The following is a 72,089-nucleotide window of genomic DNA, read 5'->3' as shown; positions in this document are numbered from 1 at the left end:
GGACTGCAGCGGTTTCCTGCTGCAGTGTGAACTGGTCCTGGAGATGCAGCCGCACCTATACCCGAACGACACAGCCAAAATTGCGTTCCTCATCTCTCAACTCAGCGGCAAAGCATTAAAATGGGCTGATTCTATCTGGTCACAACATGGCGCGGTAACTCAGTCATATTCAGCCTTCATTTCCCACTTCCGGGAGGTTTTCGGAAAACCCATCTCAGATTCGACTGCTGGTGAGAAACTTTACAATTTAAAACAAGGTTCCATGTCAATTTATGATTATGCTTTGCAATTCAGAACGCTGGCTGCCGTAAGTGGATGGAATGAACAAGCTTTGATCACGACTTACCGCCAAGGATTGGAGCCTCGGGTGTGACTGCATCTCGCTGCATACGAGGATTCCATCGGCCTAGAAAAGTTCATCCAGTTCTCCATCCGCTGCGCCACTCGTATGCAAGCGTGTCTTCAAGAACACCAGGACCAGTCATTCTCCGACTCTCTCCTCTGCCGGTCCGAACCCGTCAGCTCTCCAGAACCAGCCAATGAACCCATGGATATCGAGAACTCTCGTCTCACCCCCTCAGAACGAAGACGTCGGCTGACCCTGAACCTCTGTTTGTACTGCGGTATGCCGGGGCATGTCATCTCAGCATGCCCCACACGACCTCCTCGCCCAATGGTGAGTGCCATTCTTCCCTCTACTCATAAAATGAAACCACTCACCACTGTTGGCAACTTCATCTCCGGCGCCCTCTGCTGGCACCTCAACCTCAAGACCTCTCCGTCTCCGGTTGTCTACCAGATCAGTTCCATAACGGGAAAACCTCTCAGCCGAAAACATGTGCGCCGTGTGGTGGGACCCCTTCAACTGCAAGTCGGACTTCTTCACGTGGAGACCATTCATCTGCTGGTTCTGGAGGAATCCACCGCTGACGTGGTTCTATGGTTGGAGCAGCACAACCCGACCATCTCCTGGAAGACCGGCGAAATCCTGAAGTGGGGCGAGGCCTGTTTCTCTCACTGCATCTCTACGCTTCCTGTTCCACGAGCTCTTTCCAACGAACTTCCAATCTGTACAACCTCCATCGAAAGTCCAGTCGAGAAACATTCCATCGACATCCCTGAGTGCTACGCCCCCTTCAGCGACGTCTTCTGCCCCAGAGAGCCTCTAAGCTGCCTCCACACCGGCCATGGGACTGTGCCATCAATCTGCTTCCGGGTGAACCAGTGCCAAAGGGTAAGATATACCCACTTTCCATCCCGGAGGAGTACATCAAGGAGGCCCTCGACCAAGGTTACATTCGTCCATCAACGTCCCCTGCTGCATCCAGCTTCTTTTTCGTGGCCAAAAAGGACGGAGGCTTGAGGCCCTGCATAGACTACAGAGCCCTCAATAAGATCACCATCAAGTTCCGTTACCCCCTTCCTCTCGTCCCAGCGGCCCTGGAACATCTCCGTGGTGCCACTGTGTTCACGAAGCTGGACCTCCGCAATGCGTACAACCTCATCCGGATACGTGAGGGGGACGAGTGGAAGACCGCCTTCATCACGCCCACCGGCCACTACGAGTACCATACTACAGTACGAGTCATGCCGTATGGTCTGGTCAACGCCCCCTCCGTATTCCAGGACTTCATTCATGAGGTGCTCCGGGAGTTCCTCAACCGATTCGTTCTGGTGTACATCGACGACATCCGAAAAACCTGAACCGATCATTCCAAGTTCCCTCATCGTAAGCCCCATCACATGGTCGGAGGAGACCATACCCTCCACGAACCCTCCGCCGGGTTGCCCACCAGGCTTGCTCTTCATCACCGGGTCACGACGCACTCAAATCATCCACTCAGCCCACACGTCACTTGGCACTGGTCAATGGAACCCTCTCGTTGCTTAAACAACGCTTCTGGTGGCCCAACATGGCGGCAGACGTCAGAAGGTACGTGCAGGGCTGCAGGGAGTGCGCCACCTCCACCAGGTTCACGTCACCTACCAGCCGGCAAGCTCCTTCCTCTGCCCGTTCCAACCCGGCCCTGGTCACACCTAGGAGTGGACTTCATCACCGACCTTCCAGCCTCCGATGGATTCACCTGCATTCTGGTTATCATCGACTGCTTCTCCAAGTTATGTCGTCTTATCCCTCTGAAAGGACTAACTACTGCTATGGAAACAGCTGAACTGTTATTCAACCATGTGTTCCGGTACTTCGGAATTCCAGAAGACATTGTGTCCGATAGAGGACCACAGTTTATTTACCGTGTCTGGAAGGCCTTCCACTCACTCCTAGGTGTGGCCGTCAGCTTAACATCTGGATACCACCCACAGTCGAACGGGCAGACAGAAAGGAAAATCCAGGAGATCGGCCGCTTCCTCCGTACCTTCTGTCAAGACCACCAGAACTCCTGGAACCAGTACTTGGGTTGGGCCGAGTACGCGCAGAACTCCCTACGTCAACCCACTACAGGACTTACACCATTCCAATGCGTACTCGGGTACCAACCCCCACTGTTCCCCTGGGATGGGGAACCCTCCAACGTGCTAGCAGTGGATTACTGGTTCCGGGAGAGCGAGAGGGTATGGGATTCAGCACACCATCAACTGCAAAGAGCCCTGCGCAGACGCAGAATGACAGCCGACCTTCGCCGTTCCGACACTCCAGTCTACCAGCCGGACAGAAGGTCTGGCTGTCTACAAGGGACATCAGGCTGCGTCTGCCCTGCAGAAAGCTGAGTCCCAGATTCATTGGCCCCTTCAAGATCATCAAGCAGATCAATCCAGTCACTTACCAGCTCCAGCTCCCACCAGGTTACCGCATTCACCCCACATTCCACGTGTCCTTATTCAAACCTCACCATCCTTCTGTTTCCTCCTCCACAGGGCCTGACGTGGCAGCCGCCGAGCCTCCCCCTCCACTCATCCTAGAGGACGGAACAGCCTACGAAGTACACGAGATCTTGGACTTCCAACGCCGTGGTGGTCCAATACCACCACTTCCAATACCTCGTAGACTGGGAAGGTTATGGCCCTGAGGAACGCTCCTGGGTTCTAAGAAATGACATCCTCGATCCCAACCTACTCCAAGACTTCCACAGTAACCACCCTGACAGACCTGCCCCGCGTGGAAGAGGACGGCCACCACGACGTCGGGGCCTCAGGAGCGGGCCGTGGAGGGGGGGGTACTGTCACAGACACGTCAGGCTCCACCGTGCACCAACCACAACGCTCCCAATCACCGGAATATTAATCACCGTCACCTGCACATCATTATCACCTTCATCACCATCAGTATTTAAGAGCACTCACACCCTGCACTCACTGTCTGGTCTCGTTGAGCTATACTTACCTGTATGCTTACCTCAAGGACTCCCACGATCGCTACTTACCTGTCTCCTGTGCTACCTGATCTCCTAGTGTGTTCCTCGTCTGCGTGTGAGTGCTCCTCCGTCTCCTGTGTTCTCCTGCTCTATCCAGTTCCGAGTCTCCACCATCTGCAATCACAAAAGGACAGTAACTATCACCAGACTTTACCATTGCTCACCTGCTTCACTCTGCTTTCCATATCTGCTCACTGGTTATCAATAAAGACTACTTACCTTTTGTACATCTGTGTCCGACCCCTCTGTATCATAACACCTTGTTAGCTGACCAGTAGGGGTGTGACAATACAGGGTTAGTTCACCCCAAAATGAAAATTATGTCATTAATTACACACCCTCATGCCATTCCAGACTTGTTAGATTTTCATTTGTCTTCAGAACACAAATTAAATGAAATCTGAGAGAATGTCTGTTTGTTTATACATTTACAAATGTTATTAATCAGATGTTATTATTTTCATTTCCTTGTACAGATGGCAGACTTAACTGTGCAGAGAAGGGCTACTGCTCTTCGGGGTCTTCCTTTTTATTTCAAGGAACATGGAACCATATGCAAGACTATTCTGGTAATTTTTTTTATATTCTCTACTGTTCTTTGAAAATTAATGGGATCATGTTGTTTTGTCACTGCGTGTCGCTGGCAGTGTGAATGGGACTAACCTCCCTCAAAAGGCATTTTCTCCACCTAGTCACCCATAAATCTTGTACCCTCTAGTCACCTATCTAGTCACCCTAGCAAATCTCCTCCATTAAATCAGGTGCTTATGACTTAAGTATAAATAAATTAATAAATACATAAATGCATAATTTAATAAATAAATAAATGTAGAAATGCATAAATAAATGAATAATTAAATAATAAAATTCTAAAATAGATAAATGCAGCTATGCATAAATGAATGAATACATGAATAATTTTGTCCAAAGAATATTTTTTTAAATTGCGCTATGTTTGTACCATTTGTGTTATACTACATTTATGTATTTCTACATTTATTTATTTTACCAGTCAGAACAACCGTTTCTGTTAGGACCACTGGCTCAGCTGTTGCTGGATGTAGCTGACCAGCTTGAAAACAGTATGTTTCTCCAGTTTATATCTGATAGGTTGGTAAAATAATAAGTAGCTAAATGAATAGCTGATATACAGTACTGTGCAAAAGTCTTAGGCATGTTGGTATTTTCATACAAAAAGTTTTTAAGCCAGTTATTTATATCTTTTACTGTAGTGTGTCATTTCCAAACATTCATTTTGCAATTAATTGTAATAATCCAGTGAGATTTTTGTATGCATAAAGAGTCTGACAATAGTCTCTATGCTCCACATGGAGATCTGATCTCATCTTCATTGAGTCTGTCTGTGATTACATACAAAACTGAGATGGACTAAATCCAGAAGAACTGTGACACTTGAGGAAACCTTCCTGCAAAACTACATGAATAGGTGTAAGAATAGTTGCAGGTGACAAAAGCAGTGTTTCCCACAGGATTTTGTGAGACTGTGGTGGGTGGACACCAGTCCCTCTATGGGGGTCTGGGGGCATGCCCCCCCTGGAGGAAAATTTTGTACATTTTAAATTTAAATGCATAAATCTGGTGCATTCTGAGACCAAAATTTAAGTGATTAGATCAATGAAGAAATTTGTTATCTTGTAAACAATTTTGTGCTCTAATAGTAATTTATTTATTGGTGATGGCAGGGCACATTAGTCACGTACACAACATATAGTAGGCTAAATGATAGGTAATATGTGGTCAAACATGTAGAGTATACATTTAATCCATTAAAAAATATGTAGCAAAAGAGGTTACCTTTGTTGAATTAATTTATTTATAGAATAATTAGTGGAGGGATGTATCTACAGATCTGTATTTGTAAAACTAATGGCCACTCTTTGATTTGTTAAACACAATCCAGAATGCACTAAACACACTACTTCATTATAGAAAAAAATAACAAATGAATAAAAATATATAATCATAAGCTGACCAATAAATAAATAAATAATCTAGGTGACTATATAATTCAGCAGCAAAAAGTATGCTAGCCTAATTCTTGAAAAAAAACTTTGCACAGTAATTTTATAAAATCTGAATGTTAATAAAGTTTAAAATTACTATATGCATTCTTATGAAAGGAAAAAAAAAAAACATTTACATTTGATTTATATATTAATGTAAAGACATATGTATTTATAATAATCTAAGATTAAAATACATTTAAAAATTTATTTTAAATGTATTGAGCAGCTGTTTAATGAGAACAAAATAGGCTATTGATAAGAACGAAAGAACAAAATAGGCTATTAATAATCTTTCAGTGTGCAAAACCATGATAATATGAAACGCTTCAAAACAGCAGCAAAAAAAAACGCTAATGCACATCCCGGGTGCATAATGATGTGCTTGAAGCAATATCGAGTCAGAGCACGCAGTTGCGCAGCGCATTGAAAAGTTCACGGCACAAAGATAACCCCTGTGTATATCTGCAACTAAGACTTTATTGATCGTATGTTTCTTTTCAGTTTTAAATACCAGTTATTGTGCTTGTGACACCAATTCATAGTCCTTGTGTTGTGCGATCTAACTGTAGCCAGTATGACATCGTTCAGAAACAGCAATAAACTCCAGCAAGATTGTCATTTTATGCAAATCCACAGCCCTTTATCTACATATCAAGTATTATAATGGGAATATATCATATTGGAGAGTTTTACCGTGCAGACTGTCGTTACCGAACGCGATGCGCTGTTTGAGTGCTGAACAGAGAATGATTGACAGCTGCAGCGGAGAGAAGACGAGTTTCTTTGAACTTAAATTTAACAATGTACATATTCTTCCGTCCTCACATGAAGCTATGGAATGGCTTCAGATGAGTTTGAATATAGTGCACAAAAACTTAATTGGTGCAAGTCTATTTCTGTTGCCCTATGACTCAATTATCAGTCGATTATTTAAATATCGCGACAGGCGTACTTTGAGACTGTGGCGGGACAAATTAGAATGTGGCGGGCCGCCACAGTCTAGTCAATGTATCGGAAACACTGCAAAAGCCATTTCAAACGCAAAGGGTGCTCACTACAAATATCGTTTTGATTTAGTTAATAAAAGTTAATTCATAAATAAAAGCTATTTATGTTATTATTTTTGACAGCATTCTCACTTTAAAGCATTCTGATAAGTGCCCAAACTTCACAGTACTATAGTTTTGCAGGTAGGTTTCCTCAAGTGTCTGGGAGACGCTGCCTTAGTTTTTCTGGATTTAATCTGTCTCAGTTTTTTTCTGTTTCTTCATGTAATCACAGACAGACTCGATGATGGTGAGATCAGATCATACCGGCTGCTATCAGACTTCTTGTGCATAAAAAAATACACAATTAATTGAAAAATGAATGTTTGGAAATGTAAACTGATATTTCCTACTGACACACTACAGTAAAAGATATAAATAACTGGCTTAAAAACATTTTCCGTGTGAAAATATCAATGTGTCTAAGACTTTTGCACAGTACTGTACATCAGATATACTAATCAGACCGTTTTTGTGTAGAATTATTGGCAAATTTGCCTCCTACGTCACTTGCTTCCAGACATCCAGTGGACAGTAGATTTCTACAGCAAGATTTTAAAATGCTAAATTACTGAGCTACGCTATAACTAGGGATTGATGGTTTTTAGTCGAAAGAAAAATGGAAAATTTTAGTGGCAGAAAAATAAATGCACAAAATATCTTAAGCCCCCCTTCCATCAGTGCTTGCACAGTTTCACTGTAACTGTTATCAAAGGACAATTGTATCAGCCCATCATAACAACGAATAAACCAATAAATATAATAAGAAAAGCTCAAAAGAAGCAGACAGAAAATGACAAGCGGTTAAATAATAATAGTTGTATAACATCAGTGCTTGCACACACTTTCACCTCAGCCATTATCCAACCCTTATGGTTGACTATAAAACAACATAAAGCGCAGTCCCATGTATCAATCAGGTTTTGTCATTTACTGCTTATGGCACCTAATTCTACACAAAAACGGTCTGAATAATATATCTGCTAGTTATTATTTTATGAACCTATCAGATATAAACTTTGTAATTCTTTGTTAAAATTTGTAATACATGCATGGCCAAATTAAACCAGGGGGAACCACCATGAAATCTTTCAGAACAACAATCCTAATTAGACACTAGTGTTGTCAAAAAAAATATTACTTCGATACATATTGATACTAAAAATATCTGAAATGGTTCCAATACACTTTCTCTGCAGTATTGATACACCTGTTTCAGCTGCACGTTCTCACTCTTTCTTCTCTCCGATGGTGAAGTGACATTCACTCTTCTCATTTGCTCTGAATAGTTGAAATAGTGCTTGTATTGTGAATCCTTTTAGTCATTCCTACAAGTTTCATGCTCACACCAAAAGCATGTGCACCACTGATCTATATAAGTGGCATGCACAAAGCCTTCTGTCAGGTAGCTTTTGAGTTGCAAGTACCAAAATGAGTGGTTTGCTCCGCTTAAACAGTCAAATACACACAAAATTGTAAACGCCTGTATTGGTGAGTGGTCAGTTAAGCCATCAGTTTTGGAATGTAAATGGTTGTGAAAGATAATGCATGTTGTGTAACTGTATATTGGATCCGTGCATAAGCTCTTAAAGAGACAGCAGTCTAATAAGCCTGCTGCTGTCTGTCATGTTAATCAAAGAGAAAAAGACAAATCAAATCACTCTACTCTTGACTGAATAAATTTTGTAAGTGTAAGCATTCATCTGTATTTAATTTTTACAATGAAGACTAACCAGGGTTATTTTACATCTGATTACTTTGATTTATGTAGTATTTCTTAGTTCTCATCTTATTATTGACTTTTTTTATGAAAATGAAATTTTGCAATTTTTTTTTGTACATTCTGTCAATTATATTTCTTAGAAGTCTGTATCAGCCGGTCACACTATATATTTTAAAGTGGGAACTTTTTAATATTTTATTAAATAGCGAGAATATGGGGAATGAAGATGTTTTGTATTGTTCTGGATTTATTCACTATCAGTATTAATATTGCTATTTTATACTTTTTACAGAGTTCAGAGGCATTGGAGCATCACAAAGTTGGAATGAAAATGGGAATTCTTGAAGTGGTGAGCAGCAACAGTTCCACTTCAAGATCCCTCTCCGATGTGGTAAATGTTGCAATTGTCCTTGAAGAGGAAGTTGTCCTGGAAAACATGGGAGACTTTGTGAGTGCGTTCATTGTCCTCTTTGGCATGCTCTACGCACTTAACATGGAGTACAACAAGGACTTAAGATATACTTTTGAATTCATTCAGAAGGTCTTTTTGAACATGGGAACTGAGTGCAGCAAAAAAGTGCAAACTCTGATGAGCAAATTATTGGAAAACTAAGTGAAATTTCACTTAACCCTCACGGGAGAAGTACCCTTAAGCTCAAAGTACCTTTTGTGAGAATGTTTTTTGCTGCTTTCTATATATCTGTAAATGTGTTTACATGCTTAATATTTGATGAGTAAGATGCAGTTTCATGAGCTCATATTAAGATGAAATTAACTATAATAAACTAAACACAACCCTGAAGTAATTTTTTACTTCAGACTTTTGCAGCGTTTCAAATATTTGTAAATGTTTTACAAAAATTCAAGTAAATTTACACTGAATATTTAAAGTAACCCTCTCCTGTTACTTGCATTTTATGTTGTGTTGACGTTTTTGCACTTTAGCAAATATTAACATAATATTTTAAATTATTTAAATGTTTAATATTGTTAGTGCAGTTTCATAAATGTAGTACCTAAATACCAAAATGTCAGTGAAATTTCTCTAAACACTGATAATACATGTTTTTTAAATAATTGTTTTGTTAATGTAAGATCTAAGGTCTAATGAGTTTTGTGTATCTTGGAATCCTGAATTGAAATGCATGATTTTTATCTACTAAGGTCTACTGTGCAGAAATGTTCAATGTATTTACCATTTAAGGTATTTTCACAATACTGTTGTAGATTTAATAAAATGTATTAAATAAAATGTGGCAGTATGGCTTGAGTGTTTAATATATATATATATATATTTTTTTTTTTTTCTTTTGGGGCAACGGGGAATAAACAATACAGTGAAGTTGCTTTACTAATATAAATTTACCAAAATACATTTTTAGTTTAGGTAAAACTAAAAAGGAATGCTACTACAATTTAAAATGTATAATTGGGCCAATAACATGGGTTGGTAAACTAATTTCTTTTCAATTGTTTTAACGAATTATTTCTCATTGAGCCAATGTTAACAGACTATTGCTACAATTGATAAAATTACATTTACAGAATTTCACTTGGGCCAATTGAAAATTTTAGATGTGACCAGTCACTAGAAAATTTTGAGTTGGGAAGATTATAAATTTTTTACAGTGTGGTTTATTCATAATGATATGGGCAGCCTATTTCACAAACCTCATTATGTCCTATAATTGCTGTGTATAATCCCATAACAGCCATTTTACAGTGCCAGGTGCAACATAAGTTGTAAACATTCTTCCTTAATGATGTTTCCCTATTCCAGGATGTTAATCCCCTCATAAAGATGGCTGGATGAACTAAAAAGTGTTTCGTGAACATGAGGATGAAGTCAGACATCTCCCCAGTTGAACATATAAATATCCTATAAATAGCCTGAAACTTTATAGCAAATTCTGGAAACTTTATAGCAAATTCTTCCCAGAATGCAAATAACTAGAGGGTTTTCTTCTTCATGAATGGCCAGTCTCAATTGTAAGCAGCTTTGGGTAAAAGCATTTGCTAAATGGATAATTGTAAATGTGGTCTATTATCTGACTACAAACATTTCAGAACTTTTATGACTTTCCAAGAACTTAAGTAATTCTGAAGACATCACATGAGCCCTATTCTTTGTATTAACAACATAAAGCAACATAATTAAATAACATTTAACAACAACACATGTTGACATAAACCATAAACAAAACTTACTTAACATTTTAGAACATAACATAAAAAGTATAAAAATAACATCCTTGAGCACAAAACCAGTTATAAGGGTCATAAGATTTATACATCTTCTGAAAGCTGAAAAAATAAGCTTTATAGGAAAGGACAATATTTGGCTGAGATACAACTATTTGAAAATCTGGAATCTGAGGGTGCAAAAACATTAAAATATTGAGAAAATCCAAATGAAGTCCTTAGCAATATTTGATATCTGTATGGTTGGAAATTTACATCATATCTTCATGGAACATGATCTTTATTTAAAGGGATAGTTCACCCAAAAATGAAAATTTGATGTTTATCTGCTTACCCACAGAGCATCCAAGATGTAGGTGACTTTGTTTCTTCAGTAGAACACAAATTATGATTTTTAAAATTTAAGGGTGAACCACTGCAGTTACATCGACTGTTTTAACGATGTATCTTTCTGGACCTTGAAAGTGTTGATTATATTGCTGTCTATGGATCAGTCATATGCCTCTCAGATTTCATCAAAAATATCTTAATTTGTGTTCTGAAGATGAACGAAGGTCTTACAGTTGTGGAACGACATGAGGGTGAGTAAGTACATTTTTTGGGTGAACTAACCCTTTAATGGTAGCCAGCCTGAAATATGTCATTGATGTACTGATCTCAAACATATTTAACAAATGACTTACTATAATATATATATACTGTTCTTAGTTCTTAGTTGTTTTTTGTTGGATTTCAATGTCATAATCAGGAATTCAAACTCACATTTCCCACATAATCTTCATGGTTCAGCATGTTAGAGTCTGCATAGTATCTGTTAGGCCATGGATCTGGTCACTGTGCCATTTTAACTGGAAATTTCTTACCAAACCATTTATAAAATGAATAAAGATTTCTAATGCAATTAGGAATTACACCACAATATAATATAAAGAGATACACATAATGATACGCATAATTACATAATGCATTGAAAATCACAAGAGGCTAAGCTATGCCCCCATCCATTTAATACAGCCTGTGGTCCTTTTATAGTCAAATTCACTTAGGGACAGACACAAAGACTTTGATAAGATTATGATGATATTGAGATGCTTTAATGTCTTTATAAATGTAAGCGGTACTTCAATCATGTTCTGCTTCAGCCTTCCCTAGACTCACAGCCATAAATCACTTGACTGATAAATCTCGAAAGCCCTGCATCATCCTACATGTAATGCAAATATCATACTAATTTATGACTAGTTTTTCAGCATTGGATAAAATCATCTGCATCCTGTTTTCCTTCTATGACTAAGGCGAATCTGTTCAGATGCGATAATTAGTTAGCTGAGTTTATTAGTTTCATACAATTTCCACAGGCAAAACAGTAAACAAATTGAATAAAGGCCTTTTATCAAAGGGCTAAAAACTTATTAAGAGTATATACATAATGGCCTGCATTGAACAGTTTAAAATATCTGACCCTGAATGATTAAAATAATAAATAAATACCACACAAAGCATCTCTTTGCGTGTCCTTGCACCAACCACAGAAATGCTACAGGGTATCATCACCAAATAAGAAAGATATTTTTCTTGCCTTCCATATTCTTTAGAGATCTCTGTATGAGAAAACCGTTACACGATATCAGAGATTTCTTGGAAATTTGGAGGAAAAAAAAGAAAAGAAAAAACAAAGAATTCCCATGAAGCCCTGAGCTTCTTCACCTCAGCGGGAACTGAAAAAAAGCATGAAAGGTACAAAATAAAAGATTTTAGTTTCAGAACACAGTTTCAGAAAAAGACACACAAAAAAAAGCCATCTCTCCACTTACTTCAAGGTCATATTCAATGCAATGTTGTCATGTCCTGGAGGGAGAGGATGTATTGACCTCTCTCTGGCATGTTCATCATTCATCAGTAAATCTTTATTTAACCACCTCCTTAAGGCTTGGAATTGATTTCTTTTGTGTTAGATACTAATGTGCTTTGAAAGAAACAGCGCTGGATGCTTCCGGTCCCATAGAGTGATGAATATCATCAAATTTTGATAAAAATTAAAGGTGATAGAGAGGATTTTTTCGTCGACTGAGAATCCAAAGACTGTTACTGAGTTTTTGAAATGAGCGCATGCGTAAGAACAACCCCCCTCCTTCACAGCTCATTTCAAAGGAACGCCTCCCAAAACTCGTGCATGAGTATTGGAACACGAGTGTTTACCACCGGCATTCGCTGTGTCATGTTAGTGGATTCATTATGTCGGACTCACCGCAGGTAACTCATAATCTGCAGTTGTTTCTCCTGTCTCCTGACAAAAACATTGCATGCGGCGCCTGTGGAGTGTGGAAAGTTAATGGAGAGCGCAGCCGCGCTCGTCTCTCACAAGGAACGTCACGGCAGTGATTGACAAGCCAGAGGGCCAATCGTTTACGCGTTGTTTTTAAGGCCCTATACCTCGTGCACAGATGATGTATATTAATATTATTACTTTCAGTGCACCTAATAAATAGTCTTTTATCAGTTAGTAAAGACAGTTTCAAGTAATATTACAAAAATGTATAAAACAAAACATCCTCTTTAGCACCTTTAAAGCAGAACTAAGTAACTTTTTTACCTTCATAAATAGTTTTCTAAGTCCTTACGATGGTTAATTGACTTGTAGTGGTGTGTTTGAGGCAAGCACTAACCCCCTCTGGCACGTCTACGCCAAAAAACAGCACTTGCAAGTTGAGCTGCGCCGACCCGACACAATCTCGCCTCATGTTCACGTTCACGCGAGAGTGACAAAATGCTTTGCGGTAATTCAAAAACAATGTATATATTACGACTTTATAAGACAATTTCGAAAATGTCCCACCTCCATCAAGATTTCTTGTACTGTTTGGAAAACTACTGCGCTGGTGAGCGTTGTAGTCATTGTAGTCCAGAGCTGCGCTTGGAGTATTTCAACAGTGTGATTCACTGAAGGAACCTGTAGGGGGAGCTTCGCAAATCTTACTGAGTTCCGCTTTTATATGCCACACAGCCAAAAGAGAGTTCAAGTAATACTCTGCTGTATCATTTATAGATTAGAACCCTTACTTTAAAATATTAGCAATGTACAAACGTCAATAAAAAAGGAAAAGGAGAAAATTGATGGAATATGAAATTGTGGGAGTTGATTTAATCTAAGGCTGCAAATCCACTGTAAAAACAGCAGTCGGTATTCTTATATTAAATAGTTTAAAGCTTTTTGGCCTACAAAAATTGAGAAAAAATTGCAAATAAAATAAAAATAGAATACAAAATGCATTTCTTTATGGCAGCGGCTATTTGCACTAGGTGCAAATAGCAATATATTCTAATTACACTGTGACAATAGCAGCATTTTCTTTCTTTTTTTCTATTTTCTTTCTTAACTTTCAGTTCTTTGCAATAAGAGTAGGTTAAATAGTAATTAGATGCTATCCATATTTTATATTGGCAGATACTATTTGCACTATTTGCAGTATTTTTGTACATTAACAGGATGCCATAATATCATAGGGTGTAAATGGTTATATTTATTAAAATTATTAAATGGATGCTGCCTTATTGGGAGAATTAAAACCCTCACTACATCTTCCCCTAACCCTCTCCAATAAACACTTTTAATATTATTAAACACTCATTCGCAGTTCATTTTCACTTTTAGAGTATTATTTTAGTTTTATTGAAAATAAATGCGAGCTTGGCAAAAGGCGGATTCGAACCCGTGTTGATTCCGTTAAAAAGCCAGGTCTGCAAGTTTTATTTGCTACTGCTACACCACTGAAGTCACTGAATTTCATGCTTCTTTTTTAAAACTTGAGTGGCCCAACCAGACATTGGTGGGCGGAGCTAGTGTAAATAGCATTTGCCAACAAGGGACTCTATTTGCATTTAGTGTAAATAGACACTCCGTATCTTTATCCCATTAAATCTTATAGATAATCAGATTATCCGACATATCAGAATAGCTTCAGCACTAGTTTAATCAGGTGCTAAGAGTTGGCCTAATAATATTTATCATGATAAGCATTCTGAATCAGAGATCAGACAACACATTAATATACCTCATTATCCACAGGAACTGAGGAGTTCTAGCATTTCCAAAGAGACAGACATTTCGTGATGCCTTTTAAATTCAGCATGCTTTGAAATGAGCAAAACACCCTCATTAGAAAATGTCACTTGAGCGACTTTTATCCTGCACCACCAAATTGACACTTTGATGCCATATTCAGTAGGTTTTAGAGGATTGTCACTTTACCCAAGGCTAAGTTTTTAGGGTTAAAAAAAAAAAAACTGAAAAAGACTCGGCACACAAAGGCTCCAAAAATACAAATATTTAACAAATGACTCTTACAACGGTAATGTTTCGAGTATCCAAATCTACTTGCGTGTAGACTGCACAACAACCATGTCAACTCAACCAGAGGTGAAAATGACAATTTTCACCAGAGATTTGGAGCCAAATTACAGAGAGGGTAAAAATGATTTTAGAATGATGTTATCATTAAATGTCATCAAAACAAGCTACATTTCTAGTTTCAACATTATTTATTCTTCAGAAAATTCCCTTTTAAATACAATAAGTGTCAGCTCTATGCAAAGGGACCCACATTTGTTTTTTGACCATTGAATATGGATAATATTCAACTATTTAGACATGGAGCCACATTAAGATCCAAATATCTATGGGATTGAACCATATAGGGACCTAAAAATTGGCATAGGAAAAGAAAGGTTTGCAAAGAACCAGAATTTAAAATCATATTGAGATTCTTTAATACTTTTTAGTTACAGGTATGCAAACCTGGAAAAGATATTATTTATGACACTCAGACAAAATGTTCTATATGCAATTGTTTTCATAGAGGGAAACCAGATCCATTTCTAGTTTCAATATCATTTGTTCTATAGACATTCCTCTTTTGAAAAAAAAAAAAAAAAGTATCAGCAGTATGAGAAGTGACATCATCTGACCAGTGAAAATGTATTGTATTGAGATCCCATATCTCTGGGATTGAAGGACATAGAGCCTAAAATGAAGATACCAAAAGAAAAGTTTATTAAGAACCAGAATCTAAAATGATATTGAGATATCTTTAATACTTCTTGAATTACAGGTATGCAAACCTTGGGAAAAAACTGCTTTCTTCCCCATTATTGAACTGTCATCATTGGCATATAAATCTCTGTGTAAAAATAAAATAATAATGCTGCCATCTTTCTAAAGTCATGTTCACCCTCTACAAGTTTTCCTTCTTTTTTAACCCCTCTCTACACAAAATAGTGGATTACTCAATAAATATTCATCCATGACATTTAATATTTTGGTTTTCATTATTATTTATGTTTGCTTTCTTCAGAAAAAAAAATATATATAAAGTCTTCTGAAACCATATGAATGTGAGGAACAGACCATTTTGCATCTTTTGGCTTAGAGCCATATGGATCGCATTTAATGAGCTTTTCAGTTATTTTACATTAAATTATAATGACTGCACATTTATCTTCCTTTTGCAGAACATGTACATTTATATTGTTGTACACTGCAAATCTGATGGAAATAGAGGTTCAAAAATATCTCTATAATAGTATAATATGAATGCAATAAAACATCCAGTTTGAAGCCACTTTCATATTTTGTGTCCTTCACCACCAATAGATTGGTGGTAACAGTTGCTACAGCAACACTCCCTTTATGAAATGCCTGCAATGAGACTGAAACACCAGGAAAACAAGAATGGAAGTATCATGTAAAATGTGTACATGCAAGTCTTTCGGTGGTGCTTTGTGTTAAAAATGGAGGGAAAGAAAGAGAGAGAATGACTAATCTTAGAGATTATCAGGCCTCACATGAAGGTCCCCTGCCACACACACACACACACCTCAACAGGAAGCCACCATAATGTGATATAACACTTCAAAGAAACTTTTACAGCTTTAAAATTAAATTAGTCCAAGGGAACACTTTCAAGCTAAGAGCACTAAGGCTCAAGTGAAAGATTTTAGTTTTTTTCCCTTTCTCACAAGATGGATTCATGCTGAGAACCAGAATCCCACTGAGTTGAACTGTGTCAAACATGAATGAACACGACCTTTCGACCAATGCCTGAGAAAAGTTTATTCCTTCAGTATTAAGTTAAGTTGCTATAAAATGTTTTCTTAAGGGGGAAAAAAAATTCTGTCATTATTTACTCACTCTTATGTTGTTCCAAACCCATATCCATAATTTATTCTGTGAAACACAAAATTCTGTAGAATATTCTGGCCAAACTTCTCAATATAATGAAAGTGAATGAGGACTAGTTCACCAGTAGACATGTTTAGTTGGCGAATTTGGTGGTCCAGTTCACAAACCATGATTCATTTTCACAATCATTCAAAGTGATTATCAGTGAAAATCAACTAAAATTTTGGTCTGTTTGTCACATAATTATTGTAATGAAATTTAATTATTGTAAGATTTGGACTTTAAGTTGTATGACACTATTATGGTGATTTTGCATCCTATTTAAACTTTGAAAGCCTCAGTTCCCATTCTTTCAAGTCATACAGTTTTGAATAATAACATTTTGAATAAAATGTTTTGGTTAACTACCTCTTTAAACAGTCAGATCACTATTAAAATAAAGTAAATTCTGTTTTATGAGATTGTATCTCTCCACAGCAAACCAAAGTCTCATGACTGAAATGAAGGCAATATCAATATATATTGATTTTCATCATCAGAGAACTGTACCTAAAGCTAAAATATGATTGATTGTGTGTAAATATGTTGATAATATAACACTAGAGGACAAAACATAATCCCTGTCAATTCAGAGTGAAGAATCAAGCAATGAGTAAAATATCCATAAATGTTTTTTTCAACTTCCTTTTGCCAAGATAACAGCTCTGAGTCTTCACCTAATGCCTGATGTGTTTGGAGAACACCTGACAAGAGATCAGAGACCATTCCTTCATGCAGAATCTCTCCAGATCCTTCAGATTCCAGCTCCATGTTGGTGCTTCTTCTCTTCAGTTCACTCCACTCATTTTCTTTAGGATTCAGGTCAGGAGATTTGGATTGCCATAGAAGCTTCATTTTGTGCTCAGTGACCCATTTTTGTGTTGGTTTTGATGTTTGTTTTGGAACATTGTCCTGATGGACGATTCAACCACAGCACATAACAAGATTTCTAGCAGAGGCGGTCAGATTTTGATTTTTTTTTTATCTGTTGGCATTTAACAGAATCCATGATGCCATGTATCTGAACAAGATGTCCAGGACCTCCAGCAGAAAAATAGGGCCACAACATTAAAGATCCAGCAGTATATTTAACTGTAGGCATTGGGTACTTTTTATCCATGTGGTCATCTGGGTTTGCTCAAAAAAACAATTTTTTTGTTTCATCTGACCATAGAAACCGGTCCCATTTGAAGTTCCAGTGTCAGACAACTGAATATGCTGGAGATTGTTTATAGATGACAGTAGAGGATTTTTCTTGAAACCCTCCCGAACAACTTGTGGTGATGTAGGTGCTGTTTGATCCTTTTTTTTCTTTTCTTTTTTTTTAAGGCTTTCTGACCATGAGATTCAACTAATTTCTGCAATTCTCCAGCTTTGATCCTTGGAGAGTCTTTAGCCACTCAAACTCTCCTCCTCACCGCGCATTAGGACGATAAACACGTCCTCTTCCAGGCAGATTTGTAACATCTTTAGTTGTTTGGAACTTCTTAATAATTGGCTTCATGGTGGAAATTGGGATTTTCAATGCTTTAGCTATTTTCTCACAGCCACTTTCTATTTTGTGAAGCTCAACAATTTTTTGCTGCACATCAGAACTATATTCTTTGGTTTTACTCATTGTGATGAATGATTAAGAGAATTTGGCTTTTGTGTTTCCTCATGTTGGAACAAGAAGACAAGACAATTTCATGTTTCAAGTCAACCTGGTGTGCTAAAAATGTAAAAATGAATGGGAATGTACTTCAGCGATATCTTACACAAAATTCTAGGGGTACCAATAATTGTGGAGAAAAACATTTATTTCATAATGTGATTCCCCCACCCTCAATGAAAGGTGAGGTTTTTGCAAATGATAGATTAAGGATAAACAATGCAGTTTTTTTTTTTTTACAGCCATCTTTGATCATATTTACCAAGGGTGTCTGTAATTCTGACCACTGAACGTGATATACTCACGGCAAAGTTCTTTTCCATTCTTCTTTGCTTAGAAGTAAAATGAAGTTGGAAATACATTTGAGTTTAACAAACATCCCAACGCCCAGTCACGTCGCCCACGCTGCTGAGAGCGATGTTTGGATAAAATTACAGAAGCTTCATGATTAAACAGAACTGACAGTCTGTGCAGTGTGAAAAGTATAATTAAGGCAGTTATCAATGTTATTCACAACGTATCACTGAGAAGTCTTGAACAAATTTAGCTGTCAAATGCTAGCAATTATTTTAGGTGAGCTACTGAACGGCAGAGAGAAGATTCATTAAAAGCATCTGGAGCAGAAAGCATAAAGACTTAAAGCTCTTAGAAAGAAACCGTGGACATAAGACCTTCTTTCACTCCATAATTGACGCTGATCTCACCTTGCGTGACACAACAACCTTCTGAGAAATATTGACTATCTGCTTGTGAGGCTGCCGAGCTCGTATATGTCAACCTTTCATAAAACTTTCTCTGAGTCCAGTTTATCAACCCTGCTGAAAAGAGCAGCATTGTCTGTTGCGCTGCTCCTCGGCATAGCCTAGCTTGTCCACAACAAGCTATAAACCACAAGGCCATGTCATGTGACCAGCTAAACTAGCACTTAAAGTCCCTGTAAAGTCATTTTAAAGTATGTGTTCTGAGTTTGTCACACCGCAGAAAAATGTGTTATTAACCACCCAGCCAAATTTAAATGATTAAAAAAATCTGCAAGTAAATTAAATAAATTATCAAAATCTCGAAAAAATAGGCAGCGCTCTCTGCTCTCAAACGCTGGGGGCGTGTCCGCTGTCGGCGCTGAAACCACACCCACTCGCGAGAGCTGCCGTCTCAACTTACTTGTCTAATGAGTCAAACATACTGATGCATATAAAAAGAATCATTTTTAGAGGGTTGCAAATTTTAGTAGAGTTACTGTGGACTACCTACTAATTATAACATAAGCAAACTCAGCAACTTACACTCATTGGTGGGCACGAACTGCCGACTGTTGTCGAGTCGACAAATGACGGCGCCGCGAGACGGGAGGCTGAAGGCCGGGGCGGGAGAGACTCTGTCCGGCCCCATATATCATCGGTTATCGGTGGGACGGTAGGAAGGCCGAGGCGGGGTCTGTTCAGTCACATTCACCAAAAACAGCGGATTATCTGTGAATCGGTGTAGAACGATCACTTTAGAATCCTTCATATCATCGTTTTAGGAAATTTAAATAAGGAGACCGAGCATATTGTATATTAAAACAACCATGTAATATGCATTTGCGTGACGAAGGCATTACTAGCTAAATGTGCAAAGGGCTGTATAACTGTAATGACACTCGAGATTGAGCGAGTGAACCGCTGTAGAGTTAGAGGAGGTGCCACGCTCGGTGCGTCATCGACAGTTATATAGTGTTAGGGGAGGGGCTATGCTCGGGGGTCCAAGTGCGTCATCAGACCCCCGTTTTAGCTCCGCCCAAAAAATCCTGAGCAGAGACTTGGTGAAAAACTGTTTAACGCTCTAACTTCACAATTAAGCATTACACAATTCACAGACTTTGTAATGTGTTTCAGCAATACATTTGTAACATTTATAAAGTGTTTAGAAAGAATTCTCAGAATTGACTTTACAGGGACTTTAAACAAATGTTCAATACATGTTAATCTGCATCAAAAGTTTGTAAAAACAAGAAAATCATCATTAAACATGTTAACTTGAAACTATAGTATAATTAATCTGGTGCAAATTCACACGCTCAACAAGGTGCATGGAGTAAAAAACAAAGCTATTTATGAACAATACCAGCAACATGTGGCGTCAAGGGGTCAAAATGAACAAAACATTGAGCCAAAAGCAACATGCTTCCTTGATAATTGATCAAGCAGACTTTGGAACATTATGGACCCTACCATATACCCGGCGCAATGCGACACCAGGTGCGACGCAAGTGTTTTTTGCTATTTCAGCCCGACACAGTCATCATTTTCCAGCGCCCATGTTGTTTAAATAGCAAATGCACTCACACACATCTGTTCGCCCATGGGCATGCTGGTCTGAAAACGAGGTGTGTTCAGGCGCATTGCTATTTTGAGGCAACTGAAATAGACTGCGGCATTTACCAGCAAAAACCTGGTCTAAAGTCAATGGCCCAGTATTTCTCTTTTTTTTAATTATTATTATTTTTAAGGTCACATTATTTGTGCCTATAGGTGGTGCACAACGTAAATAAAAGCATTCCTCTCTGGAGAAACATTCAGTCTTTTGATTGCAAATTCCATGTAGACTAAATAGCGAATCTGCCATGGCTTTTAAAGAAAATGGGAGATGAGACTCCGATATGATGTGCACTGTATATACATATACATATATATATATATTTTGTCTTATATATATTGTATGTAGTATAAGACAAAACATAGATGATAAGGAACAAAACAAAAATTTTCCGTGAATCAGCAACAGCGTAACCTTAATGCATCCAAGTCAATAGGTGTCAGTATAAACAGGGTTGGGCAAAAATACATCAAAATATATTTTAAAATAAAATACCAAATACCTTAATTTTAAGTGTATCAAAATAAACTACAAAATACAGCAACCACACCATGTATCAAAATATACTGTATTTTTGTATTTTAAAAATACTAAAAAAAATACTTTTACAAGGGAGCATGAAATTTCTTCACAAACCTTCCATCAACTGGCCTATTTGATCTATTTCTTCACCATTACACTGACTCAGTTGATTAAGTAAACAATCAACTTTTTGATAGCAACAGCTTTTCTCTGCCCGAGTCATGCAATACATCTGACATATGCAACCAGTTAAAGGCAGAATATGTACAGTAGGATTTTTGGATTAAAATATCCAAAAACCACTAGAACAATGTTATATATTTCATTGACTTGTGTACTTACATTATCCCAAATGTTTCCAAGAATGTTTAAATCCAGAGAAATAAGCAATTTTAACCATGCAGGACACGTCACCTATCAATGACATCATAACCGCATTACCCTCGATTTCCAATTTTTTTATTTTTTTTTTTTTTTTTTTATTTGGTAGAAACCATGGAAACACCAAAAATATATCTAATATGATAAACAGAGCTGCGTTACCCCATACACACAAGACCGGAAAAAGCGGAAGCAGCGACTATGGCAAATAATAAAGTTAATAAATTTCCGCTGCTCGAGACATGTGTTGCGCTCGTCTCTCATTAGTAATCTCTCCAGCGGCTTCGTTCAGCTCCAACATCACTCTGCCATGCTCTGCTTCATACTACATTAACGTTAATAATCTCATCCATGAGCATGATTTCTGCCCGAGTCCCGTTGGATTCTTTTCCCCTGGCTGTAGACGTGAAGACAACACCTCCCATGATTCCACAAAATCAAGGATAAGCGACTGAATAAGTGACCTCTAGTGGCGAAAATTTACATATTGTGGCTTTAACAGATCAAATATTCACATATCCCTGTGATCTCCCAGATGAAGGTTATAGTTTTAAAGTAGCCAACAGTTTAATGTTTAACAGTTTGCGAATGACTCGTAATTGTATCCTAATTTAGTTGTTTGGTGTTTGGTAATGAAAAGGCCTACTTTGCATCGGCAACAGTGACTCAATGACAAACAAGTCATTCATAAGAAGACAACTGATGGCACCTGTATTAATAGCAACTAGTTTCTAACTAATTAATCAATTGATTGTTAATCATAAATATAGGGGGCTGCTGCTCGGTATAGTAGTTTTCAAGAACATGATGTAAATTGGTAAACTATTTAGCCTAGGCTGCTAAAACGAACACTAAAACTTAACATCTGTTCTGAACTCAACAAGTCTGGGCAAACTACTAAGCACCAATCAGAGGCCATATTTTTATGATGTCATCATGTAGACTTTTTACAAAGTATTTTACAGTATTTTAAAACTACAAAAATACATAACACTAAAGTATTTTGATACAAAATACAAACCTATTTTCATCAACCCTATCAAATACAAATTACAAAATACTATTTTGTATTTGAAATACGTGTATCATAAATACTGCCCATCCCTGAGTATAAAGACCCCCCAAAAATACCCACTGGGACAAAGAAGTCAATGTCTGCATCCTAAATCACATACTCTCTTGAGTAGGTACTTATTTTAAATAAGTAGTTACTTCACATAGTATATTTTCTCTGGTATGAATGTAATCTGGACATACTACATCTGTTGTTACAGTCATGTGACCTACCAGCATCAGTTACATTGCTTCACTGCCATTCACAAATCCTCTCCCATGGCCTCATGGGATAGTAAAGTGTCCATCGAATGCGCACTTCATAATCTTGCCGGAAGTAGTATCATCCGGGGACTTTTTGTCTGCTCTTTTATAAGTACTGTGAATTCGGACATACTTCTTTTATCACATACTGTTTTACGCCTACTATATAGCAGGAAAGTATGCGATTCCAGATGCACCTTTTTTTGGCAAATCATCTTTAATAAGTTAATATGCACGTTCCTTGATTACCTGAGTTGCAGCATAATTTAGATGATTTCTCAAAGCTTTGGCATATCAGTAAGACTTCTTTGTTTATTTAGCCACATAAATATGTCTGCCTCGACAGTTTGTTGATATGCTAATCATTGCACTCAGCAAACTGTTGAGCGTGGATGTTTACAGAGATTCAAACTGTCACAGAAAGTGCAAGAAGATAAAACTAACATTCACCCCGTGTTGTCTATCAAGAGCAAACAGAAAGAAGGGCAGATTAAATATGGGGCTGAATTTTAAATTAACAAACTCCAACTTGAATCTATCATGTGTTCAAAGACCTATCTCTGTTCCTAAAGCTAATCGAACCTCGCTTACCATCTCCTGGCGTGTTTTTGATAAGGAAGCCAGACTCCTCTGCCGGTGGAGCTCTGCTGTAATCTGTGCAGTCAAGGAGAAACTCTTTTCCAGTTTGTGTGCTAATCTGATGCATGCATAACCTTATTGCAGGGTCAGCTGTAGATCAGAGAAGAGTGAAAAGTTCATTTGCATGCTTTCATGTGCATAGTCGTCACAAGATACCTTTTATCTCCATTATGACATTCCCTAAACTGTTCTGAAGACAAATGGCGTGTAAAACAGACTTTAGTGTTTTAGTCAATATTCCCCACCTCCCAAGTATTCCATTATTCTCCCCCAACCATAGATCATGGATCAACTCCATCACCGTAAAAAGCACTTTGCCTTGTTCAAAACCAATAAAGAGAGGTTTTTACATGGGCTTTAAGTGGTTTGACATAAGGTTCTGTCACATAAGAATGGCACTCGGCCTAATTTAAAAACGTAAAGAGCAGAAGCGCATTAGTCAACAAGCTGCTGTAGAGAATTAAGACAAATATATTTTATGTGGGAAGCCAAGCTTGTGTCTTCTGAAACGCCAAAAAAAAAAAAAAAAGTTATCCACACAATGACAAAACACCTTCAGAGTAACATAACACTAAATTAACGCAATACATTTGAAATAAACAACATAAATTTGACATAAACACCCCAATACATAACTGATTACAAAAACTATTGAAAGCAGAAGTGTGTAATTTAGCATAACAAAACAGGTCCAATGTGTTGTTCAACGCAAGGAGATGGTGAAGGGATGGTAATAGACGACGACGAAACACCGGCAGCGATGATGAATGATGACACAGACCCAGAGCACAGCAGGGATGACAGCCCACAGCGGAGCCAAGGGAGGGAGGATCCATGATGTAGCTGTGGCTGGTGATGTCCTGGTGATGACCGACAAAGAGGGAGCCAATGAATCCCAGGGAGCAGACAGAGAGCCGATGGTATAGAGTGACGCCGCTGGCACTGGAGACCAAGGAGGAGTCTTAGCGACTGAGGCAGAGCCAGAGTGCCCGAGGACTGAGGCAGTGCCAGTGGGAGGAGGAACCCGCTGTAGCTGCAGGGGTGGAGAAACTGAGCGTAGTGGAAGGCTTGTAAGTCCGTGGCGTAAGTAGAGTGAGGACTGACCAAGGGGGAGGTGGTGGGACGAGGGAACCCTTTGGAGCCGCAAGGTCGAGGGTCTCTGGTGGAGTCGGAGAGGGAGGAGCCAAGGCAGAGACGACAGGTCGACGGGCCGAGGTGGAGCAAAGGGATCAGAGGCCGGAGGCGGAGCCATAGGATCCTCTCGCCTGGGCAAGTCTGGTGGCTGCACGACCTGAGGCTTCACGTCACAGCAAAGGGTTCCTTGTGAAGATGAAGGGCTGCAGGCATCCAGCAGAGGTGGTCATGGTTACAGAGGTAAACTTGACAGGATCAGTGACGGTAATTCACAGTCCATATAGGTCAACCATACAGTTTCAATGCTGTCTAGCAACAGCAATGATGAAGAACAAACAGAACAGTTCAGGGTGGGATAGGGTGGGAGGCAGTACCTCTGTATCCAAATCCATTAGCCAGTCCTCGTTGTCCAATTTCACCAGTATTCCCTCTGTTGCTGCTGTCGCTGACTCACACCTCTAGTCAGACTCTCTCTCGGGCTCCGGGACGATGGTCAGTGCTGTCCCTTCTTCTTCGGGCTCTGGCTCACTCATCACGATGGGCAGTCGCTCTCTGTCTGCGGGGGGCTCTAGTGATGTCTCTGCGGTCAAGGGTGGTCGTGTGCTGGGCTCTGGGTCTGGCTGTGTCCTGGATTCAGGACAAATGCTCTCCAGACACCTGATGATGGCATCCCTCCAGTCAAGTCCTGAGGTGTCTGGGAGATCTATGGGGTTGTGGTAGTTGGCCCCGATCCAGAACAGCGATTTGAGAGTTTTGTCGTCAACAGAAGTTTAAAAGTTTGTGGTTACTCTGGGCCACTGCAGCAAACTTAGCAGCATAATCCATTTCTGGGTCCGGTCTTCTATTAGCAATGTTGTTGGTAAACACACAACAATGAAGGAAAAGATCAAATGTAGTTTAATAATAATCCAACAGGAAAACTAAAACTATAATTGAATATAAGTGTGACATGTATTGTTTTTACAGTTGAATTACATGCATTGTCTTGCATGTATTGCATTATTAAATATGATTTTTCACTGTATATTGTAAAGTGATGTTGATTATCAAAAAAAAAAAAAAAAAACTTTAATCTTGTCTTTCCTTTTCTTAAAAAAAAGCAAAAATCTGGTTTACAGTGAAGCACTTTTAATGAAAGGGAATGGGGCAAATCCGTAAACATCAAAATACCCGGACACCAACATTTTAACCATTTATAAAAAATGAATCACTGTCTGGTCATTTGATATTTCGCTATGGAGATGAAATCATGATCCTGACTTTTTCGGTAGTATTACAGCACATCGTGAATGTATATTAGCACCGTTTGTTGTTTGCTTTTGGCATCTAAAGCGGTGACACGAGAGTAATTCAAGGTCATGGCAGGCTTCATTTCCCATGCATAAATGTAAATAAATACCATGACATTTCATTCAAAACATGATTTTTATCAAAATCCCACTGTATTATTATCTGATCCTGCCACAGTAATGTTTTATAAAGGCAGGCACAGAGCAAAGCTCAACAGAGTCTGGTAAAGGAGAAAACCCCATAATAGGTGAGATCACATTGCATGCTGCCTCACAGGAGTGCTGTAAAATTTTAGTGGGAGTTAATGCTCAGGGCATCCATATAAAACAGACATTACATTAAATGCACTGGCTGTGAACAATGAGCCAATGTGCGTAACGTTGCATGTGAAAATATTTCAGAGGTAATAAAAGTGTATGATAAAAGCGGGGTAATTAGAGCTGTGAGAGCAACACTTAACCGAAAGGGAACATTTAATGTAAGCTTATGAATAGAGCTCTGAATCACAACCCCGATTACAAAACCAGATATCACGCGGCAGTTTGTGTAATCATTCATATCTTGCATTGCATAATTTCTTAGCTAATGCAAAACAAAACATAAAAACATAGAAGCATGAATTGGATGGGTGTTCCTACTAATTAAAGTTCCTAAATTTGTTGTCGGATGGCAGTGCCAGCATGCCGTATACATCAATAGGCTCTTGTGTACTTTCAGATTGAGTATCATTCTGTGAAGTATCATCACTCTATTGAAGTAAGAATATGTTAAGAACAGCAAACCCCTCAATCACATTAACTAATCTTCCCATTAATCGAACAGCACTCTGATTCAATTGGTTAAAGCTTCCTGGCAACCACTGGCTATCCAATCGAATTACACAATCATCCAATCAATCCATTAGGAGCAATAAATGCCATGAACTTTCTGCTGGACGGTGACTTCTCACACAGCCACTCGCCATGGGACAAGATGACGGGCGACTGGCCGATTTGGAAAGAAGCCAGAATAGCATGGAAAGTGTGGGAGATACGAATCAAATTTGCAGGACTACACAGGGAGGGAAAGCAAGAAAATGTTTAGAGATTTCCCAATCCTCCACATGCAGGAGGTATTGTCCCCGTCAGGCTTTATCTGAGTCATGCAGCGATGAAAAGGCCTCATGCCCTCAGACATCAACTATCTCTTAAAATCCCCTCAAGTTTCACCCCGAACAGAGTAAACAGTGTGATTTTGTTGCACGATTGCGTGCTGAACGTGGCTGACCATATTCCATTCATTAACTTTCAGAAAAAGACACCAAACTGCGTTAAACAAAACATGTTACGCTTTAAGACCCATTCATTTCCCTTGGCGGGCTGCTGAGAAAACCCAAGGCGCATCTTCCCCTTCTGGGCGATTACAAAGCTGAAAGAGTCTCTCAGATAGCACCCACATGAAACGAAAAGGGAGCTAAGAGGTGTCATGTGATGGTTGCCTTGTTCTAGTCAAATGACGCAGGTTTGACGGCATCACTGGCTGAATGGAAGCCTTTGAAACTGCCAAACCAATATGGCTCATGCAGCCCATAAATAAACAGTCAATTCTGTGGTTGAGATCAACACTCATCATGATTCACTTCACAGTCTTATGAGCTGCCGTGACGGGCCACACGTGAGATGATTTGAACTGTATTAATACAGAAGTTTAGTGGCTTGCCAGATAGATGCAATAACATCTGCACTCTAAATAAAAGCATTTCAAAGCAAGATACAACATGTCTCCATTATCTCAGTCTAGTGGATAGAGCTTTCCTTTCAAAAGAAAATAACGCCAGTCTGTTGAAGTACACACACATGTCCAAATATTTTATGTCTGCAGCCACTCTCTTTAATTATGTTTAGAGAACAGTCATGAGTTTTGAAGATGTATCAGATGAATCAGGATTGAGTTCACTGCAAAACAAACAAATATCAATATGATGCTCAATAAGACTTGTTTTTTGAGATAATGTCTCAAGTTATATATATATACACACACACAGTACTGTACAAAAGTCTTAGGCCACCATTAGATGTTGTTTTAGCAATGGTATAATGACCATATATAATTATTTCTCAGTCTATTTATTAGAATATAACCAGAAATTACAGGACATTTGTATGCAGTATTAAAAACAGGGAAAAAAAAAAAAAACTTTACACTTGAGCAATAGCAGGAACCTGGCTGTCTTAAACCTAAATGGAATTGAAAAGGACTGCAAGGCCAAGAAAACTTTCAAAATCTGATGAGAAGTTTCTCAGAGTTTCTTCTTTGACAAACTGGAAGAAGTCCAGGTGGTCACACTAAAGACTGTTTTTTTGCTTAAAGAAGCCATTTTGTTCTGAATTTTTTCTTTTTCTTTTACATTTTGTGTACATATTTCATTATCTGTTGGTATCTTAAAGCTGCAGTCCGTAGGTTTTGCCTCTTTGTCGCCATCTCTGTTTAAAACCTGCAATTGCAGTTGCTTGCGGAATTATCATCTTTACGTGGGTTGTGCCTCGCCACGGCTCCTCAGCGCGGATAAATCTAATGTTTGCTGTCAATCACCACACTGGTGTGGATACTGTACTTCAGAATCACAGATTGTAGTCTTGAAGTATGACCAAAGTAAGAATTTTCACCGGAAAATGTCATCTGAACGAGTAAGCATCTTCATTTACAATATAGCCTACTAGTCGGAACTCCTTCTTTATGTAAACAGACGTGACACAATGGCACAAAGACAAACGGCGACATGCTGGAATTTCCCGCGAAAACCCACCATTAACACCCCAATTATAAAACATTATTACAAGCTTACAGTTGTGAATCGGGCTAAGGTAAGGAGATAGTTTTGAACACTGGCTGGTTATGTACTTGCTCAAAAATTGATTTTGGATAATTTTTGACCAAAAAAAAGTTACAGCTTTAATAAAGAGACTGAAAAATAAATATGGATTCTCATTAAAACACTGCCAAAAAATAAAAAATAAAAGGCTGGTGGTGGCCTGAGACTTTTGCACAGTACTGTATGTATATATATATATATATATATATATATATATATATATATATATATATATATATATATATATGTGTGTGTGTGTGTGTGTGTGTGTGTACAGTGCCCTCCACAATTATTGGCACCCTTAGTAAATATGAGCAAAGGTGGATGTGAAAATAAATCTGCATTGTTTATCCTTTTGATCTTTCATTCAAAAAATTCACAAAATTCTAGCCTTTCATTGAAGGAAAACAGTTGAAAGTGGGGGGAAACTCACATTATGAAATAAATGTTTTTCTCCAATACATGTTGGCCACAATTATTGGCACCCCTAGAAATTCTTATGAGTAAAATATCTCTGAAGTATATTCCCATTCATATTCCCATTTTTTTTTTTAGCACACCAGGGTGACTAGGAGCATGAAATTGTCCAGCCATGACTTCCTGTTCCACAGGAATATAAACATGAGGAAACACAAATGCCAAATTCCCGTAATAATTCATCACAATGAGAAAAACCAAAGAATATAGTTCTGATGTGCAGCAAAAGATTGTTGGGCTTCACAATATAGAAAGTAGCTGTAAGAAAATACCTAAAAAACATTGAAAATCCCCATTTCCACTATCAGGGCAATAAGTAAGAAGTTCCAATTAACCAAAGATGTTACAAATCTGCCTGGAAGAGGACGTTTGTCTAAATCGCCCTAATGTGAAGTGAGGAGGAAAGTTTGAGTGGACAAAGACTCTCCTAGGATCACAGCTGGAGAATTGCAGAGATTAGTTGAGTCTTGAGTCTCAGAAAGCCTAAAAAAATGATCAAACAACACCTACATCCCCACAAGATGTTCGGGAGGGTTTCAAGAAAAATCCTCTGCTCTCATCCAGAAACAATCTCCAGTATATTCAGTTGTCAGACACGACTGGAACTTCAAACGGGACCGGCTTCTATGGTCAGATGAAACTAAAAAAAGAGCTTTTTTGGCAGCAAACCCACCAGATGGGTTTGGTGCACACATGGATAAAAAGTACCCCATGTCCACGGTTAAATATACTGCTGGATCTTTAATGTTGTGGGCCTATTTTTCTGCTGGAGGTCCTGGACATCTTGTTCAGATTCATGGTATCATGGATTCTATCAAATACCAACAGATTAAAATCAAAACCTGACCGCTTCTGCTAGAAATCCAATAATGGGTTAATAATGGATCTTCCATCAGGACAATGATCCAAAACAAACATCAAAACCAACACAAAAATGTGTCACTGAGCACAAAATGAAGCTTCTGCCACGGCCATCCCAGTCCCCTGACCTGAACCCTAAAGAAAATGAGTGGAGTGAACTGAAGAGAAGAAGCACCAGCATGGAGCTGGAATCTGAAGGATCTGGAGAGATTCTGTATGGAGGAATGGCCTCTGATCTCTTGTCAGGTGTTCTCCAAACTCATCAGGCATTATAGGTGAAGACTCAGAGCTGTTATCTTGGCAAAAGGAGGCTGCAAAACGTTTTTAATACAAAGGTAATTTCGTGAATTTTTTGAATGAAAGATCAAAAGGATAAACAATGCAGATTTATTTTCACAGCTGCTTTTGCTCATAATTACTAAAGGTGCCAATAATTGTGGAGGGCACTGTATATATACACACACACAGAAAATATGATTAAATTAAAAATAAGACTTATTTTTAGAGAATATATCTTATCTTATTACTTGTCTTTTTAACGCACTACTAAATCTAGGATGATTAAAACAGGAAAAGCAATTTGTCAAGTCTTCTGAAAACAAGTATTCATATAACCTGCAAAGTTGCTTCTCCAGTAAGTCATCTTGTTTTTATGATATTTATATAAACAGACAAAAAGGTCCCAATGCCAAGACCATTTTTATGCACACTGTGAAATTCTAATTCTCTAATTCTAATTAAAAATTGCTTGAAATGTCAAGTTTTGACTCCTATATCTGCAGTGCATTACTTATTTGTAAAATAAAATCAAACAAATATTATGTTAATAATTTAATAATATCAAGTTGTGTCACAAAACTGGGTTTTGTGGGCAATATCAAAAAATCCTTCCCCTTGAATTTAGTAAATATAAAAAGCAATTTTTTTATGATAAATGTGAGTATACTTGCTACTAGTTGACTTACATGGTTAAGTTCTCTCTTTGAGATTACCACATTGGGTAGCCTAAACATTAATGATATGGGTTTTGAGAAGCACCATTTTTTTATTTGAGGTAACGAGTTTGCTCAAGGACTTTGAGTAAATTCAACCTGTTAGGGTTTACAGTGTTGAAAGTCCATGTTGCCTAACAATAGCTCACTGTTACAAGTCACATCATAAGAGTTAAAGCCTGTTTTGATGATACAGAACAAATAAAAGCATCTTGCACCAATTTTATCCAATAGAGATGCCATTGTTGATAAAAATCATGCTTCTAGGAAAGCTTTAAATGAAACTAGCAATCGATAATATTGTTCATCTTTCAGAAGTAGACTGAGAACGAGTCACTGTCAAAATGTGCAGCATGCTGAAACTGAGGTACTGGGTCTTTTTCAGAAGGTAATCTATCATCAAACTAATATTTCTTTAAGGTTAGACCACAGCAATAGATTGAGCCAGAGACATCATAAAGTCCTATCGAAATGTCACATTCCTGCTTTGAGACTTTGAGTAATCCAGTCAAGGATCAGCCATATGTTGAAAGGGCACAGGGCACATAGAAAACTTCTGATCTGTTTTCCCCCTAAGAGAAAAAACTTATAAGGAGTTTCCTTGCCTCCAGGCAATGCTGTGATGCACTTCCAATCTGATCCTTTCAGAAACATAATCTCTGGAAAATATCAAATGCAGGGCCAGATACACATCGACAAAAAATAATCCCCTCCAGTCATTTACACTCAATATTTCATCATTATTTGATTTGACTTCAATACGGTGGAACATGCTAGAGAATATTGAATCTAATTGTGGCCGTTTATCTGCGGGGGGCGTCATTTTAAGAAGGTGGTCTTGATAATGTCACTGTACCGCTTATTGACATGCACAGCATGGCGGCACCTTCAAAACACTTCAAAAGAGGGTAAGCAAGCACTTACTGAAGGCTTCTCAACTAAATCATTCTGTACAGAAAACCACTGAGAAGGATTACCAAATAAACAAACAAAGCACACACAAATATGCTTAATGAACACCAGCAGATGGAGGAGACCGTATTTAATGCTGCATGTGCAGAGAGACCATGTCAAAGAGCACATAAAACACATTAAAGCATGAGTTAAATGGCACTCGAGCAGTGTTTCTGGTTCACTTGTGTCAGCATGACACACTGTCGAAGAAAAAAAAAAAGAAAAAAAGATTAGATAATCAAGAAAAGATGATTTTATGTAAACTTACAGGGCTTGCTGCTGTTACGAACTGTAAAGGTTTGTCACCACCTAGTGGTCTAAGTGAAAATGACATCAGTGTATCTTCCTTCAGCTGTTGCTTTCTGTCACTAATTTTTAAGTGGCCAGAAGTCAATGTGCAATCAATGTCCACAATTCATATTTACCTTATTTTTTAACATAAGAGCGGGCACGGCCGTTGTAAGTTGATCGTGTCGAGGCTTCCGGTCTTACAGTTAATTTCCAGTTCCGTCCGTTATGCTGCACGATATTTCAAACTGTTATTTATCATATTTTAACTAGGTAACAAGCTAACCTAGTTCGTTATTTTTTGTTGCTGGCTATTTTAGTATCCGAATGTTACTGAAAAAAGGAAAAAAAATAGATATCAATCTGCATGAGCGATGGACAATGGTAGCCTAATGCTAATCTTTTGTAGCTTATTTGAATGAATCAATAAAACATACAAAAGACCTGAAACGATCGATTCGACCAGTTTAGAAAAAGTAGAATATGGTATAAAAATAATTAAAAAAAGAAAAAGAAAAAAGAAAGAAAACAACAAAACCTACCAAACAAACAACCCTAAAATAAACACTATTAATCACTTTCACGGTAAACACATATAAATTTGTCATTTATCAAAATGTATTAAATACTTTAAATATTTGACAGTGGTTCTAACTTTAATTAGGTGTAACATCACTGTAAAATGAACACGTATGCCAATGGTAAATTGGTAAAAAGATATGAAATAATAACACATGACTGATGAGATTCATTTTGGCAATAAAAGAAGTGCAATGTAAATGATGTGAAGTACCACTGAACACCTATTTTCAGTCAAATGTTTGACAGAACTTGCAAATGAAAGAAACTGAGTTCAGAATGTCATAAATCCATTTTATTATGAAAAAGAAAAAGCATATCTTGTATCATAGTATACAGTGTAACAGACCATCTCCCACAAGAAAAGTCCATTTTTGGATGCCCCCAATACATGGACCTTTGGACAAGAATTACAAAAAACATCAAATAAAACAAAACTACCGCAACACAGTGGATGATTCCAAATACGATCATAATTTTCTATAATTTTCTTCTTTAACAGAGAATGAAATCCACATTAAGTATGAGTGTTATTTTAGGTTGTATAATCATCGACTCATAATGGAGAGCATAGGAAATGCCTTAGGTCTGCAAGTGCAATATTCATTATCCAGTTTAAGATGGTGTTTTGAGTTATTCTAATATGATATTATCAGATAATGAACACTAAGTCAATAAACTAGTCTTCAATTTGATCCGATTACAGCTGAGAACCAATTGTTTGCATGAACCAGAGTACTGAAATAGTGCTGCTCATAATGGCTCTGGGTAAGTTTAAACAACAACAACCCATTCAAATATGAAATCAACATTAGTATGTCAAGAAAAGTTTGCCTAAAAGCATCTAAATAAAAGCTGAGACTGTGAAGGACAACCTGCAACCCTTATTGGTGTTGAAGATACTTAAAGCTGGGTTTTTTGCAACTCTTCTAAAAATGTTCACGACGGCTGCATTAGAGTTACGACTCCCTAAGTAACTACGATTGAAGTCATTTCTCCATGATGAGGTAGAGTCCAAACATTTCTGTGAAGATGTGTATGGGAATGTAAACAAAACAAATAAAATAAAAATTAAAGGCTTTCGCAATTGATACCTCAAAGCGCATTAAAAGTGACAAGTGTGATGTCAAGCATTAAGTCGGGAAAAGATCAAGACATCTTTAAATCGTTCAAAAACTATATTGATATGCATTCACAATCCACGCAGAACTGTTCTGTACAACTGTTCTAGAAACTTCAGCTGCTCTGATAAAACTGTGCTTCATTTCCAATGACTGTAATGTACAAACTACCACAGCTGGTACAGAGAAAAGCCAGCAAAAAGGCTCAATGGTTTAAATACCAATCATCAAAAACTGTTTCTGATGAACCAGCACACAAAAACTGCAGAAATGCATAATGCACTTCATAAAAAAATTAAGCCAATGCATGCACAAGGAATGTCTAATTCACTACACGAACACAGATTTGCAATGTTTTTCAGTTGTGTGCCTACAGTCAGACAAACATTAATTTATTTTGTAAAGATTATTCACATATATGTTTGTGCATTGCACTTTGAAGGGTAAGTTATATATGACATAACATTAGTAAGAGATGATTTTTACATTCATGATATGCAAGAGGCTCCCTCAAAAGGGAATGTTAGAGTTCTTTGTTTCGAAAAAAAAAAAAAAAAAAAAAAAAAGTCAAATATCAAAAGAAAAAAAAAGCCCATTGCATGATGACGAAAATGAGAGGGAGAGCGATAATAAACGCTTTATTTGTTTCTATCAAAATACATGTCCATGTTGCATTTCGCCCTAGAATATATATATTTAAAAAAGTGTTGCTTAGCTTTTTGTTTTCATTTCCTCTTAGATTCTCATTACCATATAGCCTCTGGAGTTTTATTTTTGAGATTATTTTAATTTAATTAGATTACATTAGCTTCTTGTCATTTTTCTGTATTACATAAATACAATTATTTTTTAAATTAAAATCACCAAAGGCAGTACAACAAAAATGATCATTATATATTTAAATAATTTACCTTTTTATATATAGTGATTTTTTTGTCATCATGGTTATGAAAACTTTGTGTGTGTGTGTGGGTGGAGGTAAATGTGCCTCATTTTCTTTAGTAAACTCCACTTTTTCCTTTATGTAGGACACAGAAATGCAACCTAGACATGTTTTTAATAGGTTTATATGGGAGTCATCCATTTGGGTCCTCAAAAAGGGGACTAAACATCATTTAGCATATAATCTGTTTTGTATCTGCATAAAAAGTGCCTCTAATATACACAAGCAGGAGTCAGCAACCCCCTCCCGAATCTCCCAAAAAGACCACAGAAGAGAAATCTCACATTTTACTATTCGCTCTGACAACACAGGTTATATAGACCCTTCAAACAGATGATTTAGTTCAGTCTGCCAACATTGCTAAAACCATCCGAGCACGTTCTACATACGCAGTACATCATTTATCTTACTTTGCACATTATTAGCTTTAAGGTCATGAGTCAATGCAGACACCTTCTGAACACAGCTAGGTGAAAACGCACTGGTATGGTAGTCATCATGGGGTGGACACACATTAAATGTGTGCATGTGTTTAAAGAGGTCTGCATTGCCATGCATTTTTTTATAGATGATTAAATGTGTCGTGCAGGTCAAAGCAATGGAGACTGAATAGTAAATAAAGCCATTCTAAAGGTCCATGTGCTGCGCAACTGCCGGAGGCTTCTGCTACCATCTCTATAGGGCTCAATAAGGCATGTGATCATACGCACGGCTAATTCAATCTGTCCACTTCATGTGCACTCACGTCCGACTTGTTTCTCAAAGCACTCTGCGTGATCTGAAGTTTCCCAGAGGGAATGTATACCTCATGATTTCTATAAAAAGTTCAGTTGGTTAGTATAGCGATGTATATCTTTTATGAGTTAAAGCAGCAGCATATTTATAATAATACATTATTAGTGTCACTATAGCATATCACTATCTAGCAGAGAAGCAAAAACAAAAAGATTCATAAGCTAGTCTGGGAAAGTCAATTCATACTCTTTTGCCACAGAGACAGCCAAGAGAAAATGAAAATAAAATATAGACAAATAACAGGCCTCCCCAACAGTAGTGGTAGAACTCACAAAAATAAATGCATACGTGTAGTTATCAAGTACATTGTTCTGATTGGCTACTCTGTGCAACAGAGAGCCAATAAGAGGTAAGTGTCCAACTGTCCACCGGCTCGAATGACTGACAGAATGTTGTGTAAAAAGCTGAATCCACGCAAGTGTATAGAGAAATGTACTGCTGTAAGGCTTTTTTTAGTTCATGGCTCCTCTGTTTAAAGTCTCAGTGGTTGATTTTTGTGTTTCTCCAAAGCAAGTCATCCACAGGTTAATGAAAACACCCTCTGCTTGACATTATTCACCAATGCGAAGGAGAGTCTGGTTATCATTTTAATAAGGGCAAACGAAAATAGTGTTCGATCAAGAGACGGCTGGGAGATCGCAGATAGCTTGATCTCGGTGTGACATCTCACATTAAGCTCCATCTGGATAGCCTCCATAAGAGCTTGTTTTCAAATAAGGATTCACAAAAAAAGAAAGAAAAAAAAATACATAGATGGAAAGTCAGCCAACATACAATGTCCATAAGGTTAAAAGGGCAGAGTTTCCCAGCTCAATGGTGTGTAAACAGTGCTGATTTGTAATTAGCTCTCTGCCATGAAGGTCACTGTCAGCTGTCGACCTCTGCAAAGGGTCACCAGTTGGCTTTGACCGCTCTGATGTCACTCACCAGGTTCTGAGCCAGACATATCCCAAAAATCTGAAACGTATTTAAAAAGTAGACATCACAGAGGAGAAAAGGAAATAACAGCTTAAGAAAAATTACTGTACACTATTCAAAGTGCTCTCATTTTCACTTTTAACTACACAGACACAGAAACAGTCAAGAAATATTGGGATCATATTTAAATTTAAAATAAAACCTATTTTGCATAAGGGCAATATAGCCTGATTTTAGTATAATTAGGGTTTTTTTTAGGACTATTTAGGATTTTTTCATGACAATTAAAAGGATTAATCCACTTTAATCCAAATTTCCTGATAATTTACTCACCCCCATGTCATCCAAGATTATTATTATTATTCCTTTATTTAACCAGGGGAAGTCATATTGAGACTATTTTTCAAAGAGACTATGTCCATGTCCTTCTTTCTTCAGTCAAAAATAAATGAAGGTTTTTGATGAAAACATTCCAGGATTATTCTCCTTATAATGGACTTCAATCGGCCCCAAATGGTTGAAGGTCAAAATTACAGTTTCAGTGCAGCTTCAAAGGGCTTTAAACGATACCAGATGAGGAATAAGGGTCAAAGATCAAAGTTTGAACTAATTGTTATATACTTGCACTAGCATATTGTATATGACAATTTAGTTCAAATTTCGACCTGTGGAGGGCAGTGATACACTTAGCAGTGTCTACACTGCTGGAATTCTAATAGAGAAGAAGAAGAGAGCTAGTTCAAGATGAGAATTTATGGCTAAAACTTATATAACTTATTTTATTTAAATTTTTTTTTAGAAAACAATCGTTTCGCTAGATAAGACCCTTATTCCTCGGCTGGTATCGTTTAAAGCCCTTTGAAGCTGCACTGAAACTGTAATTTTGACCGATTGAAGTCCACTATAAGGAGAATAATCCTGGAATGTTTTCATCAAAAACCTTAAAGGTCCTGTTCTTCGTGATCCCATGTTTCAAACTTTAGTTAGTGTGTAATGTTGTTGTTAGAGTATAAATAAAATCTGTAAAATTTTAAAGCTCAAAGTTCAATGCCAAGCGAGATATTTTATTTAACAGAAGTTGCCTACATCGAACGGCCAGTTTGGACTACATCCCTCTACTTCCTTCTTTAATGACGTCACTAAAACAGTTTTTTGACTAACCTCCGCCCACAGGAATACACAAGAGTTGCGTTTGTAGAGTGTGTTTGTCGCCATGTCGTCGAAACGCTGTTATTTTCATCCCGCAGTCCAATCACCGGGTCTGATTCCGGCTCAAATTGATAGGGTAAAATTAAAGACATGTTTACAATAACACTGAGCGAGTGCATCTCCACGTTATGCTAAGAGGCGTGACCTTTCCGGGCAAGGTTCGCTAAGCTGCTGTCGAATCACAACACAGGAACCGCTGGCACAATCAGAACTCGTTACGTATTTCTGAAGGAGGGACTTCATAGAACAAGGAAGTCATCAGCCCATTTTTATGTTTTTTTACACGCGAAACATGAACACATGTTATATTGCACACTATAAACACAATCAAAGCTTCAAAAAACCACGAAAAACGGGACCTTTAATTTCTTTTTGACTGAAGAAAGAAGGACATGGACATCTTGGATGACATGGGGGTGAGTAAATTATCAGGAAAATTTTATTTGAAAGTGGACTAATCCTTTAAGCATATTTTTTTCACGCCCATCCTTAAAGGATAGTTCACCCCAAAATGAAAATTTAAAATGTTAATTTACTCAGCCTCAGGCCTTTCAAGATGTAGGTGACTTTTTATCTAGAAGATTTTTAGCTGAAACTGTGGTCCTCGATGATTTATATAATGCAAGTCAATGGCTACTGTCACTTTGAGAGTAAAAAAACTCCCCCCAAAAAAACAACATATATAGGCAAAACAAAATTATTACCCATGGCTACTGACAATACATGAGTTCTTATAAAGCAAAATGATCAGTCTGTGCAAGAAACTGAACATTTTTTACAAGATTATTATCTGTAATCCACAGTCTTGGCAAACGGTCCTGAGCGCATTCACGGCAGTCTGGAGGGCAAGCTTCCTGTCACATATTGATGCATGCAGATCGATCGTTTCACTTCATAAGGCCTCAATGTATCACCAGGAGCCACGGGTATTAATTTTATTTTTGTTTTTCTGACTCTCACAGTGGCGGTAGCCATTGACTTGCATTATATGAATCATCGAGGACCACAGATTCAGCTAAAAATCTTCTAAAACATGTCACCTACATCTGGAAAGGCCTGAGGCTGAGTAAATTAACAACTTTAAATACAAGCCTATGCAATATCCTTCACTTTATGAAATAATAACATAATATTTTATTTTTTATTGTACATTTTTAAGTATACACTAAACCATTTGGGGTCAGTAATATTTCTTTAAATAAATTCATACTTCTATTCATTATCAAGCACACATAAAAATTGATCAAAACTGACAATTAAAGGCATTTATAATGTTATTTCTATTTCAAATAAATGCTGTTCTTTTGGACTTTCTATTCATCAAAACATCCTGCAAAAATGTATCATGGTTTCCACAAATATATGAAGCAGCACAACTGTTTTCAACATTGACAATAATAAGAAATGTTTCTTCTGTTCAGCAAACCAGCATATTAGAATGATTTCTGAAGGATCTCGTGACACTGAAGTCTGGAGTAATGATGCTGAAAATTCAGCTTTGCATCATATGAATAAATTATTCACATAGAAAACAGCTATTTTAAATTGTAATAACATTTCACAATATCATTGTTTTTACTGTATTTTTGATCAAATAAATGTAGCCTTGGTGAGCAGAAGAAACTTATTTCAAAAACATAAAAAAAAAAAAAAATCTAACCAACCCCAAACTTTTAAACTGTAGTGTACATTGTAGTATCTGAAAATACCACAATGCAAAAATATATATATTTTTTTTCTTTATAATTTTGGGGTGAAATATGACCCAAACATTTTAAGATTCACTCTGCAATCCATTAATGTTGGAACTAGATTTAAAACTGTATTTTAAGGTTTAACCAGAAGGTGGCAGCATGATATTCATTCTTGTGTGACCATTTTACCACTCAGGCCTCATTCAAGCAAATCTGTTCAGTTATTACTACATCTTTAAAGGATATTTGCATGCTTTGAAGCATTTCCATTCTCATTGTCCTTACCTGTAATAATGCAATCCCCACAAAAATCCCAGCAACAATGATCAGATTGTCCTGTAGCCACTTTTCAAACTGCCCCACGCAGCCCTTGGTGTAAATATACTTCTGCTGATCCAACTCCTATTAAAAATATTATTCAAAACATCACATCACTTAATGGAAAATGTCAGATCTATATAAATAACTAAATCTTCATTTAAGTCCACTGTGTGTCATATTGGTGTTCACTCCTCCGAGTTAACCTTTAATCTTTATACAAGTCCAGGATAAACAACCAGGCCTTCACCTGGGCGAACCTGCGCATTAATCTATTTGAGAACAAATATCCTCTCTGGAAAACTGGAGGAACTCACTCCCACGCTTGGTAGAGAAAATGTCACACACCTCACCACATATAACCTGACACAGGGAAGATCCAGTTTGTATTACACTGACATACAGGAATGTCTTAACTACTGTCTGTCAGATTCTGGGAAGGAAAGGAGATGAAAAGGTGTAATTTGGGGCCGTCAGTGACATTTGAAGGTGAAGAAAGAGAAAGCCACACAATCCAGCTTTTGTGAACCATACAAACACGTTCTCCATAGAATCTTTTGTCCCCCCAGGGAAGAAGACACAAAAGACTTTAGAAACGTAACACCAAACCAGTAGGAAGTCGGCAGGATTCAGAGAAAGCCAATGAAAGGAGAGGAAAATGACTGTATGACAGTTAACTGCTTGAAGATTTTTGTAAACTTCTTCTCTTTTTCTTTTTCTTTTCAAGGCCTTCCTCCAGGAGTTGAACAAAGAATATTTAAAAGTATGATTCTTTGAGCAGACATCGGTTTATGTCTTTCCAATACTTACAGGTCATTATAAAATCAAATAAAACCTATTAAAAGGTGGATTGTGGGAGAAAAAAAAAAAAAAAAAAAAAAAAAAAAAAAAGAGTATCCATGGAGACGAGAAACGGTGGTGAACCGTGGGTGCAGTGTCACTCCACCCAGGCTGGCATAAGCCGCTGACTTCCCAATTACAGAGCTCCACAATTTCCCGTGGCTAAAACTAGAAGCTAATTATCACTTTTAAAGGCTTAAACTGTTATTAGGGAGAACAAGAGGAACTCAAATGCTCTCAGAATCTCTCATGCACTTAACCCTTCAGTGCTCTTTTCAGAGGGTGGTCTGACACTACACGATTTATACACTACATTACATAATGTTTTTTCATCATTAAGAATATGGTAACACTTTACAATAAAGGGTCTCATTTTTTAACATTAAAGGATTAGTTCACTTCAGAATTAAAATTTCTTGATAATTTACTCACCCGCATGTCATCCAAGATGTTTTTGTCTTTCATTCTTCATTCGAAAAGAAATTAAGGTTTTTGAGGAAAACATTCCAGGATTATTCTCCATATAGTGGACTTCAACAGGGTTCAACAGGTTGAAGGTCCAAATTACAGTTTCAGTGCAGCTTCAAAGGGCTCTACACGATCCCAGATGAGGAATAAGGGTCTTATCATCTAGTGAAATGGTCGGTCATTTTCCAAAAAAAAAAAAAAAAAAAAAAAGTACATATTTTTAACCACAAATGCTCATCTTGCACTGCTCTGTGATGCACCATGCGTTACTTAGACGGAAGTGACGGTCCGGTGTCTACAAAGCGAATGTGCAAAGACCAAGTCAAATGGCCTTTACAAAAAAAGGTAAACACAATGATGTCGGACGATTTTGAAGTTGGAGGAGAAAATGAGATGGAGACAGCGGTACTTCCGCCTACGTCACACGTGACCTTTCCAACATGATTACGCAATTCGTGGCACATCGCAGAGCTGGTGCAAGATGAGCATTTGTGGATAAAGTATATACATTTTATTTATTAATTTTTTTTAGAAAATGACCCTTATAAGACCCTTATTCCTCGTCTGGGATCGTGTAGAGCCCTTTGAAGCTGCATTGAAACCTTCAACCTGTTGAACCCCATTGAAGTCCACTATATGGAGAAAAATCCTGGAATGTTTTCCTCAAAAACCTTAATATCTTTTCGACTGAAGAAAGACAGACAAACATCTTGGATGACATTATCAGGAAATTTTAATTCTGAATTGAACTAATCCTTTAAAAGGTGCCATCGAACGTTTTTTTTTTACAAGATGTAATATAAAAAATCTAACGTGTCTCCTGAATATGTCTGAAGTTTCAGCTCAAAATACCCCATAGATTATTTTTTTTATTCATTTTTTTAACTGCCTATTTTGGGGCATCATTAACTATGCACCGATATATAGGTTGCGGCCCCTTTAATTCTCATGCTCCCACGCCCCCGGAGCTCGCGCTTGCCTTGAACAGCATAAACACAGTTCACACAGCTAATATAACCCTCAAAATGGATCTTTACAAAGTGTTCGCCATGCAGCATGTCTAATCGCGTAAGTACAGTGTTTATTTGGATGTTTACATTTGATTCTGAATGAGTTTGAGGCTATATGCTCTGTGGCTAATGGCTAATGCTACACTGTTGGAGAGATTTATAAAGAATGAAGTTGTGTTTATGAATTATACAGACTGCAAGTGTTTAAAAATGAAAATAACGACAGTCTTGTCTCTGTGAATACAGTAAGAAACGATGGTAACTTTAACCACATTTAACAGTACATTAGCAACATGCTAATGAAACATTTAGAAAGACAATTTACAAATATCACTAAAAATAATCATGATATCATGGATCATGTCAGTTATTATCGCTCCATCTGCCATTTTTCGCTGTTGTCCTTGCTTGCTTACCTAGTCTGATGATTCAGCTGTGCACATCCAGACGTTAATACTGGCTGCCCTTGTCTAATGGCTTGAACATGGGCTGGCATATGCAAATATTGGGGGCGTACACCCCGACTGTTACGTAACAGTCGGTGTTATGTTGAGATTCGCCTGTTCTTCGGAGGTCTTTTAAACAAATGAGATTTATATAAGGAGGAGGAAACAATGGAGTTTGAAACTCAGTGTGTGTATTTTCCATGTACTGAACTCATTATTCAACTAAGCCAAGGTAAATTCAATATTTAATTCTAGGGCACCTTTAACTACTTCAGTTATTTGAATTAAGAATGAACAATACTTCTATTCTGGAACAATACTTCTTAATCTAGTTAATGTTAACTTTAACATTTACTAATACATTATTAAAATCAAAAGTTGTATTTGTTAACATTAGTTAATGCACTGTGAACTAACGAACAATGAACGACAGTATTTTTAACTAACATTAACAAAGATGAATAAATACCATAAGAAATGTATTGCTCATTGTTAGTTCATGTCAGTTAATACATTAACTAATGTTCAGTGCTTGAAGTGGAAAATAAAAGTGCCAGTACTCCTGATGCTCAGTTCCGGCCCATTTCAAGCACTGCTAATGTTAACAAATGAGACCCATTTGTAAAGTGTTACCACATTAACTAACATATTTTTTACAACATTTAAAAATCTTGAATTTACTAATGTTGACAAATACAATTTTTAATATAAAAATGTATTATTAAATGTTGAAATTAACATCAAAATGAATAAATGCCGTAGATATATTATTTATTGTTAGTTCATGTTAACTACTGTAGTTAACTAATGTTCACAAATCAAATCTTATTGTAAAGTGTTACCAAGGATATATTATGGATGTGCACAATTGTAACATTTCAAACTAGTAATAACACACTCACCCCTTGAAGCCGCACATCATAGCCACACTGTGTATTCAGGACATCCTCCTGGAGAAAGACCAAGAAAACATGCTCATTTTATTTCAAAACATTTTCATAGAATCGCAAAGAATTCACAAGAGAATAAAACACAATCTGAAGTACAGAATACAGATAAAATGTAATGTTTATGATAACATGAAAAGATTGGATAGGATTGAATTAGGATGGGAAAAATATATTCTTTCACACTTAACAGAATATAATGTTTGTATAAGAGAATATTTCAATAGAATAGGACAGAAAATAGAATCTTCAGGACAGAACAACATTTTTAGAATAAAACAGAACTTTAAAAATAGAATAGAACAGTGGTTCTCAAACCACCAGCCCTGCACATTTTGTTTCCCTCATCTATCACACCTGATTCAACTCATGAGCTCTTTACTAGAGACTGCAAGAACTGAAATGGGTGTGTCAGATATAGCAAAGAATATACATTAACAAGAAGCAACACTCAATAGAACGCTCCACTGCAACACCAGCGCCCAGCAGCAGCCCTGCGTTTCCACCATTTTGTGGTGAAAGCGAGTCGGCTGTCCACTAGTTTCTATGGCAATATCAGCTGCTTTGTTAAAACAAAACGTACATTAAAGCTGAAATCCAACCTGAATGATGACAACACAGAATAAAATACTATATCACAAGTGATCACCAAATCCTTTTAACAGTTTATTTTACACACTTTGTGTTTAAGTCTTCCACTTTTTTCACAAAAACTTTGCTCTCTAGAAACCCAGTCAGTTTGGGTTAAAATTCTTTGAAATTCTTTCTTATTACCAGCATATGAAATTAAATTAAGGACATGCATCAGAAAAATTGGGAATGTTGGACAATAAATAAATGAATATAACAGCTTGATTTTGCAGTGTTGTCTAATGTCCGTTAAAGTAAAAGTGTCCAAAAGTGGGAATTATGCGATAACGGACACAGCAATGCATCATGTATTATAAGATCATTATGTTTGTAGCGTGATCCATTAAAACATACAATATATGTATATTTCAATTCAGACCTAGATAATATTATTACTATTACTCCACTAGGTCTGAAGTATATTGTTCGCTGCAAACATGATGATCTTAAATTTATTAATTATTAATTTATTATTAATAAATGTGTAAAGTTGCATAAAATGGAAATACCCAATAAAGAAGGCTAACTACGTTATCTCAGGTGGATGAATGGTTGGATTCCACAACTGGTAAAATAAAACATATACAAGACAATACAACATTTACTGTAGGAGCCATAAAATTTACTGGTGACTTAATTTAAAAAATTGTTCTATTGCGCTTCTGATTTGGCAGTGAAATTCGCAGATTTTGGGTGCGTAAGATGTGAAGGATTCTATGGTCCAGTTAGTATTTTCAGCCCAAAATGGCGGCCGCGCTACTGGAGCGCCATCTAGTGGCTCTTATTCAAAAAATATCAAAGTGTCGCCTCTTGGGTTCTAAGCTCTTTGGATATAGAGAGACACCAGAACAGGACAGGTTTGAGAACCAATGGAATATAACATTATGGACAGAATATAATGTTTAAAAATACAACAAAATGCGATTATGAGGATAATATTATGAGGATTGAACGTAGTACTTTGGATAGAAAAAAAAATGTTTTGGAAAAAAACTGAATTAAATGGAACAGAACTATTCAAATCATTAAATCAGCATATTAGAATGATTTCTGAAGGATCATGTGACACTCAAGACTGGAGTAATGATGCTGAAAATTGTTTTGTCAACACAAGAATAAATGACATTTTAAAATATTTTTTATTTTAAATTGTAATAATATTTCACAAAACTACTGTTTTTACTGTATTTTTAATTAAATAAATGCAGCCTTGGTGAGCATAAGAGACATTTTAAAAACATTAAAAATCTTACCGATCCCAAACTTCCGAACGGTAGTGTATGTATACATATGTGTGTGTGTGTGTGTGTGTGTGTGTGTGTGTGTGTGTGTGTGTGTGTGTGTGTGTGTGTGTGTATGTATATATATATATATATATATATATATATATATATATATATATATATATATATATATATATATATATATATATATATATATATATATATATATATATATATATACACACACACACATTAATGTTAATTTTAACACATACTTTAAAAAGTTAATATGTTAATGTTAATATAAGTTAATGAACAAACTAACAATGAACATCTATTTTTATGAACTAACATTGACAAAGATGAATAAATACTGTAACAAATGTATTGCTAATTGTTAATGTTAGTTAGGCTAATGTATTAACCAAGGTTAACGAAAGAATGTTAATGAAAGAAAAAAAAAACCTAGTAAAACTCCATCCCTTAGCTACATTCTGTTATCCCAATAAAACAGACCAGCATATCATACTAATCTCAGAATGAGTTCTGTATATGAACACGTTAAGATGTTAAGCGTGCAGTACAGAAGAAAACGTGTTTAAGATTGTGATAACACAGTTAATTTGCTGAAAGAGAAGCAGGGAAGAGCAAGTGGTAAACAGATGAAATCATTTCTGGCACTCACAGCAGGGTCTTTGACGCAACAGGAGAAGGGAACACCACACCTTTCCCGGCTGGGGTTAAAGTCGGTACAGTTGAAATAGATGTTCAGGTTCCAGTCATTCGGTCCATGAGCACCACAACACGACCACTGATGTGATACATGACATAACCATAATCATCACACAGCTGTAACTTACAGTTAAACTCTTCATATAAAGAAAGCAAGATGACTCAGCGGGTGTCTCAAATTTTCAAGTGCAAACTTACATATCTTTCTCATTCAAAATATATACACAGCGCAGCAGAAAATGAGAGGGGAAGAGAAGTGCTGACTCACATATTCTTGAGCAAAGTCAATGAGGTTTTGGAGGTCAATGTCATCCCGATATGCTTTAACATTGTTGTTGATGAAGAAGTTCAGCTGGTCTTTGATCCAGTCTTTAAACACGAAGGCTAAAATGCCAGCTGTGAGCTCCAGGAAAAAGATGAGGCCCAAAAACACTGAAAACTAGAAGAGAAAACGCACAGATAGTGGAGTCAGAACTTCATCATCCTAAAAATCTCACTAAATCCTTTTCAGTGATTTTTTTTTTTTTTTTCAAATAAAATTATCATTTTCCTCCAGGAGGCATTTCAATTACTTCTGGGTGTATTCTTGTGTTATGGCCAATTCATTTCATTTAACGTCCATATCTGGAAACAAATAAACCTTGAAATCAGAGGGGAAACAGGTTGCAGAAAAATGGAAGGCAGGGCTCGTAGGCCGGATAAAAGGGTGGAACTCACAAATTTGAGTAGAAACGTGTTTTCCCGGAGCGCACCGATGCATCCGGCAAATCCGAGGATGAACATCACCCCTCCTACTACGATGAACAGCCAAACAGGGTCGAAGCCGCCCAGATCTGTGATGGAGGAAATGTTTGACAGCACTCCCTGTGGGCCAGACACATCAGACGGAGTTGTTACAAGTTCACATCCTGACCTTAAAATCCTCCACCACCTGCTAGGCCACCGCAACTCTCCTTGATGATTCATGCCTTCCACGTTTGGATTTCCACATCAGGGTGGAATCTCAGTTCAATCCCAGAACCAACAGCAGGTTTTTGACCATGCTGACAGTGAATATATACAAGGTTCCTTTTTTGTGTGTTCTCGCCTGGTTTGTCACGATGGCGGAAAAAAGGCAGCTCTGAAATTCGCTTGAACACTTAAAATAACAGAATTTCCACCAATCAAATTCAACACCCTCAGCCCAATTCTTAATGCTTTATTTCTGTAATTAACATTTAGCGAATTAAAAATGAATGCTTTATTAATTATTTACACGGTGTTACCAAGATGTTTCTTAATTGGCGGACATTAATACGATGCCATATGGCCTACACGTGTCTTTTAGCAGAACAATCAACGACCGAAATGGAGCAATTTCCAGGTTATTAATCAGCCAATTGACTTCTAGATTCATTTAGTCGCCTCAAATTAGTGTGAAGAAATTACATTCACCTTTCATGCATGAATACATAACAGCGAGGGTGACCTTTTCAGAGCGGGACGACAAATCAGAGAGAGAATAGTCACAATAAATACAAAGCCATATTAAGCTATGCAGCACGGTTTAAGGCCTGCAACAAAAATATAACAAAGACATTAAACTGCCTTGGAAATAAATAAAAGATGCCACCCAAATGCTCTCAAATGTCATGGTTAATAAAGGCTTCAGACATCAAAAAGAAGAAAAACCAACATGGGGGATTCACAGAAATCTTTACATTAGGGCTGCACGATATATCGCATGAGATTGTCACGCGCATTTCGTCAGTAAAGCCGGTTCCCTGATTACCGCTAAATCGCCATCACCTGCTTTCAAATGTTGCGGCATTTAATAGACAGAGCCGTAGATCACTGAAAAGCCACGCAATATCGCGTTCATATCGCAGATGAATCGCCTTCGATAATGAACGCGATATTGCGTGGCTTTTCAGTGATCTACGGCTCTGTGTATTAAATGGCGCTCCATTTGAAAGCAGGTGATGGCGATTTAGCGGTAATCAGGGAACCGGCTTTACTGACGAAATGCGCGTGACAATCTCATGCGATATATCGTGCAGCCCTACTTTACATTTCATAAAATAAAACATGAAGTCCAACAGAAAGAGATGTTAAACATTAATTCTGTTGCCGAATGAGACAACAGGGTATCTGTAGGTAGTTTGTACTTTTAAAGTGTGGTTTGTCTTCTGTTTATGTCTATGATTATGTTGCTCTGGCAACCACATGGATATTAGGAATTTGAGGCATGTCACCAATCTTTGTGGTAATCTGTATTTGTGTTTCCAACTTGCCTTTTCTGCCCAGGCCCAAAGTCCAATACCCAGGAATGCAGCTCCCAGCAACTGCAACACACAACACAATTTATCACATTTATGCCACTTATACAATTCATTCTCGCTCCATAATGGCATGAGGTTACTGCTATGTGAAGACAGCACTGCTCTCTCTTTATCTGAGGGCAACCCATCTGAAACAGAAAAAAAAAAAACACTTGGCCGAGTTTCAATCAAAGGTCCGGAAAGTAACTATTTCCCTACATGCGCTGCCATCTTTGGGATAAGGTTCCTTGCGAATGAGCCAAGACTTGTTTTTACCTGAATGAGAGAAATCACTTGGATGCCACTGCTTACAGCAAGAACCAGTTTTATTCCATTGAAGTTTATCAATAATCTTACCGTTCTGGCATGTGTACACAAGATCCAAGGCCAATCACATTCTAAATTGACTATCACACTTTAAAGGGATAGTTCACGAAAAATATTAAAAGTCTTTCATTAATTTCTCACTTAGATATTGCTCCAAACCTTTTTTTTTCTATCCTCAGAAAAAGAGATGTTACTGATGTCTGTTTGGCATTATATGAGAGAAACAGGCCAAAACTGTAATGTTATTAAAGGTGTGAGATATGCATCATCTAGAATAATATCATAATAGTAGTGGTAATGATGTGCAAGCTGACATTATCGACTCACAGAAAACAAAAACATATCTCATTTAAAAAAAAAAAAAATTCTAATTTCTAATATTACACATCCCTAACTATTACTCACTAAACATCTTCACCTCCATCATAGCTCTCAAATATTAGGCCTATGTGTTTGCATACCCAAACAAGACACGTCAATGTCACTGATGTCAAATGTAAAAAAAAAATAATCTATCATTATGAGATTTGAATGTATGCAAATGTGATTGAGAATTAAGACGACAGAAGAGAAGACAATTCTTAGTGGATAACAACACAAGATTCAAAAGCTATCATTTTAGTGGTCAACCAATATTGATTTTTTTGATGGCCGATGCCAATATCAGAGAGCAGGATGGCTGATGGCCGATATCATATTATTTAATTTAAAGATATTTTTTTTAATGTTTTTTATTAATCCATGTAACCACTGTAAACTTTATCATTACATATTATATTGTTATATTACAGTGTAGGGATGCAGCAATATGAACATTTTGGATGATACGATAACCGATCCCTTTAAGACAAGTCCCTTTAAAAGGTGCTAAAGAGGATGTTTTGTTTTATACATTTTTGCAATATTACTTGAAACTGTCTTTACTAACTGATAAAAGACTATTTATTAGGTGCACTGAAAGTAATAATATTAATATACATCATCTGTGCACGAGGTAGGGCCTTAAAAACATCAGCTTGTCAATCACTGCCGTGACGTTCCTTGTGAGAGACGAGCGCGGCTGCGCGCTCCAGTAACTTTCCACACTCTACAGGCGCCGCATTCAATGTTTTTGTCAGGAGAAGGAGAAACAACTGCAGATTATGAGTTACCTGCGGTGAGTCCAACATAATGAATCCACTAACACGACACAGCGAATGCCGGTGGCAAACACTCGTGTTCCAATACTCGTGCACGAGTTTTGGGAGGAGTTCCTTTGAAATGGAGGCGTTCCTTTCAAAAACTCAGTAACAGTCTTTGGATTCTCAGTCGACGAAAAAATCCTCTCTATCACCTTTAAGACAAGTCATTTCAATTGGCGGCCATCTTTGAAACGCCTCTCGGGCATCCTGGGCATCATGCAATCTCTTTGAATGGGGAAACATCAAATTCTCCAAAACTGTTCACCAACCTTACGATTAAATTTCATATTTGAAATCAATGAAATCTAACAACAACCGGCTCATAAATTTAGTTTCTAAACGCTCGAATCACGACAAAAAAAAACTATTTTTCAGGCTGGATCAAGCTAATGCGCATGCGCAGACCTAAATGCGTGTCTCTTCGGAGGTGTGCGTCTGACTGTTTCTATAGAAACCGGTGATTCTAATGGCCGCTGAAGTGACGCGATGACGTTACCAGACGGCGATTGGTTCTTATTTAGAAGGCGGGACTTATTCCGCCATATTGTGCGTTACACTTTCTCCCATTCAAAACAATACGAGTGACATGTCTTGTGTTATTCTATAGTCTTTGCCGATAATTCTTTATATTTGAAAGCCAATAACTAATATATTGGCCAATAAATCTAAATCCAAATTTTGATATAGTTGAGAGCCTAATTATGGAAATGCACCTAATTCGCATTTGTGGGGTTTTTTTCTTTCTTTTTTTTTTTGCTAACTTTGAAAAGATTTGCTTCACGTTTGGATGGAAACCCAGCTAATGTCACTGCTAAATACCTATAAATATTAAAATGCCATCATTTCGCAATAGCTTTTTTAATCGACATTTAGAAAATATTGCTAAATTTTTGCGTAAATCTGTAATGGAAACCTGGCTACTGGAACGCCCCCAATTCGTAAAGATCGGGACTTAAAGCAAATCCCGAGCTTCCCACTCTTATTTACAACTTTGTGGTGGCGTTCATGTGTGTTCAGCTCGTAAATACGATATTTTCACCATGACTTGAATGTCGACAGGTTGAGAAATCTCAGACAAATGCCCGAAATCACAGGCAAATCGGTGCTCGTTCACGCGAGTGACAATCACGCAGTGTGAATGAACAAAGACAATCTGAGAGAATCGCCGACGAGTCGCCGACACCCGTGAGATATTTAGCATGCTAAATATCTGGAACTGTCGGCGATTCAAAATCCTGCAGTGTGAAAAGTGTTCTGACTGAAAACTACATCAGCGATGACGGACAGCCAATGAGAGAGCAAGATACAGAGCAGCGGGGAGTTCGGGGAGGAGTTATAGACCACAATATCAGCGTCTCCCCAACCATTTCCTCCTCCATATTCTTCTTTTCTTTTTCTTGTTTTCGCTTCAAATCAGCACACAGGCAATTCCTATTGCAAGCTTCTTGCAGACTACCATTTTTAATAATAATCCCAGTCTCACGTGAGAACTCCGGTCTTGCACGCGTAATATCGCGTTGTTTCCTTGTCACATCTCGCGTGTGTTTGGTTGTGAAACGTAGTTTGCGTGCCAGACAGAGTTGTCAGCGATTTTTCCAATTGTAAAGTCATTCAGTGTGAAACCTTCCATCGCCTATCCATCGTGCAGTTTTAACACAGCAGCGACTGAATGCTGGCCAAGATAGTCATGCAGTGTGAAAAGAACATTGACCCGATTGCTTTGAAAATCGTGCAGTCTGAACTCGGCTTTAGCGTTCACACTGCACACGGATGCGGTCCGGTGTTGTGGTGAATTTCGACCGCCTGACAAATTATTACCCCCTCGCTGAAGTCGCTACCTGATTGCATAATCTTAACCCCACCCCTAATCCTAACCCTTCCCCCATACCTACTCCTAAACCTACCAGTACTAGGGGGGTAATAAACTGGCAGGGGGTCGAAATTCGGCACAACACCGGCAATGCATTCCAGGAGCGTTGCGTCTGCAGCAGTGCAGCGATCGTTTACGTTTTTGCTGTGCTGCACGCACTGAATTAAAGTGACAGTACATTGTTCACATAAAAATAAACATAGATTGACACGAAAATGTACTAATTTCACCATAAATGCATAGAATTAAACTCAACTGTGTCTCACACTTAACATTTGCCCCAGGTACAGCAAGGAAAAACATAATGGATAATAGCACTCGTCTATTCGTGGAGGTAGAAAAACAAGTTCTTTATGACACGCAGGATTTCTTGTATAAAGACTTAAATGCAAAAGAAAAGGCTTGAGAGGTAGCTGTTTTTTTTTTTGTTTTTTTTCATTTCTAAGTTTTAATTTAAAATGTTTGTAATTTTAACATAAGAAAAGTATGTTTAAATGTTTTGCCACTTGCTTGAGCAACTTAACATAGGGCTATAAATCTATATAGAAGCATTGAATAATACATTATTTAAATTTACTGTTTCAATGTGAATACGTCTATGAGAGATTGTATAACTGTACTGTGTACGAAGAGAATCGCAATACAGACTAAACATTTTCATGAACAACTTTTGGATTTGAAATAAAATTAATGAATAAATGTTGTGTTTTTGGTATACAGCTGCGGATCAGTTGCGCAATGCAAACGCAGCATATGTGACAGCACAATGAGAGTGTGCTGCTCCTGCATCGCATACGTATTGCAACACACACCGCATATGCACTGCAAACAGAGTATGTGTGAACATGGCATTATTCAAATGAACTGCACTAACAGAGCAATCGCACCAGAGTTCATTTAAATCAAACCAAATCTGCCAGGTGTGAGCACATTCTATATAAATCATTTTTAAAAGTTGTGAAAATTACAAGATATGCTGCGTTCACACCAAACGCGAATAGAGCGTCAAATTCGCGTCTACCGCGTCTAGTTTGCCGCTTGAACATTTTGAATGCATTCGCGCGTCTAGAGCGAAATAGACATTAAGTCTAGCCCTCGCAGCCTCATTTTCATTCGCGTTAAAAATTCAATATGCCGTCTAACCTGACTAAGGTCTATACTTTCAGAAAACTTTGGAGAGTCACAAATGTCATTAGGGCCACTTTTATTACACAGAGACTTAGGAGATGGTACAGGAAATTAGCAGAGAGAGGAGAATGAGATGAGACTACTGGCTAAACCATGCAATGAAAAATGTTTCTCTGCAAGTTCGATTTGCTAACTGACCTTCTTGGTTTAATGTGTTATCAAAACTACAGATTCCCTGTCAAACTCCTGCTGGGCTCTCAGCTGTGTGTTTGACTGCAGGTTAGAGCAATACCAGCGTGAGGGGAAATGTGAGAGCGGGAAGGTAAGAGTCAGAGGTTGGGTATCAGCAGCCACAAATCCCATAATCCTATTTCCCTGTGGTCTTGGCTAATCCAATGGATGGATGGGACAGAGCAAGGGCCAGTCATCCACTGCACACACTTTCTCTGTCAATACGTACCACTGACTCCCACTCATCGCTATCATGAAGACATCAGTCTATCTCCCCCTGTCCTGATGGTTTTGATCCAGGGAATGCTGTGTCATGCCCACGTGGATATCGGGATTAGACACATTCAAGCATCGTGGAGCACTTAAACATCTAATTTAGTTATTCTGGCCAATCAGAGGAAAGCTGCTATCTCACACAGTAGGATGATTACACATACAGTATCACAGTATTATCACAAAAGGCAGCCAAATAAACTCTTGGCTTTAACTCTCAGCTGTGACAGGGAGCAGAAACACTTTTTCCACCAGGTGTTACATCCATAAGAACAACTTTTGCTTTCCTTCTCCTTAAATCATCTTCTGACATCTTTATCTTTATTTTATTAAAGAACTGCTGCATCACCAAGGAAACTTATGCTTTTGGAAAGTCTGACTCAGTACATCGCAAGCAGTACTAATAAAGCCAGAAATACTACTAAGGCAAACTGCTAACTGTCCTTAAAATGTTTACTTCTAATATTAAAGATAGAAAAATTAAATAAGTTTAAAGGGTTATTTCACACAAAAATGAAAATTCTGTCATTAATTACTCACCCTCATATCGCTCCAAACACACAAGACCTTCGTTCATCTTCGGAACACAAATTGTGATATTTTTAATAAAATCCATGAGCTATCTGGCCTCTGATTGATTGCAACATAGGGCTGTGTATTGCCAAGAATCTGGCAATACGATACATATCATGATACAGGGGTTACGATACGATATATTGTGATATATTGCGATACTGTAAGAAAGGCGATATATTGCGATATTTCTTGTTTTTTTAGAAAAAGGGTGTAATTTTAGAAAAAACGGTCATAAAGAACACCACCATATGCATAAAACCTTACAACTTTATTTTATTTAATCAATACAGTATCATTTGCATTTACATCACAATCACTATTTTGTGCAATCAAAGAGAAAATAGTAAAGTGACTGCAGGATTCTTTTGGTATATATTTTAAAGGTTCACAGTATAGCAGTTTTTAATTTCTAAACTATTTAAAAACTAGTGCATAGTCCATTTCATGACTGAATGTCTGTTTGTTTTTTATTTAATTCTGTGCTGCTTGTTTTAAAGCAGTCTAATGTATAAAGTGCTATTTAAATAAATGTGCTTTCACTGAAGTGCTGAACAGAGCTGATGCAAACATATCCACATCGCTATGATCAGATGCTTTATTTATGCTGTCACCGCTGTCATTTTTGTTGTGTGTTTATTTTGTTACTGAGAGGAAAACGTGCAGTACATAACGTTACTATATTCTATCTAAATGCCTCTCAGCAGCGTGGATTGCTTTGGGATGTTAAAGGTGCTAAAGAGGATCTTTTCGTTGACTGAGAAACCAAAGACTGTTAGTGAGTTTTTGAAATGAGCGCATGCGTAAGAACAGCCCCCCTCCTTCACAGCTCATTTCAAGGGAACGCCTCCCAAAACTCGTGCCACGAGTATTGGAACACAAGTGTTTACCACCGGCATTCGCTGTGTCGTGTTAGTGGATTCATTATGTCGGACTCTCCGCAGGTAACTCATAATCTGCAGTTGTTACTCCTGTCTCCTGACAAAAACATTGCATGCGGCGCCTGTAGAGTGTGGAAAGTTACTGGAGCGCGCAGCCGTGCTTGTCTCTCACAAGGAACGTCACGGCAGTGATTGACAAGCCAGAGGGCCAACTGGCTGATGTTTTTAAGGCCCTAACTCATGCACAGATGATGTATATTAATATTATTCCTTTCAGTGCACCTAATAAATAGTCTTTTATCAGTTAGTAAAGACAGTTTCAAGTAACATTGCAAAAAATGTATAAAACAAAACATCCTCTTTAGCACCTTTAAGTGAGCTCTCATATTCAATCCGTTTCCCGAGTTTGGGATTTTAACATGGCCTATTTTGCAAACAACTGACTCTTGTCGATCTCCTTAGTGGGTTCTTTATAGTTGAAGCCAAAATGAGTCCACGCTTTAGTTCTGTATGCCGCGGGAGCGGAATAATTCTATCGTCTTGTGAGCTGGGTTTGCTAATGCTAACTCTCGCGATGCACCTTGAGCTTCTCCGGCTATGCGTCGGTTTGCGTTCTGAGATAACGCTGACATCTAGCGGTTGAGTTTTATACAGTCTGTGGTTTAAACCAAACACAAAGCCACGAACCTTGGATGTAAATAAATAAATAAATAAATAAATATCGATACAGTATCGCCAAACATATCGCGATATACACGTGTATCGATCGATATTTTCTCACGTGTATCGATATTTTCTTACATTTTCTTACAAGGCCCAGAAAGGTAGTAAAGACATCGTTAAAAAAGTCTATGTGACTACAGTGGTTCAACCTTAATGTTATGAATGTCATTTTTAACACCGAAACTAAAGAAACAAAAAAAAAAAAGGCTTTTATGACAAATATTTTGTAATGGAACTTGTCGAACATCCAAAACAATACTGTGTGCTGGGATAAATGCACTTGTTGTATGCGAGTACATATGATGGAGCTGACAACTTAAAGAGCTTATAAAATGTGCAAAGGAGTCAAAACAGCAGCAGGAATTCCTCCATCACACACACAAACGAAGATCTGCTGCGAGGAGATGCGGTTCTGATGCCTGTACTGAACTGTGATGGGCAACATCGTGACTATGACAAGAAAAAAAACAGGTACGCCTGAGCATTCTGTCCTTTTTAGGGTTGCATCTTGTGACACAATGTCCTGTTTTTGGTTTGTTTACATGTCTTTGGTTTGTGTTGCACCAGAGTTCGTTTGAAAGCAGACCGAGACCCATCTTTCTTGGGGTCTCGGCCCGCTTGTTAGGTGCGAACCAGGGTTCAGATGGCAGTGTTCACACTTATTCAAATGAAGCGCACTAAAAGAGCAATCGCACCAAACATGGCAAGTGTGAACACACCCTAAGTGTATTATAACTTTTTTAAAGTACATAGGCCACGTACACACTGCAGATAAATTCGGTTGTCAGTTCACCTTTTAGTGCTTAATCCTGTTCTGTACACACACAGTTCAGTAAATTACAGGTAGTGACAACCGCATTTACAGAAATTCTATGCAGTGTGTACAGAACCAAACCAAACTGAACAACTAGTTGTTAATGATGTTTTTAACATTCATCGGAAATGTGTCCCTCTTCTGTATGCGCGGTGAATCACAGGGAAAGCACTAGCCTTGATTCATTTGTGCTGCCAGATCTTGCTAGAAAAATCAGCGAACAAGAACAGGCCCATAAAAACTATAAATCCTATAGTTTTATAAATAAATCCTAATGCTTTATGCTGAAAAAAGACCAAAATATCACGACCCATGTCTGCTCACTTTAATAACTTTATGAACAGAGCTTAAACAACAAGCCCAGAAACGCTTATAATGAGTGATCATGGCAACACAGAAAGAACTTGCACTGTGTGAAACAGGCTGTACAAGCATTAACAAAACACAATGCCTCCGTCGACGGTTAAGTTAAATTGCTGAAAATAACGAGTGTTTTGTCACTGTAATATTACTTTGGTCACAATAACGGATACCAAACACGCAAGACGCCGGAACATTGCTATAGTTTTAAAGGTGGTACAGAGCATGTTTTGTTTTATACATTTTTGCAATATTAACTGATAAAAGACTATTTATTAGGTGCACTAAAAGGAATATTATTAATATACAACATCTGTGCATGAGGTAGGGCCTTAAAAACATCAGCCAATCGTTTACGCGATCATCGCGTAAACGATTGGCCCTCTGGCTTGTCAATCACTGCCATTGTGAGAGGCGTGCGCGGATTGGCCCTCTGGCTTGTCAATCACTGCCATGACGTTTCCTTGTGAGAGACGCGCGGCTGCGCGCTCTAGTAACTTTCCACACTCCGCATGCAATGTTTTTGTCAGGAGACAGGAGTAACAACTGCAGATTATCAGTTACCTGCGGTGAGTCAGACATAATGAATCCACTAAGTGTGTGCGCGGCTTAACGATTGTAAGGCCGATTATGAATGTAAATTGATACTTATGACTGATCGCGCTCAAACGCGTCCAGTCAGAGCCAGTTGCGTTCAGACTGTGATTACAGTCGGTGTTCAAATTCCATGTGAAAGTATATAAATCTGCTTCAGGAGCAGGAAACTATCGCTGTATGTTGAGCACAGTCAGAATGTTTTAGCTAGTCGTTAAATGTGTGCCCGGCTTAATAACACAGCGAATGCCGGTGGTAAACAAACACTCGTGCACGAGTTTTGGGAGGCGTTCACTTGAAATGAGCTATGAAGGAGGGGGGTTGTTCTTCCGCATGCGCTCATTTAAAAAACTCAGTCGACGAAAACATCCTCTGTACCACCTTTAAAGCTGTCAATCATCGGAGTTTCGAGAGTGAGACGTGTTCCGTACGCAGATGTAACGATTCACTCCCGTATTCAAATGCGGTTGTCACTCCTGAAACTTACAGTGTACGTGGCCTATCTGACATGTCATCCCAAACCTGCTTCTGTGGAACACAAAAGAACATATTTTGAAGAATGTTGCAACTGTTTTTGTCCATATAATGAAAGTCAGTGGGATCTAAAACAAATTCATTGTATGGGCAAATAACAGAGAGAGAGAAAATCATATGGGTTTAGAAACAACGAGCAACAAGCAAACGATTCCAGAATTTTCATTTTTGTTTTCATTATCCCTTTAAGCAAGCACCTAGAAACTGCATAGCAACACATTAAAAACTACTCAGAAAACCTTAGCAACTGCATTGCAACACCCTGGCAATCACCAACAGCAAAATTATTTGCTAGAACAAACAGCACTCAGATTTTCTTCAGAAAATGCAAAAGACTAGTGTTGCACTCGTAACGCAAGTTTACCACTTCTTATCGGTTAGAAAATATCTTTCTCTGGCCTGTATAATGGAAATATTGACAAGTTCATCATTTCCAACAGGACGCCGCAAATGTGATACGAACGTGACTTCTAGGCGTCATCAAGGGGACGCATCTCACCCATATACTTCAGTTTATTTCAAAACAACAAAAACTATAAAACAATGAACAATAGCAGTTCGTTATTACTACATAATTGCTAAGTGTCAGCAGTGCCCCAATACTGGCATATTAGAGTAATTTTAATATTTGATGGAATGACTAACGTTTGATTCATTTGTGTTTTAGTGAGAATGAGTCAATGTGTGCGAGTGAGAGTAGGGCCTGCTGGGAAATGGCATGGAAATAAACTCCCTCGCAGAGCAACAGAGGAAGAGGGGGAACGGACATGTGGTTCCCATCTGCCGTATGAACCTGGAGGATATGAATAGGAAAAACATACAAAAACAGGGCTACACATGAACTCAGCACGAGCTCAAGCAAGGACACAAACACATACAATAAACACTTCAGGTTTCTCTCAGAAATCAGAAACACGCATTGCTTTGTTTGCACACAATACACGAGCCACACACACGTTAAGTCTGCAAACAAATGCAGCAGTCAAATATTTTTGTCGCATCAGGGGCGGCGTGCATGACAATAGTCGCACGGCCCCGTCAGCTCCATAGCGAGAGATGAATGGAGTTCACCGAGACGCACAGTGCCACGGCTCGCACCCGGGCCCCTCAGACTCTGTGGGAACAGCACGTCCCCTCTCATACACACCATTTGCTCACTCCCAAACATCTTCATTTGAATACAAGACAAGGGGGCTGTGAGGCACCCAAATGGAGAGGAGGAGGAGGAGAATTTGGAGAGGAGGAATTAAAGGCGGCTGGGGTGGAAAGAGGGGGGGGGGGGGGTCTTGTTGGGAATGTTAAGATGTCCCTGCAAAGCCTCCCGGGTAGATATCAGACTGTGATTACAGAGCAAGGCGTCTGTAATTACAGGCCATCAACTTGGCCCAGTCTGAGGCTGGCGAAGTGAGTGCTCTGTAGGGATCAGGTAGGTTTCTGACCGATCAGACTGTCTCCACTTTAAACCAATCAGACAGGCATTAGATGGTACGGGTACACCGGGGTCAAACAGTCTGCAAAGACAAAAGGAGTCGAGAGACAATGGAAGGCTTTCAGACATGACGAGGGTACAATAAATGCAAGGAAGTATGGAAATCACACTTAATTATTGATGCTACTGCTCAAAATTAGGGTTAGGGATTTGAACGTACCCATTACACAAGCACTCATCCTGTACAGTTCAAGCTACAGACATGAATGACACTTCCAATTATGAGAATTGTTGAAAAGTGGCCTTCTAGTATTTTCTAAGCGGTAAGACGTACAATTTACTCTTTAAGCATATTTTTTTATCTGATCAGTATCTTTACATCCGCTGTCATGCAGGTGTTGTGCAGTAGGTGGTGGTAGGCACCTTCAAGTGGAAGCAGCTCAAATATGCGTGAGTGAGGTCCGAGAGCCAATGAGGTTTGGGCCGCGTTTAACTCCACTTTTAGACATACACTCGCAAACTTCCTTAAGCAGGCTCACAAACTTCCAGGCCAGATCTTCTTCCGTATTCAACGTACGAAGAAAGTGTAAAACTCTTGCAGTTCAAAAAGCTTACACTACATCCTAGTAGCCAGTTTATGCTTTCTTCATTACTTGAATACGGAAGGCGGTCTGGCCTGGAACGCACTTCAAAATGGCATCAGGGATTCCCCCAAGGAGAAGCGCTTAGGGAAGTTTGCGAGTGTATGTCTAAAAGTGGAGTTAAACGCGGCCCAAACCTCACTGGCTCTCGGACCTCACTCACGCATTTTTGAGCTGCTTCCACTTGAAGGTGCCTACCACCACCTACTGCACAAAAGCTCTTCAAAATGGCATCGGGGATTCCCCTGAGGGGAATTGCTTAGGGAAGTTTGCGAGTTAGATATTTTACTTCATAACTTGTTAACCCTTTTGCACGTAAGTTTTAAATATTCTGTCTAACCCCCCAGCGTGAGTTTTTTTAAGGCGACCGTTATTTGGAACGTATCACTTTATGGTTTCCATGGTGACGCGTCATTGCTTGTTACGTGACACACAGCAGCACTGTATTAATGATGATCTGTTTTCATTTAATTTTTCCTTTTTTATTCAAAATATTCACAAATTTGTTAACTATAGACCTTATTTACCAGAGAAACAAGCGCGCCGCCATCTTTATAAAATTGTCTTTGAACTTCCGTTTTGCGGTAGCTCTGTACATTTCTATGGCATCGCTGTCAAAGAATAATTAGTTGGTTAAGTGGATTTACTTGTTGTAGAGTTAATGAAAGTTATCATGAGCATTGTTATGTTTAAAGCAGATGTCTTAACAAATGTCAGTAGATCGGGAAGATTTTAAAACGAGCAGTTCATTCATAAATGTAATATCGCTGTGGAAATACAAACCGGAAGTCAAAAGACAACGAGCGCAATGCTGAAAAGGGGCGGGGCTACATAAGGTCTATAGCATGAAATATCTAATATTCCGATTACCAAATATGTGCAAGTGGATGTGTTTTGCTGTTTAAACACCTTTATAACGATCATGTTAGTTGAGCCATATGCGCGATGGGCGCGGCCATGTTAGTTTGCGCCGCACAGAGAATCGGATCTGTTGGATTTACAACCCGTGATTTTATCCACTTCTCCCGAAATACATGAAAGTAAGCGAGTCGGTGAACTGGGGAAGAATAGAGTAAGCTTTAAAGTTACTTTCACAATGTGTATCTGATATGACTTAAACGCGTCGTCTAATTATAATGGAAAGGGTTGTTATTTCCGCTTCTATAGACATCATTGTGTATTTTACAAACTCTTAATATATTGTTTTGTTAGTGTATTTAAATGTCTGAAACCTAAAATAAACATTATTTGGTTGAAAACACTGCATATATGTAATATACTGAAAAGCGCTGCGCACGTCCGTCTCTGGTTTAGCGCCAGCCAAAGCGCTCACGCACATTTGAATTTGGCAGTTGATCACGTGATGCGCTGAACGTTCTAATCACACCGGTGTGATCGTACGCTCCTGGGACCAGCCAAGACTGATCACACCAGTGTGATTGTACGCGTCAAAGGGTTAAATATGGATTTTTTTGTTAAACAAATGCATCGCTTTGCTTCAGAACACCTTTATTAACCCCCTGGAGCATTGTGTAGCACACGTTTATGATGGATGGATGTGGATGGAAGCACTTTCTTCAGCTCATACTCGTGACCCTGTTGACTGCCATTATAAAGCTCGGATGCATCAGGATATTTATTAATATACCTCTGATTGTGTTCATCAGAAATAAGAAAGTAATATACACCTAGGATGGATTGAGGGTGAGTAAAGCTTGGAGAAATTTTCATTTTAAAGTGAACTAGTCCTTTAAATCCACTTTTTCTTTTAACCTTTTGTTGCAATTATCCTGCTTATTGTATTTTAATTTTACTTTTAAAGTTGTAGGAATTATTTTTATTTCAGTTTCAGTAATTTTAATACTTGAACTTATTTTTTTATTTCATAAGTTTAAGTTGTGTCTACTATTTATAAATTATTTCAACCAATGAAAATTATTTTAATAGGTTTAGTTTGACAGTAACAACACTGCAAACCTAAAAAGAACATTTCAAGTGTTTTCATCCATACAATGAAAGTCAAAACAACACTGGATCCCACTGAAGCTCGCTCACTGCATGGACAAAAAACACTTCTCAAAATATCTATTTTAAAAATACCTTCTTTTGTGCTCCACAGAAGAGAAAGAGTCTTGTGGGTGAGAAAATATTGACAGAACTTTCATTTTTAGGTGAACTTTAAAGAATCAGATTTGACTTACAGCAAATTGCTTTAAGTCAAGTGTTTAATTTAACTACATTTAAGAGAGGGTTGATTACAGCTTCCAGAAGTATTGACTGACATTCTGGCCACAATTTGGTGAAAACACTGGCGTCTAAGTTTCTACAAAACACAACAGACTCTCTATAACGTGGGAACAATGGCAGTAGGAGGGATAGCTGTTACAGAGGACAGCGGATCATTATGTAAGGTTAACATTTCAGACGGGAAAGCATTAAAGCATGAGGGGCACCAATTACCATCACGCCCTCCAGAGGGGTCTTCACTACCCCTTTCAATACTAACCAATGAAGAGAAACCAAGATGGAATTTATGACATCAAGAAGCTTAACAGAATCATGCTCCAGGCGATGTGTTCACCCCAGAAGTGACTCACTGAAGCTGACTCCAAGTGATCTCACAATTTATCACTCTCCACATGAAAACCTTAGTGAAATGATTGGTTCTTAACAGTGTTGGGTAAGTTACTTCCTGTCTGAAAAGTAATTTACTTATTGAGTAATTAACTTATTAATTACTTCTTAAAATCCCTATAAACCTTGACCGGATAGAAAGGAAAGTAGACAATAGAAAGGAAACTCAGTCAAACATGGAATAGTTTAGCCTTTTACTTTATAATACTTACATTTTTTTAGTAACAAATAAGGATGTCACTATACCAAAAATCTAGTAGTCAGTACCGATACCACCAAAAGTGCACAATCCCAAAGTCGATACCACAGTAAAAATATATAATAAAACAATGCTATATTTTTTTTCCAGGTAGGTCTAATAGTAGAAAGAAAAAATGCCACAGAAATTTAATAATCAAATATAAAATAACTCTGCATAGTCATAACTGTATAAACTAGATTAATCCTTATTAAAGCTTTTCTTTTGTTGTTTGATTAACATTTATAATACAGACAGCCAATAGTAGACAGTAGCATATTTTAAAGGCTGCTGTCACTAAGACCTAATGGACGGAGACAATGCAGTTACACATGCTGTTCACATTCACATAAGCAACTCAAATATACGCCAAGACAGGCATTTTGACATAACTGTCTTCGTATACTTTACTTTTTCAGGGGATAAGTAATTTAATTACAATAACACATTACACCCAGCACTGGTTTTTAATGATGAATGTAATGGAGAAATGTCCATATTTAAGAATTAAGAGTCACTTGAGAGAGAGATTTCACCCCAAAAAATATAAAATTGTGTCATCATTTGCTAACTCTCACTTTCAAGTTGTTCCAAACCCATAAGTTGTTGTTTGCTAGTTAAACTTAACTGGATATTTTCCATACAATTAGTGAACATGGCTGTCAAGCTTCAAGAAGGACCAAAAATAGCATCCAAACAGCTCATTTTCTATATTCCAAGTATCCATAAAGGGTTAGTTCACTAAAAAATTTAAATTCTTTCATTAATTACTCACCCTCATGTGGTTCCAAACCCTTAAGACTTTTGTTCATCTTCGGAACACAAATGAAGATCTTTTAAATGAAATCTGAGCCTTCCTTCCCTCCATTGACAGCTACGCAACTACCACTTTCAAGCCCCAGAAAGGTAGTAAAGACATTGTTAAAGTAATGTGACTCCAGTGGTTTAACCTCAATTTTTTTATGCAAAATTTATTTACGAGCATCAGAGATGAATATTTTGTAAATAAAGTGGTAAATTATAATTTTTTTTGTGCAAACAAAGCACTTGTGTCGCTTCATAAAATTGAAGTTAAACCACTGGAGTCACATTACTTTAATGATGTCTTTACTACCTTTCTGAGGCTTAAAAGTGGTAGTTGCGTAGCTGTCAATGGAGGGAAGGAAGGCTCAGATTTCATCAAATAGATCTTCATTTGTGTTCAGAAGATGAATGAAAGTCTTACGGGTCTTATGAAGTTATTTTTAATGAAATCCGAGAGGTTTTACGGATGTGGAACGACACGAGGGTGAGCAATTAATGACAGAATTTTCATTTTTGTGTGAACTATTTCTCTAGAACTACTGCAATCAGTTTTTCTCTAAATCACTACAAGAACATGTAAAATCCATTTGTGGAAAAGAGAACGACTGAAAAAGAGATAATTTCCAACAGTGACCTGGAGAAACTGAATGGTGTGAGGTAATCTCTGTTAAACCTGTGAATTGACCCAAGCTCCCCAACTAATGAGACCTGGATAATCCTATTTACCCTCCACTCCCCCCACTTCTCAATGGGATGTATTCTCTAGACCTGGAAAGGTACGAAAAAGACCCAACAAACATAGCAAGCCTAATCCATTCCCATGGGAAACAGGCGATTTTCTACCTGGATGAGAATTTGAGTATCTATCCAACATTATACACCTCAGATAGACCATTTACTTCATAAATAAATTAAAATATAGCACTAGTACGTTATATCTCATACAAACACGTTCATGTTATATGTTGTGAAATGAATAAAGCAATTGTCTATTCTGCTTAACTTGAACTGAAATAAGGATTTGATTAGTTGTTTGAAACATACAATGAAAACATTACAGAGGAAATGAATGAGTTTGAGAGCCACAATAAAAAGCAAATGAACTGCAGATCCACAAAACTTACCCAAAATATGATGTTGAATCCGAATAAGAAGTATTTAACACAGCAGCTGACCTCTGCTCCTTTAAAATGATGCTGTTTTCTGCTCATTTTGTCCAGGCCAGCCAACGCTGTTGTGATGATTCAAATATCAGCTAAAACTAACCGAATGGGCAAAAATACGATTGGAAAAAGATTGACGCATCTATATTTTAGCCGATATACCAGCAATACATCGCAAACCACAACATTGCACCATCAACAAACGCTTTTTCCACTGAGCTGAATTCTTCAGTTTTTAACATATAAACAATAGGTGGGGAGTTAAATGGGTGGGGAAATTAATGCTCCAGGTCCCCCCTGATAAACCCCGCTCCTTTTGGATTGGTGTCATGAGATGTGTTTGATATTTTAACCTTATTGTGAACGTCCCGAGGAAACAATCCAGAGCAATCTAACAATCCAATAAGAATAGTGAAGCGTGACACTGCAATCAGAGGACACGAGCTCACTGTCAAGCTGTCATAGTAAAAGTCCTGTCAGCGCCAGAATTCATTAAATGATTATTTATTTAACCAACAAATCATTATGAAATATAAAACGTCTTTCATCATAAGGTAGTTCTTAAAGTAATTTCGGGGCGAGATCTGTTGTGGTCGTCTTAAGTATGCTTTTCCAATCATCAACTCTTGAATTTGCAAGCATGTTGTTGTTTTTGTTTATATACTTATATTTAATAAATCTAGTGAAAATATAAAAAAATTAAATATGCTGTTTAGTATAGCCTATTACCTGTCCTGCCCTCAACCTTGTAATTCCCACCCTGCATCAAGAGACTGTATTTTGCATATTCCATATCTTGTATGTAAATTCATTCAAATTATTGTTTCTTTTTAATCCTAACCTTGTCCTTTTAATTTTGACTGATTTTGATTTACCCATTGCCTATATTTCTGTAATTCATCCTTGATTGTCTGTTCCACTGCTATAAATAGCCTACATATTTATATATAGCCTCTATCAGGCCTTCCGGAAACGGAAGACAAGGAAATCACCAGGCCCAGATGGCATTACACCAGCCTGTCTGAAATTCTGTGCTGACCAGCTGGCCCAACAGATCATTGGAGCTATCGCAGTCCATTCCTGCTTTAAATGCTCCACAATCATCCCTATCCCAAAGAAACCCAAAAATCAATCCAGAGCAATCTGGATTGAAAGGACTAAATGACCTGTTGCTTTAATGTCTGTGGTCATGAAGTCATTTGAAAGACTGGAGTTGGCCTACCTAAAGGACATCACTGGACCCTTGCTGGACCCCCTGCAGTTTGCTTATCGAGCAAACAAGTCTGTGAATGATGCAGTCAACATGGGACTGTATTACATCCTGTGACATCTGGACAAACCTGGGACTTATGTGAAGATCCTGTTTGTGGACTTCAGCTTGACTTTCAACACTATCATCCCAAACCTCCTCCTGTCCACATTAACCCAGCTCTCTGTGCCCTCCTCCATCTGTCATGGGAACACCAACTTCCTGACAGACAGGCAGCAGCTTGAGGCTGGGAAAATTCTGATCCAACACCTGCACCATCAGCCCAGTAATAAACATGTGCAATAAACAACACTATTTATACTTATATTTATTTAGCATACCTCTTATTTACATTTCCCTGCATTTGTGTATAACAAACCTGTGCATACATATATTGTATATTGTCTATTTTTGCATATTGTGTTTTTTATATATAGTTTTATTTTATTTTTTTAATCACTTATTCTATTTTTTATTAACTGTCTCGTCACTGTCATTCTCTCTGCATGGAAGCTCTGTCACCAAGTGAACATACTTGGCAATAAAACCCTTACATATATGCATATATATATATATATATATATATATATATATATATATATATATATATATATATATATATATATATATATATATATATATATATATATCTTAAATTTTGTGTCATATTATATGCAATTGATGTGACAGCTCACAAATAGTAGCCTACATTTACAGACGGCGGACGGGTTATTTTATTTTGTCACTTCCGGTTGTTGTTGTTGTGATTGACCGTCGCTTATTGCTGCCGTTGGAGCTGCTTATGCAGCATCAATGCAGCATTGAGAGTCTCTCTGGAGTATATAAAGCATGTTACCCTGCATGAGTAAATAATCTAAACAGAATATAAACACGCCTCCGAGAGCAGATATAAGCTCAAGAACAGATCGTTTTTTTGACATTTTTATCACTATCATCAAAAGACTTTACAAAAGAACAAACTGTTCCTTGACGTCACTGAGAACCATGTTGGCGTTACTGATGAAATAATACAAAATTATTATTTATTCTCTTTTTTAGCCTTAAAAATGTTTTTCTTAAGTTTTCTATTCAACCTTTTCTTATGGTTGAATACTAAAATACACAGTGTAGTATAATGTCAGCACGTGTGGTCTTTATTGATTGCATTGTAGAGGATTTCATTTAATAATGAATTGTTTTCGTCGTATAATTAATATTAGATATATTCTTTTGAAAATATATCTTGATTCCTGAGTTTACACTCTGCAGTGACAGAGACAATTGGAATGACACCAGAATTGACCATTTTAGTCCTGTAGGTGGCGATATTGACCAGGCATCTGTGGCCTTTGCTGACGATCTCTTCAAGAAACGGACCCAACTATTTGATTATTATTATTAATCCTATTATATCAATGCAATTCACAAACTAGACTATATGATTTTAAAAACTTGTCTATACTGCCCGACAAGTTTTGTCTGTTAAGTTTTGACTTTTGTATTGAATGGTGAGGCAAAATAATAATGCTTATGATGATGATAATATACATTTATGTAAAATATAATCTACATTCTTTTATAATCACACTATAATAAAATATCTGACTATAATAATGTATTATTTTCTCCCTAAAATACTGAGGAAATTACACTTAGATGGTTAAAACTGTATGCATTTGTAATTTCAAATTTGAAAAAAAATTATAGTTGGTGCTTTCACCATGAAAAGATGTCAAGAAATGAAGACCTTTATCCAAGAACATGACATTTTTTTGTCTTTATTCACTTAATTTAAAAAGAACTGAACAGAGAGAGAGATAATATTGATGCTGGTTATTCAGACATGATATCAAACTTAAAGGAAATGTATATGTAAGTTGAATAATGAACAGCTTCTCCCATAATCCAATGAAGGACAGCGCAAGTACAGGGGCTGTAAAGCATTGAAAGTGATAAGATTATTCTCATCAAAGGTGCCAAGTCACTTTACAGCTGATGTCCCTGTCAATCAAAATTCTCCAAATGCAAAAATTCTCAAAAATCTGCTGATGCACCAACGCAGAGAATCATTTTCTCATGCACGGTGATCCAATATTTGAGCGCAGGCTAACATGAGTACACTTGGCATGCATGCATGACCCTTGAGACTTAATCTTTACGTGAGTGCTAGTATTCAGTTCAGACAGATTTCAATATGTAATTTCAGAACGACGAAAGACAAATGTTGGTATTGAGTAGTGTGAATTACCTTTTACTACACAGTATACAGAGTGTAAAAATATACCAGTCAAGTGTAATGCATGCTGTAGACAGTCTGACAGAGGTGTTTAAATATATGATAAACCTTACAAGTGACCCATGAAATATATCGGTGTGAAATGTGTAAAAAAGCAACTATCTTTCCTTACTGTACCAACAGAGTACTCGGTCACCCTAAAACCAGAATTGCTTCAGTCCCTTCTAAGTGATATACTGGAATTGTATGTGAACATTAACTTGTACTGTATATACTGCCAGTTAACCTCAGCAAGAATTCTCTCTTCTCCTGTTTTGCCCTCATGGGAAACTGAAATATAACTATTAAGCAAGGTGCATTAATGAACACTGAAATACAGTTCAATCATGTTATTCCTATATTTCACGTGAAATCACACTGTACAAACCTCCTATAATGCTTTATTTTCACCTCTCCTGTGTCCGTGCATCAGACCACCTATTTTGTTCCTGTCATGTATGTCAGCACTAAACTAATATGGAAACCGCATTGGATTTCAAATCACTGGCATCTTCCATTTATAGTATATGTAATGTAGTAAATTCCCTACCTTCTCACTCATACCGTAAAAACCTTGCTGTGTCGTTCTGCCTTTACATCTAAACTGACACAATCAGCAATAAGCAGTCAGTTCCTTCCAAGTTTGACTTGAGTCGGACTTATGAATAGTGTCACATTCCAATACTCTCACACATTGTCAAAACATACTGTACAAAAAGCAAAAGGGTCAGTCCCTTTTATATTTATGTAGAAAAAAAAAAAATAATGAGGTTAATAACTAATACTGCTTTGAAAAGTCTTGCACATTAATTTTTTTCTTTGGTAAAAAGCATTGAAATTCTTTGGTACACCTTTCTGAGTCCATGTAATGCCTTCATTAAATTACAGACTGCTGCAAATGTGACTTTACAGGAACAGTTCACTCTAAAATGAAAATGTAGTCCTCATTTATTCACCCTCATGCTTTTGCAAAATCATATGACCCTGATCAAATCTTTCTTTCTTCCATAGAACAAACAGGAATATGAAAGTGAAGGTGCAAAGATGCTGTCAGGCTCCAGCAATGACAACGTGCACCATAAAAGTATAGTCAATTTGATCTAATATGATTTAATCTGAAATAGAGGGGAACATTTTCAGCATCAACAGCTTCAATTCTGAAAGTAAATCAGATGGACTTGGAATATAGCATGAGTCACTCCTGTTCTGTCATCATTGCTTTGTACCAATGTTAGTTTTTGCTTAGTCTTATGTAACTTTATTACATTGAGTTTGAATAACTTAAACCATTTAAGGCAATCGGTTTCCTCAAACCATTTAAGTAGCTAATATATTTGTTAAAGGATTAGTTCACTTTAAAATGAAAATTACCCCAAGCTTTACTCAACCTCAAGCCATGTATATGACTTTCTTCTTTCTGATGAACACAATCTGAGTTATATTAATAAATATCCTGATGCATCCAAGCTTTATAATGGCAGTGAACAGTGGCAACAAATTTGAAGCTTAAGAAAATGCATCCATCCATCCATCCATCATAAAGTGCTCCACTTGCCTCCACGAGGTTAATAAAGGCCTTCTGAAGTGAAGCGATGCATTTGTGAAAAAAAAAAAAATCCATATTTAACAAGTTATACAGTTATACTTCTGCCAGACCGCCTTCCGTATTCAACTTACGAAGAAAGTGTAAAACTCTTGCAGTTCAAAACACTTGTGCTACATCCTACGCCTTCCCTATTCAAATTCATATACACCTAGGATGGCTTGAGGGTGAGTAAATCTTGGGGTCATTTTCATTTTAAAGTGAACTAATCATTTAAGACTTAGTTAGATTTGTTAACTGAATGAGTGGAATAAACTTAAAATCTTTAAGTTGAGTTTACTCTAATGATTGACTAACCAACACTAAAATATAAGTGAATTTAACTTAATGTATGTGAGTTTACAGTATTCATACTTATTGGTTTTAAAACTTAAATGGTTTACAGCAATCGGTTACCTCAAATGGTTTGAGTTACCATAAAACTTATCGGGTTTTACAGTGTAGTCATATTCCAGCATCTGTTTTATTCACTTTCATATGATAAAGAGCAATGTGAATATTCTGTTGAACACCTCATTTTTGTGTTTACATGAAAGAAAGTCATACTGGTTTAAGTAAATATGTGGGGTGAGTAAATGATGACAGAATTTTCATTTTAGGTGATATACACTACCATTCAAAAGTTTGGGGTTGGTAAGATTTTTTTATTTTTTATTTTTTAATTTATTAAATGAGCTCTTATGCTCACCAAGGCTGCATATATTTGATTAAAATTACAGTAAAAACAGTAATATTGTTAAATATTATTACAATTAAAAATAACTGTTTTCTATTTAAATATTTTATCAAATGTAATTTATTCCTCTAATGGCTATGCTGAATTTTCAGTAACATTTGTTTCTTAAGAAACATTTTTTCTTTTTCATCAGATTCTCTGATGAATAAAAAGTTCAAAAGAACAGCATTTATTTGAAAAAAATAAAAATAAATAAACTATGTAAAAGTCTTTACTGTCACTTTTGATAATTTTAATGCATCCTTGCTGGATAAAAGTATTAATTTCTTAAAAAAAAAAAAAAGTGACTTTAAACTTTTGAATGATAGTGTATTTCTTATCTTGTATAGATCCCATCACTCAGGCAACAATACTGTACTGTACTGTATGCGATGTTTAGCCATGTACTGCAAATCCACAATGCTGTATTTTTTACATTCAATATTTAAGGGACAATTTGGTCTACAACGAAATCAGGCTGAAGTATAAATCATCCTTAAGTGCTTCCTACAGATCTTCAGGCAGGCCTCCCCTCTTCACCTGCAGACCGCCGGTCCAGCCACGGGGGCAGGTGTTGTAGCTGCGCACTCCAGGAGAGCGCAGACCTGAATCCTCAGACTCGACCGAGGCGTCGGAGTCGGTCAGCGAGCGTGTGTTGTACAAACGCACCGGAGAGTGGATCATGCGGGTGGGCGACGGACTGGTAAGGGTGGGCGACTGAGCCCCCAGCATCCGTGGCTGAAAGGGACTGGCAGGCTTGTGTTCATAAGGCACAATCCCGCCGTTCACGGGGGAGATGGGCAGACTGCGCCCACTCAGCGCCCCGGGAGACGGACTGTTTTTCCGCTTGGCGGCATTGATGATGTTTTTGGCCAAAATGCGGTGGTTGGCTTTGGTGTCCTGGATGGTGGCCGGGGATTGGCACCTGGTTTCCCAGGGTGGAGACACAGGAGAGGTGGCAGTCGGCTTGAAGATGGTACCTGGAGATGGAGTGGTTGCAATGGGTTTGTGGATGGGACTTGGGGAAGGGCATGTCGCAACAGGCTTATGGATGGGTCGGGGGGAGGGGGAGATTGGTGTGGGCTTGTAGATGGGGCTGGATGATGTAGAGGTCGCTAGAGGGCTGCTGGGGGCCCAGACAGCAGTGGGTAGCACCTCAGGGCTGGTGAAGCGTCGAGTCAGGTTGGGCGTCCTGGAGGTTGGGGTGGTGGAGCCAGGGCTAGTGACTGGTGCCGGGGTCTCTTCCTTGATCTGAAAGAAGATTAGAAAAGATTAGTTTTAGAGGTGAGACTTCACTTTGATTTAGTGTCTGTATTGTTAAATACACTCACAAACACTGAACAATGATAATAAAAGGGCTCAAGAGTAAGGATTTTTCTGC

The 72,089-nt window shown here is 37.7% G+C and overlaps 3 protein-coding genes across 4 annotated transcripts in view; 1 reads left to right on the top strand and 2 right to left on the bottom strand.

Annotated features, from left to right (window-relative positions):
- The window catches only part of LOC125258652, a 13,593-nt gene extending 4,177 nt beyond the window's left edge, over positions 1–9,416 (top strand). Inside the window, exons 6-7 of the mRNA XM_048175595.1 lie at positions 3,845–3,937; positions 8,457–9,416. Of these exons, the coding sequence (XP_048031552.1) occupies positions 3,845–3,937; positions 8,457–8,777 (414 nt within the window). The 3' untranslated portion in view covers positions 8,778–9,416. The remainder of the gene's footprint in view (positions 1–3,844; positions 3,938–8,456) is intronic.
- A 23,738-nt stretch (positions 9,417–33,154) lies between these two features.
- On the bottom strand, positions 33,155–65,303 carry tspan17 (tetraspanin 17). Its single transcript, XM_048176083.1, has 8 exons — positions 64,828–65,303; positions 48,442–48,492; positions 46,886–47,032; positions 46,437–46,607; positions 46,122–46,247; positions 43,539–43,586; positions 39,840–39,956; positions 33,155–36,690 (listed from the first exon to the last, which is right to left on the bottom strand). Exons 1-8 carry the CDS (start codon positions 64,912–64,914, stop codon positions 36,625–36,627), a joined length of 813 nt encoding a protein of 270 aa, XP_048032040.1. The 5' UTR covers positions 64,915–65,303; the 3' UTR covers positions 33,155–36,624.
- A 5,618-nt stretch (positions 65,304–70,921) lies between these two features.
- LOC125258885 (synaptopodin 2-like protein) overlaps positions 70,922–72,089 on the bottom strand; it is a 20,119-nt gene continuing 18,951 nt past the window's right edge. For both annotated transcript variants that reach the window (XM_048176078.1, XM_048176077.1), the window contains exon 4: positions 70,922–71,959. In XM_048176078.1, the coding sequence (XP_048032035.1) occupies positions 71,216–71,959 (744 nt within the window). In that variant the 3' untranslated portion in view covers positions 70,922–71,215. The remainder of the gene's footprint in view (positions 71,960–72,089) is intronic.

This window comes from Megalobrama amblycephala, linkage group LG23 (genome assembly GCF_018812025.1).
Source record: "Megalobrama amblycephala isolate DHTTF-2021 linkage group LG23, ASM1881202v1, whole genome shotgun sequence".
NCBI lineage: Eukaryota > Metazoa > Chordata > Actinopteri > Cypriniformes > Xenocyprididae > Megalobrama > Megalobrama amblycephala.
The sequence above is the reverse complement of the archived record's forward strand: the minus strand, read 5'-3'. Positions and strand labels throughout refer to the sequence as shown.

What these genes read in the sequence shown, in the direction of transcription:
- tspan17 (XM_048176083.1), bottom strand. Translation starts at nt 64,914, where the DNA reads ATGAGCAGAAAACAGCATCATTTTAAAGGAGCAGAGGTCAGCTGCTGT. An exon ending in ATGATGTGCGGCTTCAAGGG is followed by an intron (nt 39,957 to 43,538) that starts GTGAGTGTGTTA and finishes TATTTTTAATAG; the next exon opens with GAGTTGGATCAGCAGAAGTA. An exon ending in TGGGGATTGCATTATTACAG is followed by an intron (nt 36,691 to 39,839) that starts GTAAGGACAATG and finishes AATACGTTTCAG; the next exon opens with ATTTTTGGGATATGTCTGGC.